At 47.0% G+C, this 71,968-nt stretch overlaps 1 protein-coding gene across 1 annotated transcript; it reads right to left on the minus strand.

The window, feature by feature from the left end:
* Nucleotides 1–5,548: 5,548 nt before the first annotated feature.
* LOC147663550 (proteasome subunit beta type-9-like) lies at nucleotides 5,549–45,441 on the minus strand (the record flags this gene model as incomplete). The annotated part of the gene is made up of 3 exons (XM_086950365.1): nucleotides 45,126–45,441; nucleotides 42,998–43,065; nucleotides 5,549–5,680 (listed from the first exon to the last, which is right to left on the minus strand). Coding segments are annotated over exons 1-3 (392 nt in total), but the record flags the coding sequence as incomplete, so codon positions are not given.
* Nucleotides 45,442–71,968: the final 26,527 nt, after the last annotated feature.

The following is a 71,968-nucleotide window of genomic DNA, read 5'->3' on the forward strand; positions in this document are numbered from 1 at the left end:
CCTCCAACTTCACCCTCCAACTCCACCCTCCAACTCCACCCTCCAACTCCACCCTCCAACTCCAACCTCCAACTCCAACCTCCAACTCCAACCTCCAACTCCAACCTCCAACCCACTCACCCACCAACTCCAACCTCCAACTCTACCCTCCAACTCCACCTCCAAATCCACCCTCCAAACCACCCTCCAACTCCACCCTCCAACTCCAACTCCACCCTCCAACTCCACCCTCCAACTCACCCTCCAACTCCACCCACCAACTCCACCCACCAACTCACCCCCAACTCCACCCTCCAACACCACCCTCCAACTCCACCCTCCACTCCACCCTCCAACCCACCCACCAACCCCACCCTCCAACTCCACCCTCCAACTCACCCTCCAACTCCAACCTCCACTCCACCCACCAACACCAACCTCCAACTCCACCCACCAACTCCAACCTCCACCCACCAACACCACCCCCAACCCAACCACCAACACACCCTCCAACACCACCACCAACTCACCCACCAACACCACCCTCCAACCACCAACTCCAACCTCCAACCACCAACTCCAACCTCCAACACCACCCTCCAACTCCACCCACCAACTCCACCCTCCAACTCCACCCTCCAACACCAACACCACCTCCAACTCCACCCTCCAACCCCACCACCAACTCCAACTCCAACCTCCACACCACCACCAACACCAACCTCCAACTCCAACCTCCAACTCCAACCTCCAACTCCAACTCAACCTCCAACCTCCAACTCCACCCTCCAACTCCACCCTCCAACCCACCCCCAACTCCACCCTCCAACTCCACCCTCCAACACCAACACCAACCACCAACTCCACCCTCCAACTCCAACTCCAACCTCCAACTCCAACCTCCAACTCCAACCTCCAACCTCCAACCTCCAACCTCCAACCTCCAACCTCCAACCTCCAACTCCAACCACCAACTCCAACTCCAACTCCACCCTCCAACTCCACCCTCCAACTCACCCTCCAACTCCAACCTCCAACTCCACCCACCAACTCCAACCTCCAACTCCAACCTCCAACTCCAACCTCAACCTCCAACTTCACCCTCCAACTCCAACCTCCAACTCCACCCTCCAACTCCAACCTCCAACTCCAACCTCCAACTCCAACCTCCAACTCCAACTCCAACTCCACCCTCCAACTCCAACCTCCACCCTCCAACTCCACCCTCCAACTCCAACCTCCAACTTCACCCTCCAACTCCACCCACCAACTTCACCCTCCAACTCCACCCTCCAACTCCAACCTCCAACTCCAACCTCCAACCTCCAACTCCAACCTCCAACTCCAACCTCCAACTCCAACCTCCAACTTCACCCTCCAACTCCACCCACCAACTTCACCCTCCAACTCCACCCTCCAACTCCACCCTCCAACTCCACCCTCCAACTCCAACCTCCAACTCCACCCTCCAACTCCAACCTCCAACCTCCAACTCCAACCTCCAACCTCCAACCTCCAACCCCAACCTCCAACCTCCAACTCCAACCTCCAACCTCCAACTTCACCCTCCAACTCCAACTTCACCCTCCAACTCCAACTTCACCCTCCAACTCCACCCTCCAACTCCAACCTCCAACTCCAACCTCCAACTCCAACCTCCACCCTCCAACTCCACCCTCCAATGTCCAACTCCAACCTCCAACTCCAACCTCCAATTTCAACCTCCAATTCCACGCTCCAACTCCACCCTCCAACTCCACCCTCCAACTCCACCCTCCAAGTCCACCCTCCAACTTCAAATCCACCCTCCAAATCCAACTCCACCTTCCAAATCCAACTTCACCCTCCAACTCCACCCTCCACCCTCCAACTCCACCCTCCAACTCCACCATCCAACTCCAACTCTACCCTCAAACTCCACCCTCCAACCTCAAAATCCACCCTCCAACTCCACCCTCCAACTCCACCCTCCAACTCCACTCTCCAACTCCACTCTCCAACTCCACTCTCCAACTCCACTCTCCATCTCCACTCTCCATCTCCACTCTCCATCTCCAACCTCCAACTCCAACCTCCAACTCCAACCTCCAATTCCAACCGTCCAATTCCACCGTCCAACTCCACCGTCCAACTCCACCCTCCAAGTCCACCCTCCAAGTCCACCCTCCAAGTCCACCCTCCAACTCCAAATCCACCCTCCAAATCCAACTCCACCTTCCAAATCCAACTTCACCCTCCAACTCCACCCTCCAACTCCACCCTCCAAGTCCACCCTCCAACTCCAAATCCACCCTCCAAATCCAACTCCACCTTCCAAATCCAACTCCACCCTCCAACTCCACCCTCCAACTCCACCCTCCAACTCCACCCTCCACCCTCCAACTCCACCCTCCAACTCCAACTCCACCCTCCAACTCCAACTCTACCCTCAAACTCCACCCTCCAACCTCAAACTCCACCCTCCAAATCCACCCTCCAACTCCACCCTTCAACTCCACCCTCCAAATCCACCCTCCAACTCCACCCTCCAACTCCACCCTCCAACTCCAGCTCCACCCTCCAACTCCAACTCCACCCTCCAACTCCAACTCCATCCTCCAACTCCACCCTCCAACTCCACCCTCCAACTCCAACTCCACCCTTCAAATCCACCCTCCAACTTCACCCTCCAACTCCACACTCCAACTCCACACTCCAACTCCACACTCCAACTCCACACTCCAACTCCACACTCCAACTCCACACTCCAACTCCACACTCCAACTCCACACAACTCCACACTCCAACTCCACACAACTCCACACTCCAACTCCACACTCCAACTCCACCCACCAACTCCACCCTCCATCACTCAGGGGCACCACCACATCACTCGGGGACACCACCACATCACTCGGGGACACCACCACATCACTCGGGGACACCACCACATCACTTGGGGACACCACCACATACATCACTCGGGGACACCACCACATCACTCCGGAACACCACCGCATCACTCAGAGGCACCACCACATCACTCGGGGACACCACCACATCACTCGGGAACACCACCACATCACTCGGGGACACTACCACATCACTCGGGAACACCACATCACTCAGGGGCACCACCACATCACTCATGGGCACCACCACATCACTCAGCCCAACCACAGCATCACTCAGCACAACAACAGCACTGTCCTTGCTTGCTACCAACAAGCATTGCCATAGCCAATAGGACTCGCATTAGGAAAGTGTAAGCTATTGGCTTTGTGAATAACAATGCTATTAATTTATATATTTTCAAAGTCAACACATATTAAAAAAATGTATCATTTACATTACCAATAGCTCACACTTACCTAAAGCGAGACCTATTGCATTGCAAATGCTTGTTTACCCAAGCAGTGAATCTATGAGCAGTTATCTCCACATCGTCATCAGTTATACTTATTGAAGGAAGTGTATCTAACAGGGTTCTTTCAAGCTTGTGTGTGTTTATCTTGCTCCATTATCTAAAATTTAGGGTCCCTGAGGGTGACGCTCTGCTACTCTTTGTGAATGGAGTAGGCTGATAGAAAAAAACACAGCCTTATGATCAGACCATAATAGGGGGGAGCATATCTCTGACAGCTAGGTAAGTATTATTTGAAAAAAATCCCGTCCAGAGTATGGCCCGCTAAGTGGGTGGGAGCTTCAATTTTCTGGTCAAGGCCTAGAGACGCCAAGAGTTCTAACAAATGGATGGTGTCGCTGTGCTTGTCGTTTTCTAGGTATACAGTAGCAAACTTAGTAAAAGATAGACACTTAGTGTAATAGGCAGAAAATGCAATTCAATCCTATGGAAGGAAAACAGTTACATGCAGTACAGGTAAATACTTGACTCGTACATCCAGTCTTTGTGGGTTTGGACTAACACTGGGCAAGGGTCAGATCAAGGTAGGTACTGCACCATCAGCTGCACTAGGACAGCCAGGTACAGAGGTCACTGGGCCCAATGTTGGTCAATGGAGACTCGGGCACCCACAGAGGATCTGTTTGCAGGGGGTACCCACGGATTGAGGGCAGAGGCTCCGGGGGTTAAAGCAAGCACAAGGGGGCCATAAGGCAGCACCAACCTTTCACCACTAGGGGCAAGGGGCGGCTGGGGCAGCTGGATGCAATCAGCGTCGGGCAACCAATTATTTTCAATGGGGAATCTTGGTCGCAAAAAGAGGCTGCAGGCTGAGACCAGGAGGCTGGATGAAGGTAACCACCAGCTGGGCAGGTTAGTTGAGATGCCGGAGGAGGGATGGGCACCATCGGCGGGGCTCCCCAATGTCGGGGGCTGAGGATGCAGGGGTGGCATTTGGTGTCGGATGTTCTTTACCTGAGCCGGTCGCGGTCAGGGAGACTGTTCAAGATGAGGCTGCAGGCGTCCTCGTGAAGTCCAGACGAGGTCAGCCAATGCAGATCTCGAGGTCAGGAACACTGGAGGACTTCACTGGACAGGTGAGCCACTTAGACTCGGGCCGTGGGTGTCAGGTGCAGAGTGGGCAGGGATTGCTTTTCCAGCTGGATCCGGAATCTTTGTAGTTGGATTCCTCTGGACAGAGCGCTGTTCTCCGGAGATCTGGCTTTGTTGAAGCATGGGCAGTCTTCCTTGGGTTCTGGAAGTCGCTGGCCACAGGGCAGGTGTTGTCTTCTTTGCAGGGTCTTTGAGCAGGAGACAGGCCAGTGGGCTGGGGCCAAATGAGTAGTCGTCTTCAGGCTAGGCGGCACGGCGTCTTCTACCTCCTTTTCTTCTTAGGTTGCAGGAATCTCAGGATCAAGGTTATGGGTGCCCCTAAATACTGAGGCATTGCCAGGTAGTAGCCAATGGGCGACTTACCTGTAGGGTGGCTACTCCTTTTGCATGTACCCTACCATTGGGGCGTGAGCATTCCCAGATCCTACTGGCTAAAGTCCTTCCATCCAACATGGAATATTTTCTAAGGAGGGGGTCACTTCAGCTCAGGACATTATGAAGATTCATCATTGAATTAAAAAGCCACTATACTGTATCATCAAATGTTATACTTTCTGGTTTGCTCCACATGTACTATTCAGTTGATTATTGTCTTTATAATTCTGCATGTAGTTAACCTTTTGATTGACCATACAGTGTTTCCTATGTTGACTATTTTTATAGGACATACAGCTTTGCCTGTTGTATGAGGTATTGGAAATTCATATATCTTTTTTCAAAACTGTTGATTTTTGTGATGTCATTGTATATTATAGGTTGATTCAAACAGACAAATACAATCAATTGTAGTTTTTTAAGTAATTTTGTATGAATATAAAGATTTTTAATGAGAATTGTGGTACTCCGAGTCTTCTTCTATCTTGTGTGGATAATGGTCTCGTATATTTATTAGACCAATTCTCACGTATGGAATTTGTCTTAAACAATTGTATTTTCCCTGCCCTGGGAACATTTATCAGTAGCAGGGGGTCCTTATATTTACATTATGTTATTATGATAGACCCAGGAATGGAGAGGAAAAGTGCACATAGAAAAGACACAGCAGTGTCCCAGCACCTCCCCCTAACCACTTACCTGTGCAGCTCCAGGTGATAGTTCACCATGTCCGCCATTTGCTGTGCGTCGGCCGCAGACCCCGAAAGGGCGCAGTAAATACGGTCATGAAGGGGGGCCAGCTTGTCCATCACTCGGTTCACCACTGACTCTCTGGGGAGGTATGGACGGAGAAGGTAAGAAAATGTTAGCACTTAAGGGGTTAAATGATGTTCATCTCCTCACCTGCACCCTCCTGCGTTACAAAGGGGCCTGTACCCCACCTCAGTTCTGACTTCTGGCACCCATCACCCCAAGATACAAACTGAGTATGGGTGCATCAAAGAGGGCAAAGAATCTAAGACTTACCACGCTTGCAGATCTATACCCAGAAATTAGTTCATTGCCCCCCCGCAGGCAGCAGACAGTGTGCCTCCAAATCTCTTAGACGCCATATTATATCACCATTTGAGAGCTATCTGCAGGGAACTGCGCAGCACATTTCTGGCCTGCCACCCACTCTTGACCCTTTGGAAAACACGTTAAACAATGAGTCACCCGCAAATTAATCACCCGATTATACAACTCCATGCAACGTGAAGATTCAGTGACAAAGAGTGCGCGATAGAACTATTGAACTCAGAGTTGGGAAACTCACTCACAGAGGCGCAGTGGCAATATTGCTGCAGACAATTGGTATCACTATCTCCCAATTATAAATTACGATTGCTACACTTTAAGTTCATGCATCAGCTATATAGAACTACCCTGCAGCTTCAAAAAATGGGACTAAGATCAGATAGCCAGTGCTGGAAATTGTAAACTATCAGACGCCACGTTCCTCCACCTGGCATGTTACTGTCCACCGATAGCAGACTATTGGGATGAAGTATTTACCACAGCACGTGACATTACCAGGGTAGACATATGCTGCACACCGTTGGTAGGCCTACTGGGGTATGTCAGGGAGGTCCCCTCGGCTACCCGATTGTGGAAATTGAAAATAATTGCCGTTAGCATGAGCTGAAGCCATCTTGTTTGTGGCATCCATTTTGTTAGCTATGTAATTCTTCCGTCTTCACGGTCGCTTGTCTTTCTATTCTGCTTGTGTCAGTACTGAGCCAAAGCAATGTACGTGCTGAGAAAAGGCCTGTAGCTGCTAGAATGCACCTGGCTAAAGATGTAACTGTCGACTATTTCTGGCTGCTGTAAGCAGTTCTGTTCCCTCTCCCACTTGTGATCTCCCATGTGTCCATGTTTGTCAGTAGTTATTCCTGTGTATGCTTGTACATTCTATTTGTAACTACATGCTTACTCCGCAACAAACTCTGTATATAAGCACCATGGTCTCTGTATTGAATGTACTACCTCAGGCAGCACTTGAGAGTTCTGTGTGGACGTGGTCCCACTCATGAGTGATTAATAAACTTGTCTGTTTGAATTCCAGCTTCAGTGCCAATCTCTATGGGCCCAATTCACAGAACTAACTGAAGACAAACAGCCAGATTCATCAATGTCCCGATTTGCGAGTCCTTAATAGCGATTATTAAGGAATCACTATTAAAGACTCGCAAAACGGGATTCATGTAGAAATCGCAATATTATTTGCGATTTCTACAGCTTCCTCTTTTGCGATTAGCAAATTGCTAATTGCAAATAAGGAATGACTCCCCATTCATTCCTATAGGCCTAAAAGCCCATAGGAATGAATGGGGAGTCATTCCTTATTTGCGATTAGCAATTTGCTAATCGCAAATAAGGATGCGATTTCAAGGGTGCCAGGGGTGTCCAAAGGACACCCTGTAGCACCCCTGAAATGTAAATGTAGACTGTTGCGCACACACATGTCCAAAGGACATGTGTGTGTGTAACATACAACTTGTGTGTGTAACATACAACTTAGAACATACAACTTGTGTGTGTAACATACAACTTAGAAAAATGCACTAAAGAGCATTTTTCTAAGTTTTCACTATTTACCACGAAGTCAGACTTCGCGGTAAATAGCGGCCAAAAAGAGCGATTTCGTAATTCAAAAATGGTTCATGAATTGCATTTAAGGAATCTCAAATAGAGATTCCTTAAATGAAATTCCTCGCAATTTAGCGATTTCGCAATTTACGATTTTTGCATTTGGGGTGATGAATCCCAAATGCAAAAATTGCGCTCGCAAAGGGCCAGATTCTCAGAATCTGGCCCTTTGCGAGCCGATTTTCCGTTGATGAATCTGGCTGATAATCCTAAACTTACTACTATTTTGGTATTCACAGAAGGCACTTACTCATTTCGGTGTTCACAGAAATTAGGAGTCCTAACTTTAGGACTCCTAAATGCCATCTGTGAATATTGAAAGTCTTAAAGTTAGGATTTTTCTCAGTTTAGGAGTCCTAAAGTCTAATTTTACTACTCCTAAACTGAGAAAAATTCTAACTTTAAGACTTTCGGTATTCATAGAAGGCATTTAGGAGTCCTAAAGTTAGGACTCCTAACTTCTGTGAATACCGAAATGAGTAAGTGCCTTCAGTGAATACAAATTGGTAGTAAGTTTATGATATTGTCTTAAGTTAGTTCTGTGAATCGGGCCCTATTTTATTGGTCTACGGACCCATGGACAAAGATAAGGGTGAACCCTGCACCGGTGTGCTTATTAAAAGGCACATTTCCACAGTTGGCACCCAACGTAGGACCTCATCGGAGGCGCAGCAGTCCAAAGGAGTGGTCTTGACGGAAGAGTGGAATTTTGCTGAGGAGACGTCCTGCATGAGGAGACCCTTGTCTTTGTAGCTGAAGTGATTTTTCCGGTTTTCTCGATTTGACCCTCCAGGAGGTCACCGGTCCCGACTGAGATATCCTTTGGCATTTTTTTTTCAGAGACCATTAGGTCGACCAAGAGCTTGGCAGTTGGAAGTTGGAGACTTTTGTTTGGTAAGGTCGCTGAAGCGGTACTCTTGATTTGCTTGGGCAAGATTCTGGTTTTGTTTGTTTGAATCATCCTTTGCAAAAGATAAAGGCAGGTAATGTGGAGATTTGTGTCTACTTTTGAATATTTTGGAGACTTAATATTTTACAAAACCTTGGTGGCATGCCTGTTCCTAACACACTCCGTAGATTGTGTTGCTGTATTGGTGGTACCAAAATGGATTTAGAAAGAAGTCAGCCGGCTCCCCCAGAGGGGACACCTAACAGGCATATGTACATTAAATACAGTATTTCTTCCATAATTTATAGTACACTGTGGAACAAATATACGAAAAAGGATCCTGATCTGCAATGGCCAGTAAATGGGTCATTTGATTTTAAAAAGATTCAGTATGTAGAGCAATGTTTGTTTAAATGTAAGAGTAGGCAAGATATGTTTGATTGTGTACCAATTTGGGAGAAAGAACTGCATGAGAGAGTAAGGAAAGAAGAAGTTATAGCAGAAAAAGAACAGCGAAAAACAATATATCAAACATCATTGGAATCGAAAAATAAGAAAATGAAGGATATAAAAGAAAATTAAGATAGGGAGCGTCGTTTAGAGGTAACTGGCCAGAACCCTATTAGGTGCCCCATTTATCCCATACTTAATAGACCTCAGGATGATTCCATTTTGTTAGATCGACCTCCGCCTCCGTATAAGTCTCCCTCTGCCTCTGAGGATGATCTTTCTGATGAAGAAAATTTTTCTTCAGATGAGACAGATACAGATAAGCAAGATGGGCGGCAGACTCGCTCTACTTCGACTACTGAAGGCAGGGCCACTCTTTGATCCGCTGCTCGTAAAGCAGCTCGTTGGAATGCCTCTGCTCCAGAACTCATAGCAATGGTTCAGCAGTGGAAAGATTTAGAGCTGTTATATTTTGTAGAGATGTACTTGAGAATTAATACTTAGTTTTAGAAAAAAATCTGATGATTTAGAGCCCTCTGATATAAATTCTGATTATAAACAATTAAGTGATGGCACCTTTCTTCTTTCATAGGTGCCTGATCTAATTAGGTGAGTGGTTAAATTGCGAACTGACACGTTCCGTCTGCAATAGGAGAAAAAAGCAGCTACCAAAGCTACAACTGAACAAACAGTCGTTCAGACCCCGGTGCGACAGGAAAGGAGCTTCAGGGACAGATAAAGACACTAGTGTGAGAAGTTGGCCTGATATATGATGCTCACTAGTTCTAGTGATCACCTTGTATCAGTCCAAACATCCCGTATGGTGATTGGTTGTAAGTCAACCTTATAGACCAGCTATCCTAGTAGCGTGGACAAAAGCAGTCTTTAGGCATGTGAAACCAGCTGTTTTACCACATATAACCCCTTGAATACCAAGTGAAAGGACACCACACAGGTTGTTATGAAAATAAACAGTATATTTATTAACTAACATACACCTCTGAACTCTTTATGAGATCAGAGGGCTAAGCACATGACAAACTCTTAGGAAAAATACGTTTAAGTTGCACGATTACGATGTTGCCCTACGGGCACAAGTAGTCAAGATAAAGGGTAGCTACAAGGGATTTTGTTTAGAATCTTACTCAATTATTTTTATAGATTCTTAGTTCTAACAGTAGAACCCAAAGTATCCTCAGGATAACTTAATGACTTGGTTAGACACTATTATCAAATGACAATACATTCATTGTTGACAAATTTGAAAAATAACAAGAAGTAAAAAGAGGCACACAGCAAGGAAGGGTGTAAAGTTAAAAGGATTATTTATATTGATATGAATCACAAGGAGAAAATTAATTCAATGGGGATACAGGTTGAACAAAACTATACAAATACTATTATGAAGAGCAACAAATATGCATTTCAATGACAATTCATAACAGTAAAATCAACTCCAAAAGATATATATATAAGGAAACCAAATACAAAAATATATCTAAGTGTCCTATGGCAGAAATGCCTGGGGAGATGATCTTTAGGTCGACGTTTCGGTCTTTTAGGCTGTCGTCAACAAGACCATCATCAGGACTAGTTTTTTTGAGGAAAAAAAACCCCTGTACAAAAAAATTACATACAATTAAATACAATTCTTTAAAATGGTAACCAAACAAATACATCCACATAGGATACATTTTATCTCACCCTAACTAAAGTGCTGTGTGCGTCACATCCTATTGATGGACATTTAAACTAAAAACATAGGTTGTCAAAGAGATGCTTGGGTTAGCTAATGTTGTAATTTACAAGTTTAATTCTGTATCTTAATGTTTTAAGCTAATTTCATATAAGTTTCAAAGACTGAAGAGTTTATAATTTACAAGTCTAATTCTGTATATTAATGTTTCAAGCTAGTTTCATATAAGTTTCAAAGACTGTAGAATTTGTAACACTCACTTGAGAGGACCAGAGAAAGTTAATGGTCTTAGTGAAATGGACGGAGTTTGGCTCTGAGGTGGTTTTTAGATCACGCTAGAAAAATATATATTGGGTTATCAGTCTTGGGCCAGTTTCGGAAGCACGACAAACCATATACTAAGTAAGTGGAATGTGAAAGTCAATAGAAGAAATGGAGCTGTCCAGAGGCTGTAGGATCGCTGGGACCACGCTACACTAACTTGAGGTAAGTAATAGGAGGCCCACGGGACGCGTGTGCAGAGTGTGAACTCACACGCAGGATGCGTACAAACGGCTATGGACAGTACAGTTTAAAGAAAAGGTGAGTACGGACGTTCCTGACTAGATAGGACAAAAACGACAATGGAACTGGACACTAGGAGAGTCAAGCTACCCTTGAGCACCGAAATGCTCTTGTTACCTCACCCACGGGCTGCGGGTGCATAGGTGCCAAAGTGTGTCGGGTTTCCGCGTCGAAGTCTATGGAGCCTTGAAGAAAGATGCTGCAGGCGACCAGGAGGAAGATGTCCGGTGCGATCCAAGGGTGGATCGGTGATGTGAAGAACCTGAAAGCAGAGGGGACAATGTTCAAAGTCACTAGCCAGTGACCGGAGTGGAACCAGGAGTGGAACCAGATGTCGTCGTCACGATCAGGTGAAGGTGGACGCTTGTCTCTGCAGCCACGTGGACCAGGTGGTGTCTTCGATGACCAGGATGGAGGCACGAGCTGTCCCACGCAGGCTCTCGCTGTCGGCGGTGTCGTCTCCGGATTCGGGTTCAACAGGCCTTGGCAAAGGCAACCCACGCGGTGAGTGGAAACGGCGTCTGGAGTGGACCAGGAGGGTCCGGGGTGCTCCTCTTTTGGGAGGGAGCAAGGGCCAGTCTGGAGAAACCAGACCAGCAGCAAAGTTGTCGGAGTTCGTCGTCTAGGAGGTCACAAGCCAGCCGGCAAGTGACCAGACAACGCGTCGAGCAGCAAACAGGCAGAAGGGCCCCATGCAGATCTCGTGGATGCTGGAGGGCTGATCTTCGATGCAGGAGCTGCTCGGGGTCGGGGCTTCTCAGTCCCCAAAGCACTTGGACGAGGATGCCTCGGAAGTCGTGCTGGAGCGAAGTGCTGCTTCTTTCAAGATGGCCGGTTCCACGTGTCTCGTCGCACCCACTGGTCTCAGCTCGGCTGTAGATGTGGGTAGAGGTCGGAGAGGTCTGGGAGTCCGGGTCTCGTCGGGCTCTGAAGTCTGGATCCTTGCAGGAAGACGACAAAGGGAAGCCGCGGTGATGGTGCCTGCAGATGCAGGGTGGACACTCCTTGCCCACAAGGGAGATTCTTCGGTCTTCTGATGATCAGGAGGATGAAGGTCAAGAGTTTCTTCGTGGAAGTTGTCAAGATTAATCTAATCTGGAATGGGACCAGCTCCTACCTTTATTCAGCTAAAGGGGGCTGCACTACGACTAGGTCCCTCCTCTGGGTGGGACCTCGAAGGGGGTCTTGTGCCAGCTCTGGGGCTGGAGTGCCCCAGGAACTGGTTCTGACCGGTGTATGCACGGGACACCTTGTGTGCCCCAGGCATGTCTCATTCCTTTGAGCCCTGGGCTACCTAATACACAAAATCCTGTCTGGGGTGGTGCTAGCACCTCCCAAGGCAGGAAACCCTTTGTCCAAGCCGCCCTCGCTGGAAGGACTCCCAGCAACAGGAGGTCAGACTTGTGTCTGTGGTGGCAGCATCCATTTTGTGATGCTGAGGCTCGAGTTAACTTTAACCGGGGTTCACAGTTACATACATGTCGTGTCCCTCTAGAAGGGTAGAATGCTACCCCCGTCGCCAGAATTGGCGAGGGGGTAGTATTCCAATTCGTATGACACCCTACTCGACATGTTTTGATAATGCTATACCAAAGTTAGCATTTGACCGCGAGGTACATAATGCACTTAAGAGTATATGGTATAGCGTTATCATGGAACAGCTATTAGGGCTTGGTTCCGCAAGCTGCAGACGGGCTCAGCTCATGCCAGAGCACCATCTCACATAATTCCAAGCACTCTGCCTTCAGGATTGATAAGGTCTGCCATAGGAGTGACTGATAGGAATATATGTGTCCATTTTTAGGGTTAGATATAGGGAGACTATATCTAAAGCAAAGGGTGATTACACCACCTTGCCCCAGCTGTCGTGCAGCCAGTTGTGTCAGATTTGGATGGCCAGCCAGGGGTGGCATAATACATGCTGCAGCCCCTGGTTGGCCCTGAGTGCACCTATGCCCTGGGTACCTAAGCTACACTGTACAGGGACTGATAAGGTGACTCAGTCCAATTGGTTATGCACCTAAGGTACATGGTTGTAAATTTAGAGAGAGAACAGCTAGGCTGTGGGTCTGATTAGCAGGCCCACAGCCAGGGAAAGTCGTAAACCAGTGAAGCAAAAAGCAAAAATCGGGGGTGACCATAGGATTGCAGACCCTACTCTCCTACAACTAGTGATACTGTAGTTACAGTGAAACCAATGTGCAAAGCTGCGCCTTTGAATGTTCCTCCAAAGGGTGCGGGAACAAGTGAGGATAAAACCTCAGATGAGGCGAAGGGATATTTTATTTATAATTGGGTCTATACCCCTTGGAGTAGAGCAGATGTTATGGCTCTTAAGGCTGCTTTGCCTGATCCGCGGAAAATCCGGCCGCTTTTTATGAAGAAGTGGAAGGAGTTATTAGCTCCTGCACTATGAACTTGTCAGATATCGATATGTTTTTTGGACTCATTTTGCCCCCCCCCCCTGCTGATATGTGGAGAACAATTCGGAACGTAGAGGATAATGCAGCTTATGGTGATACTTGGGTGCATTTAAAGGAAATAGATGCGGATAGAGAGCCTGCACAGAAACCGCAACAGGTGATATTAGATCTTTCCAAAGCTATTGTGACTAAGCTAAAAACTCTTACACCCTCTGAGAAAATAGATTGGACTCTGTTAGCGTCTTGTAAACAGAAAGCAGATGAGTCAGTTTCTGATTTCTTTATGAGATTTGAAGAGACATTTCATGACTTTAGTGAGCAGTCATTGACAGATGACATGGGTAAGCATCTGTTTGTCGACAAATTTGTTGCTAACATGTTGCCAGAAATAGCTAGTCGCCTAAAGGCCAGCGAGAGTTCATGGACTACGTCTTCCCTAGTCTCCCTTTTGACTATGGCCCAGTATTATGAGCATCAGGAATTGGAAGCAAAAGGCAAGGAGGATAAGAAGGTTAAGGATTTAAAGACGAAAGTTATGTTGGCTCAAGTCTATGGTCCTCCATTTAGAGGTGGTAGAAGAGGTGGACGTGCGATGTATCATCCTGGTGTACCCCCGTTCCCTCGAGCAACTATGTCTTCTGATCAGTGTGCTTATTGTAAGGAGATTGGACATTGGCGTTCTGAGTGCCCCCTTTTGCGAGCTCAGCAGTAACAGTGGGGTAGAAGAAGTATAAGAGGCCGCCCACGGAACTCAGGAAATAGGGGAGGCATGGATAATCATACTAGATTTGAGGCAGTTGAACACCACCCAAATTCTTCTAATACCTTTGATAGATGAAACCAATATCAAATGTCTGATTATTCGGCTGATGGTCTTAAGGATTCTGATTATGCTTAGGAATGCTTAGGATGGGGTAAGGAACTGGTTGAGGTCCCAGTAGATCAGAAAGGGTCCCTATTTTGATGCAAACGTCTTGGGTCCTACTGATCGGTTTCTGGTTAATTCAGGAGCTACTCGTAGTGCTCTGTCTAAACAATTGGTTCCTAGGGCTCCCCTGTCTGGCACAATGATAACATCGATAGGATTCGATGGGACGCGTACACTTAGCCCAGTGTCACAGCAACTTGCATTTAGTCTGGATAAATTCACTGCAGCATGTCCATTTCTGCTTTCCCCTAACACGCTGGATAACATTGTGGGTATCGATATGCTTAAACATTTCCGTGCTACAATACTTTGTTCCCCAGAAGGTGTACGTGTTATTTTAAATGATAACTATCCAATGGTTGAGAGGTCTTGTCTCATGAAAGAGGGTGTTGCTCTGGCATCGCTACCTAGTACTTTGTGGGCTACATCAGATACCGATGTGGGCCAAATGGTTATTCCACCAGTACATATTCAAGTGAAGGTAGGTGCTTTGTTGCCCCGACTGCCCCAATATAAAATATCTCAGGAAGGCGAAGAAGCATTAATACAAATTGTTCAAGATTTGATCAGAGTGGGGGTTGTGGAAGAAGTCCCTTACAATACCTGTAATAGTCCTATTCTTCCTATTTTGAAAAAAGACCCTGACACTAAAATGTATTGATTCATTATTGACTGACGAGAGGTCAACAATATAGATGTGCCCCAATACCAGGTAGTCTCTGACATCACAACACTTCTTACTATGGTTCCTCCTACTGCCACTACATTTAGTGTAATTGATTTAAAGAACATATTTTTCTCGATTTCTATTCACCTTGACAGCCGTTATTTGTTCGGCTTCACTTTGAATAATCGATTCTTCAGGTTCTGTAGAGCTCCACAAGGGTATACACAGAGTCCTAGCATTTATAGTCAGGCATTGAAAAGGTAGCTTGATTCTTTCACTGTGCCGAAAGGGGTGGCTCATATTCAATATGTCAATGGCATATTGTTGGCTGCTGATACCCCTGAACAGTGTGAAGAAGGTACACTGTTATTGCTATAATTCCTTGCCTCTCATCATCACAAAGTATCTCGGAAGAAATTGCAATATTGTAGACAGCAGGTTACCTACTTAGGTCACCTCCTGTCTAAGGAGGGACGTGCACTCACACCAGATCGCATTCAAACTATTTTGGACACGCCTGTGCCCCGTACTCCGAAGGATGTTTGTCCATTGATTAGCCTTACTTCTTTCTGTAGGCAGTGGATCCCTAGTTTTTCTCACATTAATAAAACCTTCTTGGCCCCTTTGACTAAAGACACTCCGATGCCTCTCCCATGGGCCACTGAATGCCAGAATGCTTTTTAACAGTTACGTCATGCTCTTTGTTCTGCACCAGTATTAGGAACTCCAGACTACACTAAGGCCTTCACACTCTATGTACACGAGAGGGATGGTTGCGCTCTCTCAGTTTTACCATAGACACACGGTGATAAGCAACGTCCTTGTGCATATTTCTCAGCTGTCCTTGGCCCAGTTGCTCGTGAGTTGCCTGGGTGTTTTCAAGCATGGCATCGACGGCAGTGTCCGAGCGGTGGCAGCGACGGCTGTGTCCATACGTCAGAGTGAGGGAATAGTCTTGTCACATAGACTGCTTGTGCTAGTACCCCATTCAGCTGATGCTTTGTTAAATCAAACAAACAACAACATTTGACTGGTGCCCGTTTGACAGGCTATGAATTGACACTTTTGGCTCCTCATATCACGCTGAAAAGAGGTTTGACTCAGAATCCTGCTACATTATTGCCATTTCCAGCTACTCAGTCTCAGTCACAAGAGTTACATGACTGTATATCCCTTACTGAAGAACAAACAAAGAGTTGTGTTGACCTACAAGATACACCTCTTTCTAGTATTCATGGGGAATTGTGGGTTGATGGGTCCTGCCTGAAGTTGCCTGATGGTACTACATCTGCTGCTTATGCAATTACAACATTTCAGACAGTAGTTGAGACAGCTCGCATCCCACAGAAGTCAGCTCAAGCAGCTGAGTTGATAGCACTGACAAGAGCAAGTGAGCTTAGCACAGATTTGCTTGTTAACATTTACACTGATAGTCAACATGCTTTCGGAGTAGCTCATGATTTTGGGCAACTCTGGAAAGAAAGAGGCTTTCTCACTTCACATGGGACACAAATAGTGCATGGGGAATTGGTACATAATCTCTTTACTGCCTTGACGTATCCTAAAAAGTGGCAATTGTTAAGTGTAGCACACACAGGAAAGTGACTGGTAAAATAGGAGCAGGCACTGCCTTTGCAGACTACACAGCTCATGATACTGCAATGCAGTGATGTACTACACCTATGTATGCAGTTAAGTCACAGGCTGAGGGTTGGTATGATGCCAGGCAAGAGGTGCTGGACATGCAACGATCTGCTTCTGTTGAAGAATTAGACAAATGGTCCAAGGAGGGAGCATTGGACGAGGAGGGCTGTTGGAGGAATAAAGAAATGACGAAATGCAAGTTACCCGCAGCCTATTTACACCCTATGATTCACATGGCACATGGGCCAGCACATGTTGGAGCATCCTCAATAGCAAAGCAACTTATGCAAGTTTGGGATCATCCAGAGATTGTCGGTACGGCTAAGAAACTAGGCCAGTCCTGTCTGAGCTGTCTGCAGTATAATCCTGGATAAGGAACACAAACTCCAATAGGAGGGTTTGCAATACCTACTGCACCTTTTGAGGTTCTACCAATGGATTATATCCAGCTTGAACGCTGTAATAATCTGAAGTATGTTCTGGTAGTGGTTTGTGCCTTTAGTAAATGGGTGGAGGCATACGTCACGAAAGATAATACAGCTCTTACTACAGCGAAGGTGCTCCTAAAGGAGTTTTTCCCCAACTTAGAATTTGTCGAGTTTTGTGGAGTGACAACGGACCCCATTTCATTGGGCAAGTTGTTGAGTATCTCATGAAAGGGTTAGGAATTAAGCAGAGGTTTCATGCAGCTTTTCACCCACAATCAACAGGGCTAGAAGAACGCTACAACTCTACATTAAAATTGAAGCTGGCAAAGATACAGGCTTCCACATCCTTGAAATGGCCTGATGCTCTACCTTTAGCATTGCTGTCTATTAGATCGATACCACATACACGATCTGGCCTCACACAATATGAGGTCGTTTTTGGAAGGCCAATGAATATTTGGGGAATTCCTAAGCCACGCCCTATACATGATGTACCCTATGTATTGATGAACGACTATTTGTCTCTTGCAGGCTTGCAGGGTGCCAGTATCAAGTGGTGCTAGATTCTTCTTTTGCGCCTCACATATCATTGAGGCGACTCCATAGTACGCTGGTGCAACAATTCACCTTTACACGATATTGCGACTCAGGATTGGGCCGTCAAAAAGATGATTGAAATGTTTTGACCTATACTTATGCGGAACATTAGTATGCTCTTTTTATAATCTCTTTATTCGAATGAGAAAATATTTAACTTGTGCTGAGTCCGTTTTGACTTCTTCATCTTGCCATCTATTTTGGTTTTTCAATACGCGTGACTCACATGGATATTTTGGATTGTTGTTATTTATTTGGAGTTCATAGTGACAACCTCACCTTGACATTTACCCAGCTATCTCACTGCGCTTGACCCATTCGGATAATTTGGACTTTTGTTATTGACTTTGGAGCCTTATGTTCATATTTACATCTATATGATTTGATGATACATGCGCCGCATATTCCAGCTTTATTAGCCTTGAAAAAGTCCTTGTACTAATTTAGAGTACGGACGAAACACGTGTCAGCTGTCGTTTTATCAATTGGAAAATAACTTTTATGGATCAATAAAGAAAAAGATGCCATAAATATGAACTTTATTCACTGATTTGTTCTGTCCTACACTACAAGTTGCTGATTGCATTTGGATTCATTGTTGTTATGACTATAAATCATATTAGTCTTAAATGTACTTATACTTGAGGATTGTGCTCTCTTGACCTTTCTTGTCTAGATATACATTTGTCAATCCTTTTGGTTTGACAATCTTAATCCTTCCTGGTAGTGGGGGATATTGGTCTATGTAGCACTCCATCTTTGATATTTAGAAAGATTATATTGACTTTTCCAGCACTGGTTTTCAGTATACTGTTTTTAGTGTATGTGCGGTTTTTTCCAAATCTTTGGAAACACCACTACCAACTCTTGTATGCATGACTATTTGTCTCAGTTGACTGACAGTTTGTCTTCTATTTATCAACAGGTTCAGGAGACTCTTCCAGACAGGTCGCAAGGTGACGGCCACTGCTTGTGCCCTGGAGGTTATGTTGTAATCAATTCCTTTCAGAGAGCCAGTGCCCTAGCACCGAGGTGTTGAGGGTCAGAGCAGGTGCTACTGGCTACCAGGACTGCGGTTCGAGTGACCAACCAGAAGAATTGGGTCCATGTGACACACTGCCGAAAAGTGTTGCAAGACCTAGTGAGCCCAGCCGCGTTGGCAGATCACTGCGATATCCTGGCCACCGAGAAAGGACAAGCTACGTCACCTGAAGGACCTGAGGAAGTCTTCCCGGACCACACGATCCCTGGTACATCTCGATATCAGATGCGACCCGGGATGACACTTTGTTGCTGAAAAAGACTGTTTGAACCACTGTCCTGGGTAGTGAAACACTGAGTTACAAAGGGGGGGTAACCTTTTAGTGACTACTCGTCTCAACCTCAGTGAAGAAACCAACGTCTGCCCAGGACCTTAGAGCACCATCTGTTTTATTTTTCAACGACGAGATGAACATGCCTAAGGAGAAGAAGCAAACTGCTGCAAGAGTCTGATCGAAAGAGTATGTTCATTATTGGACTAAATTTGATTGTTGTTAATATAGCAATAATAACATGGGTTGTAGAGGGAGTAGCTCCTGCTCGAAATCTATTGACTGCTACTACTCCTGTCCCCATTGAACATCACTACTTTACTCTTCCTTATCATGTACAGAAGCAAAGAATGTCCTACCTCAACAACACTTTCATTCAAATGTTGCATCACACCCATAACGCTACGAACGTCGCCAACTGTTGGGTATGTGGAATGATGCCAGCTCATCAGAAAACGGGAGGGACGCCTTTTATTCCTTTGCCGTTTTCACACAAAAAAATTGCTAATATTACTTATGGTAATGTAGGTGGACTAAATGCTCAGGTAAATAAAGTTTGTTACCCTGATGAGGAAGGAGATCCACAAGTTAAGGGAACTGTATGGGAAATGGAGGGGTATCGTTGAGGAAATTCCTCTGTGCACTATGTTTTCCCTAACACTCGAACAACTAAGGGGAATGGGCCTCCTGTTATCGCTGTTACTAGAGCTCGAGCCGATCTCTGTGTGAGCAGTATTGGCAGTATCCCTGTGGGAAAAAGTGACTGTACTATAATGTTGAACATTACTGGAACGAACAATAGCAGTTTTTTGTCCTCACATAATACCTATTTCATTTGTGGAAGTAAAGCTTATTACCACCTACCTATTGGGTGGTCTGGAAGCTGCTTTGTGTCCTTTTTACTTCCACCTGTATATTTGTCCCCTGCATCCTATCATAAAGACTATAAACTGTATAATGACATTTCTAAGAGTGGATTCAAGAGGACAATAAATCAAGATGAGGTGGATCAAACTGATACTGCATTGCAGCGGTACATTGACTTTAACTTGGGTCTATTCTTCTTTGTTGGTGCGACCTTAAACAGCAGGAAAATCAGGCACTTGACACATGTTGTAGAGGCTGTAACCAATCAGACAGCAATGGTGCTTGGAAATATCACAGGATGGTCCTCGATGTGATCCTGGCCGACCGTAGTTGAGCATGTTGCATCATTGGAAGCAGCTGCTGCGTATACATCCCTGACCGCGCCCCTTCAGTTTTTGAAGCAATTTCTAAAATGCACAAGATAGCCACTGAAATCCATCAGGATTCAGGGACATGGACTTGGACTGGATGGCTATAGAACATATTTATTGTATGGGGCTGGAAAGTGCTATCAGCCCTATGTATATTTTTTGCGATTCTTTTCACCTTTTGCCTATGTATCCAATGTGGCCCGATGCTCTGTTCCTTTTGTATTTCTACCTGTACCTCATGTATACCGACTAAACAAAATGTCAAGAATGTAAATGCCTGCCTAGCAATGGATCAGGAAATTAATAAACTCATGACAATAGATGTACATGATATCTTCCATGCTCCTTCCAAATCATAGAGATGTCTTCAGCCAATGCTAAAAGGGCCGCCTGTGGAAATTGAAAATAATTGCCGTCAGCATGAGCTGAAGCCATCTTTTTTGTGGCATCCATTTTGTTAGCTATGTAATTCTTCCGTCTTCACTGTTGCTTGTCTTTCTATTCTGCTTGTGTCATCAACTTTAGTTAACTCCTTCAGTACTGAGCCAAAGAAATGTATGTGCTGAGAACAGGCATGTAGCTGCTAGAATGCTCCTTGCTAAAGATGTAACTGTTGACTATTTCTAACTGCTGTAAGCAGTTCTGTTCCCCCTCCCACTTTGCTGACAAAGTGATCTCCCATCTGCCCATGTTTGTCGGTAGTTATTCCTGTGTATGCTTGTACCTTCTATTTGTAACTACATGTTTACTTTGCAACAAACTCTGTATATAAGCACTATGGGCTGTGTATTCAATGTACTACCTCAGGCAGCACTTGAGAGTGCTGTGTGGACGTGGTCCCACTTATAAGTGATTAATAAACTTGTCTATTTGAATTCCAGCTTCAGTACCAATCTCCATTTTATTGGTCTACGGACCTGTGGACAAAGATAAGGGTGAACCCTGCACCGGTGTTCTTATTAAAAGGCACATTTCCACATGATGACTAACCGCAATGTTGCTATTGCTAGTCAAATGCGAAATAGCCATACACTGGGGAGGACGAAATAGCCCATCCATCAGCTCTTGGATCAAGAGTACTACATACTGCCAGGAACAACTATCTGCTTACTGGGAGTTTATGCCCCTGGCCTCCAGACCCAAACACATCTGGGATCCATTTGTGGAGTAGCTTAGACGGAAAGAGACACTCAACATAGGTCCACAATTGCCCAGCGGAGATCAAGTTGCCAAACTCCCCCAAAATCATCACATAGATAATTAAACAATCCAAGATACTGCCACCACTGCCCAGCGATAATATACAGGTAGACGAGTGTGCTGCTCCAACATAGTGTGCTGCTTGCGATGCAGCTGAATGTTAGCTACGATGCACAGGTAAATAACTGTGCCGTGATATATCTCTGTCAACATGTAAACGAAAAACCGGCTGAAGTTGACAACAAATGACACTACGACTACTGCTCCCACCTGTTGCTTGAATATGTTGTTTCTAGCTATGCAAAGATTATGTAATAGTGGAATATACTGTGCTACCTATTTGCATAACAATAAAATCTGACCTCTGCAGTACCCCATCACCCCAAGATACAAACTGAGATCTGGTCTCTGTGTCACATCACCCCAAGATACAAACGGAGATCTGGCCTCTGTGTCACATCACCCCAAGACACAAATGGAGATCTGGCCTCTGAGTCACATCACCCTAAGACACAAACTGAGATCTGGCCTCTGTGTCACATCACCCCAAGATAGAAACTGAGATCTGGCCTCTGTGTCGCATCGCCCCAAGATACAAACGGAGATCTGGCGGGAAGTGTGCCAAGCAGGCATAGACCTGACGTCGCAGGACAGATAAGATGAGGATAGGAGAGACAGACATAAACCCAGGGTAGAAAGGTCCCTGGAGAATTGGCTAAGGGCTTTCAGGACCCTAGCATGTGTGTTCATTGAAAAATTCCCACAGAGTGCGGCAGCACTCATTTTATCTGAACAGAAAAAATGCCAGGGGGACGTATGGTTGAGATACGACAAGACTTTCAAAGAAAAGATACAGACGTGGCTGGTGATCGGATGTATGACATTACAACGCATGCTTTTACCACGCATACCTTTACAACGCGGTTTTTACATCGCATACCATTACAACGCATAGTGCTTTTGGGTGTTGGATAGTGAATTATTTAATTTACTATTCCAACTCCAGTCCCCGTGGACACTAGGGAAGGTGTTGGATAGTAAATTAAATCTATTCCCTATCCTAGAGCGCCCCCCAGCGCAATGCGTTGTAATGGTTTGCGTTGTAAAAGTTGCGTCGTAAAGGCACTGCGTGGTAAAAGTTGCGTTGTAAAGGTTGTTCACCCTGGTTCACCACCCACATGGTAGCTGCCAGAGAGGGAGTCAGCACGAGGGAGCCCAATTTTACAGGAGTAAGGGTGAATATAAAGGACAAGGACAGGTTTTCAAGGGTAAAAACTAAATCAATGGCAAAACTGGAAAGCCATGTTGGAAATTTGACAAAGACGGCTGTAAGTGGGGGGCCGCCTGCAGGTTCAGGCATGCCTGCGGTTCCTGCAGCAGAAACCACCCCGCCATATGCTGCAAGCAGGCCCAAGACACAGGGGTGCCAAGGACAAAGGAGGCACAAAAAAGTAGGGAGCGGGCAGCCCCAGAAAGGGGCGGGGTGTGGGCGTTGGATACACACTACCCACCCCCATAAAAATAAGCAGATTATTATATTCACTAGGACGTTATCCCAAGACATCAGACAAACAAAGGTTAGCTGAGGGCTTTACAGCAGGTTTCCCCAACCCTTACAAGGGACCCAGGAGGGCCAGGGAAATCAAGCACTTAAATTCAATAGGAGACAACCCAGAGGCCGCAAGGCAGAACAAGCATTGGAAATGCAATAGGGCTCGCATTAGGAAAGTTTGAGCTATTGGTCTTATAAATGATTTTTTTTTTATTTATGTGGTTTTTTTTTAAATAGCTAAATTAATAGCTTTGTCATTTACAATGCCAATAGTTATAACTTTCGCAAATGTGACACCTATAGCATTTGTAATGCAACATGTTGGATGTATTGATATTACAAATAACAATGGCTTTTAATTTTTAAAAATAATACTTAAATAATTTATTTAATTTGTAATGGCAATAGCTTAAACTTTTGTAAATAACTTTTGTGAAGATTATGTTCAGTGTTTTTTATTGTGACGAAAATTCAAGAACAGAAGTGAAATATTAACATCTTTTTGTGATTTGTAATAAAGCGTGAAAGCTTGAAAACAGCTTGAAACATTGAAAGAACATATTTGAACCAGTGATGCTGTGGTTGCGCTGAGTGATGCTGTGGTTGCGCTGAGTGATGCTGTGGTTGCGCTGAGTGGTGTGTGCATCGGTGGAGCTGTTTGGGGGGTGCATTGGTGGAGCTTAGTTGGAGCATCGGCGGAGCTGTGTGGTTGGAGCATCGGCGGAGCTGTGTGGTGGGTGCATCGGTGGAGCTGTGGTGGGTGCCTCGGCGGAGCTGTGTGGTGGGTGCATCGGCGGAGCTGTGTGGTGGGTGCATCGGCGGAGCTGTGTGGTGGGTGCATCGGCGGAGCTGTGTGGTGGGTGCATCGGCGGAGCTGTGTGGTGGGTGCATCGGCGGAGCTGTGTGGTGGGTGCATCGGTGGAGCTGTGTGGTGGGTGCATCGGTGGCGCTGTGTGGTGGGTGCATCGGTGGAGCTGTGTGGTGGGTGCATCGGTGGAGCTGTGTGGTGGGTGGAGCTGTGATGCAAAATGGAAGAGGCTGTTGGGGTAAGCCTTACAGGTTAGGCAGGCGGAGTGAGTAAGAGACAGGCAGCAGTAAAGAAGACTGCCCAAGACGTTTCTCTCTTTTGGCAACACTTTGGTGGCCGAGGCACCGCTCCACTCCGGATTTAATACCCATCTCTCATTCTGAAGTTAGTTGATAAACCTTGTTTATGCACCTGTACACTTGGCTGAAGACGAGCACCATCCAAAATGCACAGGTAGATATCCACATTTATCACTTAATTCCAAGCAGAGGCAGCCTACAGGATAAATATGGTGAATGTACGGCCTGACTCTTATCTCTTCCCCAACCTCTTGAATTTATGAGCAGGAGCCAGCAAGAGGTCTGCAGTCCGAGACTCAGTGCTTGCCTCGAAATCCTCGAAATCTGAATAATAAGGGAGAAAATGTATAGCAGACGTTCCACCAACCTTGATTTCCTAAACAACAATACTATTGAGCCATGTACTATGATATCATCTCATCAAAACAATACACGGCTCAAGGCATGGGAGGACCTCAGGCGCTCATTACAAGTGCCCTGCTGTCGGAAGCCATAATTATCGAACCCAATAAAATCTTGTGCCAATATGTTTAGCATTTATTTGGTATAATAATGGTCATCTACTCTAGGTCTTTCCCCGAGGCGTAACAAGTAGATTTTGAGACTCGGAGCACCAAAACCAACAGGTCTCTGCATTTTCCTCGCAATTTCATTTGGCAGGTTTGACCTGCCGAAAAGTACCTGGGAAAAATTGTGGGTGTGTGGTTTGCACCAAAACGCATCATTCACGTATGTGCAGTGAAAGGAGTTACCACACATACTGGAATTTAAAGCGCCTCATTAGAGAACTAAATATCAACCGATGGCAGGGAGTTTAAACAAACATACCATCAATCACCCAGCCAACCCCTTTGAAAGAGGGAAACAGATACCACGCTGTCCATAACCTTGCTATCTAATGTATTTTCGTGTCGGAAAAAAGAAACGGATTGAAAGATTTCAGATAAGTTACATAACTTCCTTATTATGTGCAGACATCTTTGTTACATGCAAACAAAAAGAAGGAGTATCCCCAACGTCAGGTTTTTTGAGGAAAAAACTTTCGGAGGGTGAGTTGTTTGGCAAAAAAAGGAAAAGAGTCAACCTTTTTTGATAGGAAACCCCTCACTCACCACCTAGTGGTGACTTGCTTCATCATCGGGGTCCACCCTGGTGACCTAGCGTCACCAGGATGTGCTTCGACACCTGGGTTACAGTGGAGCAGGTTGTGACTGTCTGTGCAAAAAAAGTGTTAAAAATTGTCCTGGTTTCACTTAAAATCAATCTTTATTATAAAGTAATCAGAACAATGTTAAAAATTACTGGCGAGATACTCCTTGGTGAGTTACGGCCAAGGTATCTCTATATGTGTCTGAGTGGTTTGGTCGACATGTTTCTACCATCAGGGCAGTAGCCCGGTATTCTTCAGGACCAAAAACAGGTGGATGGGAGGTGTGTGCCCCCTAAAAGGTACACCCTCTCCTGATCCCCTGTGAACCAACTGGAAAAATCACCAGTGGTGGATGTGCTCTTTTAAAAATAAAGAGAGCCGTCTGGTTGCAAAAAAAGAAAAAGAGACCTGTAGGGAAAAGCAAAAGAGTACTGATTTCAGTAGAATTTCTATACTTTCCTGTAACGTCGTGAAGTGTCTCTGTGATATGATTAATCATGCCAAGGGACGTGCCCTCCGAGTGATCAAGTATTGTGTTCAATACGGGTGATTGGCAGGGGAGTATTATCCGAGCGTGCACTCTTATCAATAGGTGCTCGTGTTTGTCATGCAGTACATAATAGTTGCCTTCATAGAGATATATACGGGCATGCACTTCATTTCAAATGCATACACACTCGATTTGTCATTCGTCTCATTCAACCATCTAATGTCTATTGTGCCCAGTGAGTTTCTGTGGGCGTCTCTAGGTAGGTGTGGCAGGTTGTGGCGTGTCCTCGTATGTACATTAATACTAGGTAGTGCCAAAAGTTATACTAAGTTGTGCCAAGAAATTGTACCTAATTACAAACAAAACACACAAACATATAACATGTAGGAGTACGCGTAGATTCCATGGTTCAAACATAGGGCTTACTTGTTATAAGCCTCTAGATTACTTCAACGGGCAGGGGGTAGGTTCTTCTAACCGCCAAACCTAGTTCTAAAATGGCGCGAAAGATAATAGTGGAGTGAGTCAATCGAGCGAAGAGCCCGGTAGGGATCGAAATGGTTCTAGATAATCGATTCCATTTCTGTAGGAATTGCGAGGTGCATTCTACTTACAGTTTGCGGGAGAATTAAACGGCCATTCACCTACTCCTATCCTCCTCTGCTCGGCTAGTGGTGCCGTGCGGGAGTTCTTCCGTTAAATGAGATAATCTCTTCCGGGAAGGGCGTGGTGCCGTGCGCCGGAGGGGGAGGAGTTACGGGGCGGGACCTGATGACGCGGAGTACGCGTGTTTTGGTAAACAAAGCGCGTCCCGGTTACTGAACATCGAACGGGATTGTTTAGGTGATTAGGGTACTTTTATTTTGATGGGCATTGGTGTCTTGATGTCAAGCCCAGAACCTGGTGACGCGGTAAACGCGTATGTTGTAAATAAAGGCGCTTTGGATACTGTTATTTTGATGGGCATTAGTGTCTTAAAGTAAAGCCCAGGACCTGGTGACGCGGTAAACGCGTATGTTGTAAATAAAGGCGCTTTAGAAAGTGTAAAGCGCGTGAAAAAAGGGGGCACTAATAGTGGGTGGAATTAGATGTGGGTAACCACCTTAAATTATGCAGATTTTTTATGAGGACGTCATTTTATATTCATCTCAAGAGACAAGTGCGTGGGATCTTTACTGCACTTTAGAAAAAAGGGATGAATTGGCCCCATTAATAGTGGGTGAAGCTAGATGTAGGAACACAACTACAGTTGTGCATGTTTTCATCGTGTGATGCAGGAACAAGATTCATGGGTCATTTGAGCACATTGGCCCATGGAATGTTATCATTGAGTCCAACTTGGTGCGTAGAAAGTCTATAAATCCACCTCTGTTCTTTCTCATAGAGGCGTGACTGTATGTTGGGACCCTGCTGTATTTGCTCAATCACAGTCCACCACATGTCGTTTGGGGTGTGTCCCATTGTCAAAAAATGGTCCGTGAGTCTTGTGTTGTTTTTCTTACACCTGATTGTGCTACGGTGTTCAGATATCCGTTGTTTCACTTTACGTGTGGTCATTCCAATGTATGGTATATCACAGGAACATTTAATCAAGTATACAACATTTTGGCTATTGCAGTTTGTGTGTGCCCTCTGTTCCCAAGTTTTGCCTTCCTCAAGGTTCAATGTTTTAGTGTTGGTGGTCAAATGGCAGACACTACAATCCCCACATCTGGAATGTCCTGTTACACGTGGGAGCCCCCATATTTCCGTGATTGTGGGGTTAGTAATGGTCAAGGTGGGTTTAGGTCTAGTGTTCACCAGAGTGTCTTTTAGACTGCGTGTCTTTTTGTAAGAAAACAGAGGTTTTTCCCATTTGTAGTTTCCTGTATGGAGTATGGACCAGTGTTTCTTTATGCTTTTGCTCACCTGATTGGATATAGCATTGTATGTCGTGACACAGGCTAGTGGAACCTCAACCTCGTTTTTGGTTGTGTCTTCCAATAGAGCTTGTCGTGGCTGGTTACGAGCTCTCTTCTGGCATTTGTTAGTAATTTTCTTTGGATAGCCACGTGAGGAAAGTTTTTGTGTTAGGTCATCAGCCTGGCTCTTGTAATCAGATAGTTTACTGCAATTCCTTCTGAGGCGGAGATACTGTCCATAGGGAAGGTTTTCCCGTAGGGGGCGAGGATGGAAACTCTCGTATCTAAGCAAGTTGTTCTTAGCCGTTGGTTTGAAATGCGTTTTAGTAATTAGATTCTCATTTTCCCTTTGTATTTCGATGTCCAAGAAGACCATCTTGTTCCTGTCTATGCAGTGGGTGAATCGTAGATTCCTGTCACGGGTGTTCAGCCAAGTTATGAATTCCATAAGGGTTTCTTCTGAGCCTTGCCATATGGAGAAGACGTCATCTATGTATCGCCGCCAAAATTTTATGTGGCTGCCAAATGGGTTATCCTCTGCCAGGATGTATTTCAGTTCGAAGTCATATACGTAGAGCCCCGCCACACTAGGGGCAAAAACACTGCCCATAGATGTACCCCCTACTTGTAGGTACAGGGTGCCCTCATATTCAAAGTACTTCCTTTTAAGGGCCAGGGTGGCACATTGCATGACGAACTGTTTAGGTGTGTGGTAGTTCCAGGTGGTGTTTTCCAGGGTTCTCTCCAACACATTGATGGTGGCGTCTTGTGGGATGTTCGTGTAAAGGCTTTCGATGTCAAAGCTGAGGAGAATATAGTCTGGTTCCATTTTGATGTCCTCCAGCATTCTCAGTAGGCTTTTGGTGTCACGTAAGTACGTGGATGTTCCCTGTACAACAGGTTTCAGAAAGAAGTCACTGAATCTTGATAATGGTTCAAGAAGTGAGCCGATACCTGAGACTATGGGTCTGCCTGGTGGGGGGATCTTGCCCTTGTGCATTTTAGGCACCACATAGAAGTAAGGAATCTTATTGTCGGTTTTGCTCAGATAGTCTGCTTCTTGTTTTGAGATGTTACCTCGGGCTTCAGCTGTCTCCACCATGTTGGTGATTTCAATTCTCAGATCTTCAGTTGGATCTCTGGGTAGTATTTTATAGTTTTTAGTGTCGCCTAGTAGGCGTCTGCATTCTGCATCGTAGTCATCCTTATTCATCACTACAAGTCCTCCGCCTTTATCTGCCGGTTTTATGATTATGGTTTCATCATTTTTCAGGTCAGATATGGCTTTATTTTCAGCTCTGGTGTTGTTATAGAACTGGCCTTTTGCCTCCAATTTTTCCACATCATTAAATACTGCCTGTTCAAAAGTGTTAATCTCGACTGGAACCGAGTGTGGTGGAGGTATGAAGGTTGACCGTAACCTGAGACCTGTTTCATTGGGGGTATCTGTCGGGTCATCACTTGTGTTATCATTGGTAGGGTTCTTTTCGAAGAAGGCTTTCAATTTGAGTTTACGAAAAAAGGAAGCCAACTCGCAATGTAACTTGAACTTATCTAGGGATGCAGTTGGTACAAACCCTAGTCCCTTGTTAAGCACGTTTGATTCCGTGATGGTTAGTGTGCGTGATGATAAGTTCGTGACTAGCTCCTCGCATTGCTGGGGCCGGCCTTGTTCGCTCCTGATTTGCTCCTGGTGATGCTGCCCGTGTTGTCCTCTTCCTCCCAGTGGACGTTGTTTCCTCTTCTGTTGCGTCCCCTTCCGCGCCTGCCTCTGTTGTGAAAAGGAGGACGGAATTGATTCTGTGGAAAGGGGAATTGCTGGAAGGGCGGTTGCCATCCGTACATTTGGAAATGTGGTGGTATTTGGTATGGGTTAGGTGGAGGTTGTTGGTAGGGGTTCTGGAGGGGGTGGTTGTATTGGGGCCATTGGTTATTCCCTCTGTGTCCACCTCTCTGTCCCCTTCTCGGGGTCCCATTACTGGATCCAGTGCTGCTATTTGAGCTGGAGGTGTTACTCGCGGCATCAGAGTCTTGATCTTGTGCGCCCGATATTTTATAGTCCGGGTCTGAATAGGGATAGACCTTCACAAAAGAAAATTTTTTCAGATCTTTTTGGAATTTCAATGTTTTTTGTTGTAGTAGGTTGTCTTTGTATTCATTAACTTCCTTGTTTAAGTCGTCCAATTTTTGCTTGTAGCCTTTGATGCTCGCTTTTATTTGAGTTTCTGTTATTTGAATCTCTATCTGGATTTTCTCAGACAGACGTATGGCAGTTTTTAGGATCAATATTATCCAGTCATGCGTGCAGTGCCACGCAATTAGGGCCCAATCTTTTCTAAATTCTGGATCATCCAAAAAGATGCGTGGTGCGTTGGTAACCAGTAGGCCCTTAGGAGCTATATTATTGGTAACATACTCTTTCATGATTGTACCATGTAATATGGTTCTGATCCGGTTCCGCTTCATTTCTGTCAGTTTTTCCCACTCAGATGTTTGAGAGATGGTGTTGCTGATGTTGGCGTCCGCAAAAACATTTAAGTCACTCATGATTGAGTCTATTTCTTCCGTAGAATAAGTTAAGCCTGTGTTCTCTGCCATGTTGTCTGTATACGTACTCCGTTGTGCCAATGTCAGTGTGATTGACTCTCACAGCTGTGCGCTGCCAAGGATTTGAAATCAAAGGAGAGAGTAAGGGATATTGTCACTAGGAAGTGACAAGAGATACCTCCTATTCCCCTGATAGGAATATTTATGCAAACAAAAAGAAGGAGTATCCCCAACGTCAGGTTTTTTGAGGAAAAAACTTTCGGAGGGTGAGTTGTTTGGCAAAAAAAGGAAAAGAGTCAACCTTTTTTGATAGGAAACCCCTCACTCACCACCTAGTGGTGACTTGCTTCATCATCGGGGTCCACCCTGGTGACCTAGCGTCACCAGGATGTGCTTCGACACCTGGGTTACAGTGGAGCAGGTTGTGACTGTCTGTGCAAAAAAAGTGTTAAAAATTGTCCTGGTTTCACTTAAAATCAATCTTTATTATAAAGTAATCAGAACAATGTTAAAAATTACTGGCGAGATACTCCTTGGTGAGTTACGGCCAAGGTATCTCTATATGTGTCTGAGTGGTTTGGTCGACATGTTTCTACCATCAGGGCAGTAGCCCGGTATTCTTCAGGACCAAAAACAGGTGGATGGGAGGTGTGTGCCCCCTAAAAGGTACACCCTCTCCTGATCCCCTGTGAACCAACTGGAAAAATCACCAGTGGTGGATGTGCTCTTTTAAAAATAAAGAGAGCCGTCTGGTTGCAAAAAAAGAAAAAGAGACCTGTAGGGAAAAGCAAAAGAGTACTGATTTCAGTAGAATTTCTATACTTTCCTGTAACGTCGTGAAGTGTCTCTGTGATATGATTAATCATGCCAAGGGACGTGCCCTCCGAGTGATCAAGTATTGTGTTCAATACGGGTGATTGGCAGGGGAGTATTATCCGAGCGTGCACTCTTATCAATAGGTGCTCGTGTTTGTCATGCAGTACATAATAGTTGCCTTCATAGAGATATATACGGGCATGCACTTCATTTCAAATGCATACACACTCGATTTGTCATTCGTCTCATTCAACCATCTAATGTCTATTGTGCCCAGTGAGTTTCTGTGGGCGTCTCTAGGTAGGTGTGGCAGGTTGTGGCGTGTCCTCGTATGTACATTAATACTAGGTAGTGCCAAAAGTTATACTAAGTTGTGCCAAGAAATTGTACCTAATTACAAACAAAACACACAAACATATAACATGTAGGAGTACGCGTAGATTCCATGGTTCAAACATAGGGCTTACTTGTTATAAGCCTCTAGATTACTTCAACGGGCAGGGGGTAGGTTCTTCTAACCGCCAAACCTAGTTCTAAAATGGCGCGAAAGATAATAGTGGAGTGAGTCAATCGAGCGAAGAGCCCGGTAGGGATCGAAATGGTTCTAGATAATCGATTCCATTTCTGTAGGAATTGCGAGGTGCATTCTACTTACAGTTTGCGGGAGAATTAAACGGCCATTCACCTACTCCTATCCTCCTCTGCTCGGCTAGTGGTGCCGTGCGGGAGTTCTTCCGTTAAATGAGATAATCTCTTCCGGGAAGGGCGTGGTGCCGTGCGCCGGAGGGGGAGGAGTTACGGGGCGGGACCTGATGACGCGGAGTACGCGTGTTTTGGTAAACAAAGCGCGTCCCGGTTACTGAACATCGAACGGGATTGTTTAGGTGATTAGGGTACTTTTATTTTGATGGGCATTGGTGTCTTGATGTCAAGCCCAGAACCTGGTGACGCGGTAAACGCGTATGTTGTAAATAAAGGCGCTTTGGATACTGTTATTTTGATGGGCATTAGTGTCTTAAAGTAAAGCCCAGGACCTGGTGACGCGGTAAACGCGTATGTTGTAAATAAAGGCGCTTTAGAAAGTGTAAAGCGCGTGAAAAAAGGGGGCACTAATAGTGGGTGGAAAACAAGAAGCAGACTATCTGAGCAAAACCGACAATAAGATTCCTTACTTCTATGTGGTGCCTAAAATGCACAAGGGCAAGATCCCCCCACCAGGCAGACCCATAGTCTCAGGTATCGGCTCACTTCTTGAACCATTATCAAGATTCAGTGACTTCTTTCTGAAACCTGTTGTACAGGGAACATCCACGTACTTACGTGACACCAAAAGCCTACTGAGAATGCTGGAGGACATCAAAATGGAACCAGACTATATTCTCCTCAGCTTTGACATCGAAAGCCTTTACACGAACATCCCACAAGACGCCACCATCAATGTGTTGGAGAGAACCCTGGAAAACACCACCTGGAACTACCACACACCTAAACAGTTCGTCATGCAATGTGCCACCCTGGCCCTTAAAAGGAACTACTTTGAATATGAGGGCACCCTGTACCTACAAGTAGGGGGTACATCTATGGGCAGTGTTTTTGCCCCTAGTGTGGCGGGGCTCTACGTATATGACTTCGAACTGAAATACATCCTGGCAGAGGATAACCCATTTGGCAGCCACATAAAATTTTGGCGGCGATACATAGATGACGTCTTCTCCATATGGCAAGGCTCAGAAGAAACCCTTATGGAATTCATAACTTGGCTGAACACCCGTGACAGGAATCTACGATTCACCCACTGCATAGACAGGAACAAGATGGTCTTCTTGGACATCGAAATACAAAGGGAAAATGAGAATCTAATTACTAAAACGCATTTCAAACCAACGGCTAAGAACAACTTGCTTAGATACGAGAGTTTCCATCCTCGCCCCCTACGGGAAAACCTTCCCTATGGACAGTATCTCCGCCTCAGAAGGAATTGCAGTAAACTATCTGATTACAAGAGCCAGGCTGATGACCTAACACAAAAACTTTCCTCACGTGGCTATCCAAAGAAAATTACTAACAAATGCCAGAAGAGAGCTCGTAACCAGCCACGACAAGCTCTATTGGAAGACACAACCAAAAACGAGGTTGAGGTTCCACTAGCCTGTGTCACGACATACAATGCTATATCCAATCAGGTGAGCAAAAGCATAAAGAAACACTGGTCCATACTCCATACAGGAAACTACAAATGGGAAAAACCTCTGTTTTCTTACAAAAAGACACGCAGTCTAAAAGACACTCTGGTGAACACTAGACCTAAACCCACCTTGACCATTACTAACCCCACAATCACGGAAATATGGGGGCTCCCACGTGTAACAGGACATTCCAGATGTGGGGATTGTAGTGTCTGCCATTTGACCACCAACACTAAAACATTGAACCTTGAGGAAGGCAAAACTTGGGAACAGAGGGCACACACAAACTGCAATAGCCAAAATGTTGTATACTTGATTAAATGTTCCTGTGATATACCATACATTGGAATGACCACACGTAAAGTGAAACAACGGATATCTGAACACCGTAGCACAATCAGGTGTAAGAAAAACAACACAAGACTCACGGACCATTTTTTGACAATGGGACACACCCCAAACGACATGTGGTGGACTGTGATTGAGCAAATACAGCAGGGTCCCAACATACAGTCACGCCTCTATGAGAAAGAACAGAGGTGGATTTATAGACTTTCTACGCACCAAGTTGGACTCAATGATAACATTCCATGGGCCAATGTGCTCAAATGACCCATGAATCTTGTTCCTGCATCACACGATGAAAACATGCACAACTGTAGTTGTGTTCCTACATCTAGCTTCACCCACTATTAATGGGGCCAATTCATCCCTTTTTTCTAAAGTGCAGTAAAGATCCCACGCACTTGTCTCTTGAGATGAATATAAAATGACGTCCTCATAAAAAATCTGCATAATTTAAGGTGGTTACCCACATCTAATTCCACCCACTATTAGTGCCCCCTTTTTTCACGCGCTTTACACTTTCTAAAGCGCCTTTATTTACAACATACGCGTTTACCGCGTCACCAGGTCCTGGGCTTTACTTTAAGACACTAATGCCCATCAAAATAACAGTATCCAAAGCGCCTTTATTTACAACATACGCGTTTACCGCGTCACCAGGTTCTGGGCTTGACATCAAGACACCAATGCCCATCAAAATAAAAGTACCCTAATCACCTAAACAATCCCGTTCGATGTTCAGTAACCGGGACGCGCTTTGTTTACCAAAACACGCGTACTCCGCGTCATCAGGTCCCGCCCCGTAACTCCTCCCCCTCCGGCGCACGGCACCACGCCCTTCCCGGAAGAGATTATCTCATTTAACGGAAGAACTCCCGCACGGCACCACTAGCCGAGCAGAGGAGGATAGGAGTAGGTGAATGGCCGTTTAATTCTCCCGCAAACTGTAAGTAGAATGCACCTCGCAATTCCTACAGAAATGGAATCGATTATCTAGAACCATTTCGATCCCTACCGGGCTCTTCGCTCGATTGACTCACTCCACTATTATCTTTCGCGCCATTTTAGAACTAGGTTTGGCGGTTAGAAGAACCTACCCCCTGCCCGTTGAAGTAATCTAGAGGCTTATAACAAGTAAGCCCTATGTTTGAACCATGGAATCTACGCGTACTCCTACATGTTATATGTTTGTGTGTTTTGTTTGTAATTAGGTACAATTTCTTGGCACAACTTAGTATAACTTTTGGCACTACCTAGTATTAATGTACATACGAGGACACGCCACAACCTGCCACACCTACCTAGAGACGCCCACAGAAACTCACTGGGCACAATAGACATTAGATGGTTGAATGAGACGAATGACAAATCGAGTGTGTATGCATTTGAAATGAAGTGCATGCCCGTATATATCTCTATGAAGGCAACTATTATGTACTGCATGACAAACACGAGCACCTATTGATAAGAGTGCACGCTCGGATAATACTCCCCTGCCAATCACCCGTATTGAACACAATACTTGATCACTCGGAGGGCACGTCCCTTGGCATGATTAATCATATCACAGAGACACTTCACGACGTTACAGGAAAGTATAGAAATTCTACTGAAATCAGTACTCTTTTGCTTTTCCCTACAGGTCTCTTTTTCTTTTTTTGCAACCAGACGGCTCTCTTTATTTTTAAAAGAGCACATCCACCACTGGTGATTTTTCCAGTTGGTTCACAGGGGATCAGGAGAGGGTGTACCTTTTAGGGGGCACACACCTCCCATCCACCTGTTTTTGGTCCTGAAGAATACCGGGCTACTGCCCTGATGGTAGAAACATGTCGACCAAACCACTCAGACACATATAGAGATACCTTGGCCGTAACTCACCAAGGAGTATCTCGCCAGTAATTTTTAACATTGTTCTGATTACTTTATAATAAAGATTGATTTTAAGTGAAACCAGGACAATTTTTAACACTTTTTTTGCACAGACAGTCACAACCTGCTCCACTGTAACCCAGGTGTCGAAGCACATCCTGGTGACGCTAGGTCACCAGGGTGGACCCCGATGATGAAGCAAGTCACCACTAGGTGGTGAGTGAGGGGTTTCCTATCAAAAAAGGTTGACTCTTTTCCTTTTTTTGCCAAACAACTCACCCTCCGAAAGTTTTTTCCTCAAAAAACCTGACGTTGGGGATACTCCTTCTTTTTGTTTGCATAAATATTCCTATCAGGGGAATAGGAGGTATCTCTTGTCACTTCCTAGTGACAATATCCCTTACTCTCTCCTTTGATTTCAAATCTTTGTTACATACCATGAGTCTACAATCATGAGAAAGAAAATGGGTCAGGAAGTTTCTCATTCTGAAGTGCAAAATCAAAGTCTCTTGCGCGACCTCCTCCCACATACATAACCTCTATGTCGAGCAACAAACTGCAGCTTCCCGGTACATTCCATTTGTTTCTCTAGTTGGAAAAGCTTTCTCAAAGTTTCTTTTGATCATCGGAACCCAGTCAGCAAAATACAACAAGTTAAATAAACAAGTTATAAAAGGAGACTAAACTGAAAGTACGGCCGGCAGGCCGTGAATAATTAGGGGGTGACAAATGCGCTGGGAGGGCTGCCTTTGATGTGGTAATGTGAGGCAGGCAGGCGGCTGGTGGCATTGTGCACGCGCTTCATGCACTGCAAGGAATCGCCAGTGGTGGTTAAACACTGGATAGGCCCCTATAGAGCTTGCCTGCTGTGCGCATGCGCACAGCAGGCGAGCCCTAAAAATGGACAACGAAGTTCAGCTGGGGAGGGTGGCAGGCCCATTCACCTCTCCCCAGACGGAGGATTTGATGGTATCCCCCTGGATGTGGTGCCAAAAAAGGAGGCAGGTAAATTCAGGTTAATAAACCATCTGTCGCACCCCCACTGGGACTCCATCAATGATTGGCTGGATCAAGTGGACGATGCGGTAGACCTAATAAGACAGGCAGGGAGGGGGGCACTATTGGCAAAAACAGACATAGAATCAGCCTTCTGCCTCTTGCCAGTAGACCCGGAGAGCTTCCCTCTGCTGGGGTTCCGACTCGACTGCCACTACTACTATGATATATGCTTACCGATGGGTTGCTCCATTTCATGCGCTTATTTTGAGGCTTTTAGCGTTTTTTTGGAGAGGGAACTGGGAACACGGGCCCCGGCAGGGGGGGGGAGGGTCCACTACCTGGATGATTTCTTATTCATCATCAGGGCAGGCACGGAGGAATGGGCAAACCTCCTCAACTACTTCATAGGCTTGACACAGGAACTGGGGGTCCCACTCGCCCAGGACAAGACAGAGGGCCCAACATCGAAACTGTCCTTCCTAGGGATAGAACTGGACTCGGTGGCTGGGACATGCAGGCTTCCTCCTGAGAAAGTGGCAGATCTAAGGCAGACCATTGGCCGGCTAAGGCAGAAAAAGGCGGCGTCACTAGGTGAAGTACAACAGCTGCTGGGGAAGTTGAATTTCGCCATGAGGGTAATTCTCACGGGGCGCACTTCGCGAGACCCCTAGCTTGAATGATTAGGGAAGTGACACAGAAACACCACAGGGTACGCCTGACACAGGGGGTAAAAGAAGACCTGGGGCAATGGGAAACGTTCCTAACCAATTTCAATGGGATCCTCATGTGGGGAGCCAAGAGTGCAGGCCGACCAACTAGAGCTTCACACAGACTCGGCCGGAGGGTTCGGCTTCGGGAACATCCAGGGCAGGGTGTGGACAGCCAGGGCATGGCCTGAGAGCTGGAAGATGGCAGGGATGACTGCCAACATCTCCTTGCTGGAGTTATTCCCTATGGTGCTAGCAATCCACATCTGGAGTGTCCGGAAGTGGTAAAACTGTTGCAAAAACTAGTGGACAGACAGATAAATGCAAACATCGCGCTTAGGGCTCGACACCTCCCAGGAATAGACTACTCAATTGCGGATGCCATTTCTCGCTTTCAGTGGGACAGATTCCGGGAACTTGCCCCGGACGTGGACCGAGGGATGACCCCAGTGCCGGAGGAGGCATTGGCATGGGTGGACCTGGGATAAAGAAAATGCTGGACAACGCCCTGGCCCCAAAGACAGAGCGCCGATACCGTAAGTGCGGGCGACATTTGCTGAAATAACAGGGGTTACGGGTGCCGGCTAGCAGGGCAGGAAGTGGTCTTGTGCTTCATAGAATGGGCCTTCACAACAGGAAAGACGAAATCCTGGGCCCAGGCCCATCTTAATGCAGCTGCATATTATACATAGATGGCGGCGGGGGAGGATCTGACAAGGTCTTTCCGATGTAGGATGGCTCTGACAGGCAGGAACAGATTGCAACAAGCAAAGAGGGACAGCAGGCGTCCCATTCACTTTGAAACACTGCAGCAGGCGGTGGGGGCACTGGATGAGATATGCACCAATGAGCTAGAGGTCACACTCTTTAGGGCAGCGTTCACATTGGCCTTCTTTGGGGCTTACAGGGTCAGCGAGTTGGTGGCACTCTCAGTAGACAATCCAGAAGCAGCACGCATACGTTGGGCCAACGTGGAGCTAGGAAACGGGCGCATGAACATCCTCCTGCGGCCGTCAAAGACAGACCAGGTAGGCAGGGGAAGATGGACCAAGAGGATAAACAGCATCAGGGACAAGTCTTGCTGCCCAGTGTGCTTAGGGGAACACTATCGGGGGTCGCTGCTGACACATGGGGACGGGAACTATTTGAGCCGGTTCCAATTCATAGCAGTGATGAGAAGGGTGCTGGAAAGGGTAGGGCTCCCGGCTAAGGCTTTCGAGTCCCATTCATTCTGAATTGGGACAGCAACCACGGCCGCAGAGCTAGGTTTAGGGGCAGGCCAAATAAAGGGTATAGAACGCTGGTCATTCAGAGCATTTAAACATTACATACGCCCCACAATGTGCAAAGTCCGGTCTCTCCCCCATAACCCTTTTTAGGTCCGGCTGAACGACAAGTTCTGGATCATGGGGCACTCCTACGTAACACGCGCACAATGGTGGGCAGCGGCCAGACATGAGTTCAGTGGAATCTGGCTTCGGGACACAGAAGTAACCTGACTGGGATGATCAGGAATGAATTGGGACCAACTGCTCTCCCTGGCGCTAGAAGCTATCGGGGAAGGTGGCAAACAGGATGGCGTGATGATACACCTGGGGGGGGACGCACTGGCAGCCATAGGTAGGAGGGGGGTCCTCGAGAAAATGCAGGCGGCTTGACATCCCTCGTCAGACTGGTGAGCCCAGCCAAAATAGTTTTCTCAGAGATAATAGTGTGTATAGCATGGAGGGGGCACTAGATCTGGGGGCGGCAGAGAAGTCCAGGCGAAAAGTAAACATCACCATGGCAAAAATATGTAGGGCCAATGGCTGGGGATTCGTGAGGCACGGGTTCATCAACATGAGATCCCTGGGCTACCATCTGGAGGACGGAGTACACCTGACGGGGGTTGGGATGGATATGTTCCTGTTAAACATCGTAGGGGTACTCAAGCAGATGGGTTTCTCGGAAAAGGGAAGGAGCAAGAGAGAGAAGGGGAAGCTCCATCCTGTCGGGACACCGTAGGCAGCATGGTGGAAGAAACATAGCACAGTTAGACAAAAAGAGAGAAAAAGTACTAGAGGTAGATAGTAGGCTCACACAGTGTCCTTGGGATGCTTCACCGCAGGGACACGGAGGCAGCTAAGGACGGCACAAAGCCAATGACAGAGTAGATGTGGTCCTCCCACAGGGCCCTTGGGATGCCTCACAGCAGGGGTACTGGGGGAGTGGAAGGTCAGGGTGCAGCCTCAGGCACAATAGATGAAATGCTTTCACGGGGTCCTTGGGATGCCACACAGCAGGGCCCCCGGAGGAGCAGGGGGGGCCGGCAAAGGGTCCAAGCCAAGCGGAACGGCACTTGCAACCCGTGCAGGTCCCGATCGACACCCACACATTTCGGTAGCAAGTTGAACCCTGGAACCGCAGACACAGAGGCCCAGATGCTTAGGACCTCCCGCGACTAGACTGTCTAGGAAGTAGACAAAGACAATAACGCATGCGTTAACATGGATATTTATGAATAACCAATGAATTTCAAATGTACGACCATGTTATGTTTGAATAAACTGTGACCTTCTAAGGCACCATAGCAGGTTGTCAAGTGGTGTGATTTAAGGTAAAGGGACGCAGTTAAAGTTCAGGGGCGGGGGAGGTGGACTCGCCTCTGGGAGGGGTTGTTCATCTGCTCAAAGGAAAGCTTTAATTGAGTGTCACCTGCATGAGACACCAGGGGCCTGATTCAGAGTTTGCAGATGAATCACTTCGTCACAAACATGACAGATAACCAGTTCCGCCATATTTCCCCTGCATTATATACAAAGGCACATGAAATAGGAAAGGGAGGGGCACATCTGAAGATCAACAGAAAGGGGGCAGAGCCCTTCACTTCCTAATATCTCAAGAGCCCCGGAGTCTACTTTCAGTGAGCAGGAGACAGCGAGGACTGAGTGAAAGTCCTCCAAGTCTGACTTTATGCATAAATACATTATTGGCTTAATTTAAACATATCACTGAGAAGTCGTAGTGGGTGAAGCAAAAACTGAAGTCTGTTGCAGATCAGATATTCTACAGCCGGTGGATTACACAGGGCTGATGAGGAGGGTGTCTGTCACAGCGGAGGGTGTTTGTCACAGCGGAGGGTGTCTGTCACAGCGGAGCGTGTCTGTCACAGCGGAGGGTGTCTGTCACAGCGGAGGGTGTCTGTCACAGCTGAGGGTGGGAAGAGATCTTCCTTGTTGTTACGAAGAAGTACAGGGACCGCTGTGTGGAGTAGTCACTTCAACTTGAGAGGGGACCGACTTATCAGGGTTCGGCCCGGTGAACTCTTGGACTTCGACACAATAATTCAAGCGGGCAGAAGGGTTCATTTTACCCTATCGCCAGGAGGATTACATTTTTAGCAAGACGTGTGGCACTACTGGCCCAAATTGGGGGCAATAGAGTTTTGGACTACTAGTTACCATAATCAGAAGCACTATCACGTCAGGACCATGGACCATGGATACAACTACAGACCCACCAGCTATTCAAGGAATTATACCACTAGTTGGCTGTGTATATCTGGACACTATTGACGAGGAGGACCCTTTGCGTCGTGGAACCCTGGCGTACGTTCCACCCATTTTGCCTTGAAAAAGTCTGACTACAGATGTGTACAGACGAAACACGTGTTGGCTTCTCAAACTGCTGGGAATTTGTCCTATCTGACTGAATAAATTAGCTTTTCCAATTGATGTGATTCGTGGACGATCCTTGAGAATTTATACATGATCTGAATAGGATACACTCGCCTGTGGACTTAAGAATTTTAGTACATTTTGTCATGATATATGCACATTTGGTAAATGCTTTTTTGAATTCTTTGTGACTAAGAAGGGTGTGCTACGACTGTGCTTTTAAAGATGTCAATGTGCATGTTCATGTAACCTGCTGACAGCACCGTATTGTAGTAGGTGCTTTCAGTTATTTCAGCACCCCGATATCCTACATTGTGGAATATTACTCACGCTTTTACTAATTATCTGTTATACTGTTTTTGTTTCCTTGATGTGCGTTTTTTCCCTTTAGGGAGTGGGACTCGATGAGTGAGCTTCCCTAGTGGTTAGAGTTCTGTGGGAAGAGTGGCTGTCAAAGCTTCTCTTTTGCAGTGTCTCTGAACACGTGGCTTGGGTAAGAAGGGTGTCTGTGACAGCTCACAGTGGTAATTAGTGACCATTCCCTAGTGTCTCACGATCACAGGGGCCTGTTGAGGGGTGTCTGTCGAAGCTCACATTCATAATTGGTGAATATTTCCTAGTGCCTAGTGCGGTGCTGTTAAGGAAGGAGTCTGTTGCAGGGGTAATGGTGATGCTTCCTTGTGGTTCGCTGGGGGCTGTTGAGAAGGGTGTATGTCACAACTCACTGTGGTAGGTGGTGGGTGTTTCCTGGTGACTCATGAGGGGCTGTCGAGGAGGGTGCCTGTCACAACTCACTGTGGTACTTGGTGGGTGTTTCCTGGTGACTCGTGAGGGGCTGTCGAGGAGGGTGCCTGTCACAACTCACTGTGGTACTTGGTGGGTGTTTCCTGGTGACTCGTGAGGGGCTGTCGAGGAGGGTGCCTGTCACAACTCACTGTGGTACTTGGTGGGTGTTTCCTGGTGACTCGTGAGGGGCTGTCGAGGAGGGTGCCTGTCACAACTCACTGTGGTACTTGGTGGGTGTTTCCTGGTGACTCGTGAGGGGCTGTCGAGGAGGGTGCCTGTCACAACTCACTGTGGTACTTGGTGGGTGTTTCCTGGTGACTCGTGAGGGGCTGTCGAGGAGGGTGCCTGTCACAACTCACTGTGGTACTTGGTGGGTGTTTCCTGGTGACTCGTGAGGGGCTGTCGAGGAGGGTGCCTGTCACAACTCACTGTGGTACTTGATGGGTGTTTCCTGGTAACTCGTGAGGGGCTGTCGAGGAGGGTGCCTGTCACAACTCACTGTGGTAAGTGGTGGGTGTTTCCTGGTGACTCGTGAGGGGCTGTCGAGGAGGGTGCCTGTCACAACTCACTGTGGTAAGTGGTGGGTGTTTCCTGGTGACTCATGAGGGGCTGTCGAGGAGGGTTCCTGTCACAACTCACTGTGGTAAGTGGTGGGTGTTTCCTAGTGACTCGTGAGGGGCTGTCGAGGAGGGTGGCTGTCACAAATCACTGTGGTAAGTGGTGGGTGTTTCCTGGTGACTCGTGAGGGGCTGTCGAGGAGGGTTCCCGTCACAAATCACTGTGGTAAGTGGTGGGTGTTTCCTGGTGACTCGTGAGGGGCTGTCGAGGAGGGTGCCTGTCACAAATCACTGTGGTAAGTAGTGGGTGTTTCCTGGTAACTCGTGAGGGGCTGTCGAGGATGGTGGCTGTCACAACTCACTGTGGTAAGTGGTGGGTGTTTTCTAGTGACTCATGAGGGGCTGTCGAGGAGGGTGCCTGTCACAGCAGTAATGGGTGGATGTTCCCTCATGGGGGAGTGTTGAGGGTGGTGTCTGTCATACCTCACTGTGGTTATCAGTGGATATTTCTTAGTAGCTCGTGGAGGGGGTGGGGGTGGGGGGCAATGTATCATATATACTATGGTAAAGTTGCCACCCTGTCCCTGTTTCTTAATGCCTTATTTTCCTAACCCTCCTGTTGCCAGCCTTCAGGCACTGGCTTTCCGTAGTTAGCAGCAGCCAGGCTATATGCAGGTTTGTTTTATATCAATTGATACCATAGTAAGAATCAATCTTGTAAACCTATGGTTTCTATATGTATTATGACTCACCCCGCAGACACCCGTGAATCCGAGGCCAGCACAACACCCCCGTCAAACTCCACGGCGAGGATGGTGGTCTGCGGAGAGAGGGCACAGTCAGAGGCAGCCTTCACAACCCGTTTATGCACCGAAAGTTGCCAAACTGGGCTGGCATGAGAGTTTCAATTAGTAGAAAAAGCAATTGGTGAAACACATAGAAGAAAACATTGAAAATAAAAATTCGCAAATGCAGTGGATGGAGGGTGTCATCAGGAAAAGGCAGGGTGCGGAACTGAGGCTACTGTCAAATCCATGTCATAATGTATTAATCACTGCTGTAGGCGCAATTCTTCGTACAATACATCCTAGCTGACATGCCGCTCATACTGAACTTTTTTCTTATATAATGTAATTTTGTACACGGCAACCCATTTATGCCTAATGTACACTGAGGAAGTGTTCTATAAAAAGTCAACAAAAAAAAAAGGAATTGAGGTACTAATGCTAAAGGCAGAAACAAAATGCTTTACAAACCCCTGGGTACCTCAGCTAGGACATATTCCGACCATGACTGCTGGTTCAGAAGATATGGGATCTTCTGAATATCTTGTGCCATGAATAGGATTCAAGGGCATGGTATCGGAACCAGCTACAGACCACCACATACCTTTTGTGGGCTCCTGTGACCCGGCTGACAATTTCCTACAAGGTGTATTAAAACCCCCAAAAACTGTGGGCCAGATTCACAGAACTAACTTAAGACAAAATCCTAAACTTACTACCATTTTGGTATCCACAGAAGGCACTTACTCATTTTGGTATTCACAGGAGGCACTTACTCATTTCGGTATTAACAAGTTAGGAGTCCTAAAGTTAGGACTCCTAACTTTACTACTCCTAAACGGTGAAAAATCCTAACTTTAAAACTTTCGGTATTCTGAGAAGGCATTTAGGAGTCCTAAAGTTAGGACTCCTAACTTCTGTGAATACCAAAATGAGTAAGTGCTTTCTGTGAATACCAAAATGAGTAAGTGCCTTCTGTGAATACCAAAAAGTAGCAGTCAACTCACATAGAAAATAAAGGAACACAGTTCGACTTTGGAGGGTAGCAATCCAAAGTGTGCCCTGCCCTCCTATTGGAGACTGTGATTGGGAGAATGCTGTGGGAACTGTCCCGATTGAGGCAATTGGTTATCATCTGATGTCCAACTCTCATGTTAGCACTGAGAATGGCCTCTGGTTCTATGCTAATGAACTTGGAGGCAAGTCACAAACATCTTCATACTTGAGCAATGAGCATAGACGTCATCATTAAGGGACATTATTTCATTGGCCCGAGTAGGGATGCTAACTCAACCTGACCACCCCTCTGCTCGCGGTCAATAGCGCCCTCTTTCAGATCACATGGAGAGCATGGTCCAGAAGTCTGTAATCTAGATTCTGGAGTGACCAAGACATTTTACTCACTAACACGTCTCAGCGATGCAAGCCTTCTTCTGTTCATCCACAGGTCCAGAGAGGCTTCTTATGAGCTATGGGAGAGGAGCCATTTCTCTAGAATTCACAAGCAAGTGGGTGTAGGGTGACTCCTGAACATTCCCGAACCAATTCCTTCCCACTTTTCCACCAGATCCTGCTTCCCTTAATGCAAACTATCTCAAAGGGTATTATTTTGAGGAAAACTAAGATGGCAAAACCTTTCTGCTCTTAGAGGAGCTGTGTCATCAGAACTAGCTGAGAAGAAGGTGGTGTATGGTGGGTTGACACTGACGGAAAGCCTGAAGCTCACTCACACACCGGGCCAATACTTAGGGCAGATTTACAAGCCCCTTGCGCCACTTTTGCGTCACTTTCCCCATGTTAAAAGTGAAGCAAAAGTGGTGCAAGGGGCTTGTAAATCTGCCCCTAAATGTCATGAGGGTGAAATGCCACAAGGGACAGCTGTGACAAAGGGAGTGCACATCAAATATGTGAGAACCAAGTTAAGGTCCGTCTGTGGGGAGGGGTTGGGGGGGGGGGGGTCTCCGGGGTACGCTTTTTATTTTCAAAACTGCAAGTCATGGGTGCGCCCAGCACCCCCTCGCCCTCAGCCTGAGTGGTTGGGAAGTAAACAACACATGGGGCCCGGCTCTGGAGGGGGTTTGTGCAGCTTTCTTACCCCAGTCTTGACCTCGCAGGCGGTGCCCCAGGGGTCAGCCGTGCTGGCCATGTCGGTGCCTTCTTCCTCCTCTAATCCCCGCTCTCCTCGCCTTTGCTGCACTCCCAGATGCTGCAGCCCCAGGATCTCAGTAGTGAAAGTGAAACTAAAGTGGTGTGGGCAGACGCCATGGCCTCCCATGGTGCAGTGCATGACGCTCCCGCCAGGGGGCGCGCGGCTGTCTTGTGAGCCCTCGTGCACCTATCCATCTCTCTCTCTCTCTTTCCCCCCGGTCTGAGGGCCTGGGGTCTCCCTTCTCAGGAACCGCTCCATGCGCGCGCTCGTCTGCCAGAGACTGGTGACGCGACGGACGCACGCACACGCCATTGGCTGACTTCACCGTGCGGAACGCTCCGGACGGCTCGCTACAGCTGTACGCCTGCCTGGTAACTGGTGACGCGGGATGAGGTACTCTCACGCCATTGGTTCTAACTCGAGGCCCTGACTGTCGCCATGAGACCCTTCAGAGATACACACCTCCCTGGTAACTGGTGACGCGCGATGACTTCTCTCACGCCATTGGTTCCCTCTCACGGCCCTGGCTGTCTCCGCAAGAGCCTTCAGGGATACACACCTCCCTGGCAACTGATGACGCGGACAGAACTTCAACTACATTGATCCACGCGCGGAAAAACAATGCACAGTTTGACGAGTAAGGCTGCCTAACGACTGATGACGCGTACAGATCCTCTACCCCATTGGTGCACGCGCAGCTAGGCGGAAAAGGAAAGTGGGGCTGAAAGGAAGGCTGTCTGATGTCTGCTCTTTATTTATTTATTTATTTATTTATGCAATTTTATATAGCGCGGACTTTACCCGAAGGTGTCAGAGCGCTTCACAATAGGAACAGAAAAGATACAAACTGAGAACGTTACACGAGCAACAGATTGCAGAGGCATTCGTTACGTTACATACGGTAAAGTGATAATTGTGAGCAACCAAGAATACATGAGGTAGTAAAAATTGTGAGAAACCAAAAATACATGAGGTAGTAAAAAGTGCTCAGGGGGGAAAAGTGACAAGTGTGCAGGCTACAAGAGAAAATAGAGTATAATTTGTGGTATAATACTGCAATATATGTTACACACTCAAGCACAAGAACAAACGATTACGTAGGCAAAAGTGGCACTTGTGCAAGTATCAAAGGTAAAAAACCTGTGAGAGGAAGCAAACCGTGTGTTACAGGGGCAAAGTGGTGAGTGCAAGTTGCAAGAGGGTACCAAACACAAGTACATGGATAATACTGCAATAAAAGGCAAACACTCTAACCGCAAGAACACACTGGGAAGGCACTTCCATGGACATGAGAAGTAGAAATTATCAGTAGTGGGAGATCTTCCTTCAGACAGAAGAGAGTTACTTTTGGAGGTGTCTCTGGAGGAGGAGAGCTTTGAGGTCCCTTTTAAAGGCCTGGGAGGAGGCTGTGGTCCGGAGCTGAGGCGGCAATGAGTTCCAGTTGCTCTGCTGTAGTGAGAGAAGCACGAGAGGGTCTGATGTGGGGGTGAGGAAGAAGAGCCCTCCTAGGGGCTAGGGGAGGCTCTGGAAGAGTGCGAGGCACTAGAAGAGGGAGAAGTAGGGCTGTGTGAGGGATGGGGGACACAGACGTGTTAATGCATGGGCAAAGTGGCCTTTGCCTGGGGACCTACCTTTTTTTTTTTTTTTTTTTTGCAGAGTTTTTAGTGCCATACCCCAGCCCGCTCCCAACAATTTCTCATAATAACAGACACAACACATTGTTTTGGTGGAGAAAGTTGTTGCAGCTTTATTTGCATAATCATTATGCCAACATTTTGGGTTATCTTACGGGCGATCCAGGGTCAGGCAGCCCCTCGCCACCTGCCCACCTGATGAGCCATAAACCCAGTGGTGTTAACCGCAGGGGTGTTGTCAATTTGGGGGAAGGGCTTGCCCCTCCGCCCGGCGGACCTCCAGTCCACACCTTACTCACGCCCCTCCCCACTACGGGAGCGGAGCGTTGCAGGCAACCCCCGGTTGCTCAGGTCCACAACCGCCCGAAGCACTAACGGGGCGCCGTCGCTCCTCCGGGATCTCACGCGAGGACCTCCCTGGCGATAATTGGCTCTCGCACCCTTACTGTACTCAGATAAAAATGAGCTTACAATAAACCTTGAGAAAACACAGACAATGACCATCAGCAGAAAAAAAGGAAACCAACATCATGGTACTGGAACAAGACAAGAATTGGAGATACCTCAATATATAAATACTTAGGAGTGAAGATCGACAACAGTGGGCAGTTCTCCACCCAGAGAACGAGTATACGAGGGAAAGGGCTATCCCTGGCAATTTCGCTGAAGTCTCTAAACCTCAAACTTTCTGGCCCCTCTCTTCTGCCCCTGACGCAAGTAATCCGCGCTAAACTTCTCCCAACAATTACCTATGGGAGTGAGGCACTTAGAGGAAGGGATGCCAAGATCCTTGATAATACAATAACAGCCGCCTACAGAATCATCTTCAGCCTACCCAAACAAACCTCGCCAGCTCAAATCAGGCTAGAATTTGGCATCGAGCAACAGCTCCTAGCAAGGCAGGGAGCCTACATGATAGCCTGGGACAAAGTGAGGAAGTCAAAACAGGGAACAATAAATGAATATTTGTGGAGTGAGTTAGTACAACATCCGTCCTCAGCAGCAGCCAAGTTCCCACTGGATAGCCGGATGAACACGGGACTAGTGCAGCTCTGGGATACCCCAGTAAATCATATAACTTTTAAAAAATTGGTCAAGAAATCGATCAAACAGCTATCATGGGTCCAAGATAAGGCAGCCCTCTCCAAAAGAACGCATGGTTGGATGACCCTAAACTCGTACACTACTAAGGCACCACAGAGCTACCTTGGCGAGGGATACTCCAAATCCGTCAAAATGCGCTTCTTAAAGCACAGGCTGGGTCTGCTACCCTGTATTCAAAATCTCACGCGCTGGATTAAAATAAAAGCTGATCCCCTTTGTCGGTTATGTGGCTTGCGGCAAGAGGACATGCTGCACTTGATATGCTCTTGCGAGAAACTACACGATGAACGGAAACACTTGTTGAAACAACACTTCAATCGGCAAGGAATCCGCACACGAAGGAAGGCAGTTCTGGCTTGCTTTTCTCCCCATGACTCTCGCTTGAGCTGTAGCTTCGTAAAATTTATGAAGGCGGTGGAAAAAAAGATGCCTGAAATGAATCTATAACGGTCCCTGTACTATCGATCTAATCCCGCTTTGACATTACTGACTCTAAGAGCCTATGGGGACTTCGGGAAAGTAGAAATATTTTACAATTATAAAGTTGAACTTTAAAAAAAAAAAAAAAAAAAACTTTACTGCTTACGAAGTTGCTGCGTGCACATTCGAACCAAGGAAATGTGAATGTTTTATCCTCTTTTATTAGAATTGTACTTTTATTATTCTATGTTCTTAACCTATTCTTGTATTGCAATGGTTTTAAGTAACTATGCAAAATAACATTATTACTATTACTATTACCCTTACTGTGCTCCTGTAGAGGGTACCCTTCTGAACCTTCCAGCGTTGGATCGCACTGTAACTCCGCCATGGCTCTGGGTGTGGCCCCCGCCGCCCCAGAGCCCCCCCACCTCATACTGTCCTTTCACTTACAACCTGCCGCTACCAATGCCTCCGCTAAATCTAGCAGGAATAGGTCCATCCCCACTTTGGATAGAATCAGAATCAGAAATTTTATTTGCATAATTAATTAAAATTATTACAAAATTTACATGATAAAAATTACAATACAAAGTTAAAAAAACCCTGCAATTGTGTCTCGCTGTCTCTGTTTTGTTAGGGCCGGTGCGTATTAGGTCTTTGGATTAAAAGGTTCCCTGATGGTCCACCAGTTGGCTCATCCTCCCGTTCAATTGATTCTAAGGCTTTTTTTGCTATAGCCAAAAATTTGACCCCCCGGCAAGCCAGGATTATAGTGGATCCTCCAAGCCAGCTTTTAACTCGTTGAAGATAGGTTTCAATAAAAGTCGTCTCTGACTTATCAGGGCCGGACATGTGCAAAAAAGGTGTACAAGTGATTCCGTTTTATACCCACAGAGGCGGCATTTTTCCGTCTGGTCAGACTGTTTCCAGGACGGTAGCAGGTCCTTTGCCACGTGCATCCCCATCCGATAGGCTAGAAATTCTTTTTTTAGATGGCCACTGAAGTGTGTTACTAAATATGCAAGTGGTTTTAGGGTTTTAAAAGAGTTCCTAATGGTCCAGCTATGCCGACGTTTTGCCAATAGATCTTTATCCTCCAAAAAGGATTTCCTTTTTGCTGCCGCATTAGCTTGTTTGCTTAGGCTAGCTTTGTCTGTCCCCGATTTCCAGGCTGGTTCCAGCTCCAACTTTTCCACACAGAGTTTCAGGTACTTTCCCCAAGTGTTCGGTGTATTAGTTTCCCCCTGTTTTTTTATTTCCTCCCAACTCAGCCAGTCAAGTGAATCAGAGTCCGCTGCTCGAAGTTTGCAACAGAGTTTCACGAAGCCGCTCATGCTTCGGAACTTCTGGTTTAGCAGGCCGAATTCTAGCCTAACTTGGGAGGCTGAGGCGGATTTAGGCAGATTGAAAACCGCTTTGTAGATTTTTATCTGTAGAGCTTTTAAAAGATCAACCTTGCCACACCACGTAACTAGGCCGTAAGTTAGAGTGGGCATAATTTGTGCTGCCATTACTTTTAATAAGTGGTTATGATTTGGACAATCCATTTTGTTTTTTAAGGAGCGGTGCGCGAAAATTAAGGATTCTGCTTTTGCTTTTAATGCGGTTCTGTGATCCTTTTGGCTTTCACCTTTTGTTAGTGTTATTCCCAAGTACTTGTAATACTCTTGTTCTTTCACTATTACCCCTTGGGCAGTCCATTTGTACTTTAGTTTTTTCTGATCCACGAGCCGAACCACTTTGTTTTTTTCTTTGTTTAGTTCGAGGCTTTCTCGTTCTAAATACGATGTTAGTTTGTTGATAGCCCTTTGTAGGCCGATTGGTGTTTGACTCAACAAAACTATATCGTCTGCATATTGTAAGAAGTGTATTGATTTGTTTGCCAGAGAAGGAGGGTGACTATCTACTGAGACGATCTTGCTTGAGAGATCAGAGAGAAAAAGATTAAAGAGGGTGGGAGCTAATACGCAACCTTGTTTTAAGCCTTGGTGCATTTGAATGCTCCTAGTTGTACTGCCTCCATTGCCTAATTTCACTCTTGCCCAGGTGTGATGATGAAGGGCCTTGATGGCTGTTAAGAGTTGGTGTGGCAATACCCAGGTCTCTAATTTGCTCCACAAGCGCTCTCTGTTCACCCGGTCAAAGGCTGATTTAATGTCTATGAAACAGGCGTACAAACGAGTGCCTTTCGCTGCCGCAGTGTCCTTTAGGATAGACAGACAAGTTAGGATGGTTATTGTTCCCATTCCTTGCCTGAATCCTGTTTGGAATAATGGCATGATCCTTGTTTCTGTTATCCACGCTTGTAGGTAAAGTAGAAGGCAGGAGGCGTAGAGTTTAGCTTCAACGTCCATTAATTATATCAGTCTATAGTTTTTGGGGTTACGGTGGTCGCTGTGCTTAAAAATGGGATGGATAATACTACCATTCCAGGATGCTGGTAAATCTGGTTGTCTGTATAATTGATTGAACAGTGGCGTTAGGGTATCTGACCTCAGATCTGGATCATGTTTAAAGATTGTGTTCGGTAGGCCATTTGGGCCTGCTGTGCCCTCTGACTTTAATCTTAAAATGATTTTACGTAATTCCTTTATGGAGGTAAGGTCGCCTGGCTCCTTCTGCCCGTTCGATGGTCTTTCATGTTCAGGATCCCTGTGCTCCTTGCTATTTGCTCTTTTTAGATTTTCCGAATTATCTTTAACTGCCCATGAACCGTTTGCAAGGCCTTGATCTGTTTTGCTGTATAAAGCTTGTACTCTAGTCGTGGTATCGGCTCCGACCCCGGCTTCTTGTTGGAGTTTTACCCCTTGATTTAAATCATTTATAATACCCCAGAAGTCTCGGCTGTTTTGGTGTTTCCCCTCTATTAACAGTTTGTTCCAGATGGTTTCTTTGTATTTGTACTTAGCGGCCCTCAGTGCCTTCCTGTAGATACTCCTGGCACCCCTTAGTTTAGATTTATTTACCACTGACCCTGATGTTTTTGGGCTTGCTAGTGTTCGAACCTCCTTTGCAACCGTTCTTTTTTTAGCTCTTAACTCCGTGTCAAACCATGGCTCCTTCTTGATGTTACATTTGCTACGGGTCCCTGGCCTTGCTGGGAATTTATCCTGCAAGACCTGAATCATTTGCTCCCAGTTGGGTACTCGTTCCTCTTCCTTTTGAGTTCCAAGATTTGCCAAATGGGTTTTTACTAGGTCCGTAATTTTACCCAGTCCTTCACCGCGCCATTTTAATTTCCTCAAGTTGAAATTTGAAGCGTGGAAGCAGAAGAGAGGTCATTGTTGGTGCCGTACTTGGTACAATGTTCAGCCTTATTAGTTGTGGAAAATGGTTGCTTTCTGCCCGCTGTTCTATGTAAAAGGATTCGATACGGGGAAGTAACTCGTCACTTACTATTGAATAGTCAATTATTGAGTGCGCCCTGCCACTCAGATATGTGACGGCTGCCGGCCTATCCCCCTTGTTGTTGCCATTCAGGATTGATAATCCATGTTCAGTTAGACTAGAGGCTAACTTTTTTCCGATACAGTCAGTGGGCTTCTTCACCTTCGCTTCACTTTGGATAGGTGTATGCCGTCCTCTTCATTACACCCTGTGCATTTCGCAAGTAGCAACCCATGCCTCACAAAACCAAATCCTCTTTGCTCAGTGAATTTGCGCATTGCGCTGTTCACCCGCCTGCGCGAGGCCACCATTGCCTCCCCTGACCGTGCGCCCCGCCAAGATAGCCTCGGGGTAATTTCGGACCACCATATCTCACAGGTCCCGAGCAAGTTGCTCAATTCGCCCAAAGTGCTCCTCATCATGTGCAGCAGGTCCCTGCGCCCCAGGGGAACCAACTCATCACCTCCTAGGTGTATTACCAATAAATCGGGTGGTGAGTCCCCCCCGTCCAGTCTCTGAAGAATTTTCCACTTCAAGCTATTCCAGTGCATGTCGGGAGTTCCTAGCCACATTATCCTTGTTGATGTGAACCCGTGCTTCCACTTTCTGCTCTCCGCCCAATGGGCTACCCTTTGGATTCCCGCATGTCCCGTCACCCAGACTGTTTTACCTGGTAAATAAAGATGCAGATGTTTGACACATTGTTTATTATGTACACAAACCAAATTCTTCCAACACTGCAAACATGATTACACCGACTCCAAGTCACACAACAACAGCACATCAAAATTCAAGGCCAGTGTTTAAACCTGCCTCTTAAGGTTGTATGTATTTCTTGTAGCAACTTGACTCCCAACGCCCAACTTGTTTTATGTGTTCCACTGGCAAGCCTGCTTGGAATGCTGTGGTTGCTGCCCCTATTCAAAAGGAGTGGCTACAAAAGCGCTTGCCCTGGACCTTGTTGCCTGAGAATTCCAAACACACCTCCATTATGCGCTGTAGTTGATATTTGGTCAAAGGGGTCCCATCAGCATGCATCAGGAGGTAACCCTCGCATGGGGGGCGGCAGCGCCAGGTATCTCGCAACTAGGCGCACCGAGCAATACTTGGCAACTTCCAACCTGTTCAACAATATAGTTTTCCCTGCCCCTTCCTGGTCCGTTTTAGATCTCCTCAACCTTAAAGGCAGGACCTCGTCTGTCAGGACAGCATCCCGTCTGCACAAGGCTACTCCTGATGCGTCCTGTTTAGATCTCGCCACTAGCTCCCCTATTTTAAATGCACCAAAGAAAGCCAGCGCAAAAGTTGCTGCAAAGAGAGCTGCTTCAAAAACTGAGTGAGTGGCCCTATCAACCCAATCAAGCATCTCTTTAAGTGTAGCAAAGTCTATCGCTGGCCTGGTGTCCGGTGCCCGTGGCTCGCTTCTGGACCAGCCCTTCAGAGCTGACCTAATTAGGAATGAATTGGTGGGATCTAAGCGTGGTGGCTGATAGCTGACAGGTGTCCCGCCACCCAAATTTGAGACTTCCCCTGATCTTTAGCCCACATGATGAAATCCTGAGTCCGGGTCTCCAGAGGGGGCCTCTCTTGTTCCCAAGACCCGGTTACTGCGCAGAACTTCTCCACGCCCAAGCGAGAAAGAGGCGTCAGCCGCTATGTTCTGCACCCCTTGAATATGCTGCGCTCTACACTCGACATTGTTCACCAAGCACACCCTCACCAGTTCCCTGAGTAGGCACAAGACAATTGGGCAGGACGCTGAATGTGAATTGATGGCCTGCACCCCCGCCAAATTGTCTGACCAAAACAAGACCCTTCGTGCCGCCAGCGCCGCTGGCCAGAGGTGGAAAGCCACTACTATCGGGAAGAGTTCTAGGACAGTAATGTACGCTGTTATCTTTTTCTTACGCCACACATTCGGCCAACCCTGCGCGCACCACTCAGTGTCTAAGATGACACCAAAGCCCTCTCTTCCTGCCGCATCTGTGAACATGGCGAGTTCGGGAGACCCCGCCCAAGGCGCCCTCCAAACCACAGAACCATTGAAGTCTTCCAAGAAGTTTGCCCACATTTTCAAGTCCTCCTTCATCCCCCTACTGAGTCTGACTAAGTGGTAGCTTCTGTTGACTTTTGCTGATGCCCTGGCCATTCTGTGAGCAAAGACCCTTCCTGCCGGTATGATTCTGGCAGCGAAGTTAAGTTTGCCCAGCAGTCCTTGTAAGAAGCCTAGCGTCACCTTCTTCTGCCCCAAAGCAGCCTGAATGTGCTGCGCAAGGTCCCGGACCTTGTCCGCTGGTAACCTGGATACCCCCCCACAGTGTCGATTTTAATTCCTAAAAAGATCAATACTTGCGCCAGACCCACCGTCTTACCAGGTGCCAGGGGGACCCCTAGGAGTGTAGTCAGTGACTCAAAATCTCGTAGTGCCTCGCTACACTCCTACGCACCCGTCACTCCCTATGAAAAGGAAGTCGTCCAAGTAGTGCGACACACCTCTGACCCCATAGCTTGACTGAAGAGCCCACTGAAGGAAGCTGCTGAAAGCCTCGAAGTACGTGCATGACACTGCACAACCCATTGGCATGCATCAATCATAAAAGTACTGGCCATCTAGCTTGAAACCTAGCAGATGTTGGCTGCTGGGATGCACAGGTAGTAACCGGAAAGCCGACTCAATGTCTGCCTTGGCCAACCATGCCCCCTTGCCAGCCCTCCTGACTAAATCTAACGCCACGTCCAGGGTACAATACGTGACGGAGCAAGCGCCTTCCTCTGAACCATGGTTGACAGAGGCCCCCTTGGGGTGGGAGAGGTTGTGGATTAATCTGAAAGTCCCAGGCTCTTTCTTCGGTACCACTCCCAGAGGAGACATCACAAAATTGTCCAGCGGTGGCCTAGAGAATGGGCCAGCCACTCTCCCCAATAACCTCTCCTTCTCCACTTTGGCCCTGACCACAATCGGCTTATCTTTAGCTGACCTAAATCCGTCCAGCAGCAACTGACTGTCCCGTGTGAGCTGGTATTTTCTCAAGAGGAGCAGCATGTTCGACATGATCACAGGTGAGGGTCCCTTCACTGCGCCTGCACTAACGGGGACCAATGGGAGGGGGGCCGGGGGAGGTGTGGAGACTGCTGCCTAACACGAACAGGGGGGGTGGATGTGTGGGAGGGGGGGGGACCTCCGACGCCCTTACTGATTTCCTGAATCCTGTTTATTTTTGTGTGTGCCCCCCTGCTGAGAGGGGCAGGAAGATGCTGGGTGGGAGCCACCACATTTGGTGCATGAGTGAGAAAATTTGCATATCTTGCCCCAGGAGCAAGCCCCAGCATTGAACAAGCGACAGGTCCTCGGGGACGACCTCCTGAAAGCCCCTCTGTTACTCCCTCTCCCAATGTAACCCCCCGAAAGGGCTGCCTATCCCCCCACGTCTCACTACGAAAGACACCACTGCTTGAATCCTTGTTCCCCTGACTCTTATTCTGTATCCCTGCGCTATGTAGCAAGGGAGAACCCATGTGATTCATCCACAACTGCACCTCCTTCTGGTCCCACCTCATTTCTGGACACAAAGACATTCTCTTCCTAAACTCAAGGTCCTAGCTCACCCATCCCTGACCGCCCCATCTCGCGGCCTCTTTGCGAATTAAAGTGCTGTATTGGACCAGCGCCTGCTCGGGATGCTTCTCTAAGATGACTGCTTGGAGAATAGCAAAAGCGTCCAGCCAGTTCTCAATGGTTTTCTCCGGCCACTGCTGATACTAAGTTTTCTAACATTCGGGCTAGGGGGGGAGGAGCCCCCAGGGGGGCCAGGGGCACCACCGCCTGCTTGACCCATACTGATGCCGCCGTCCCAGCTCCTCCCTCTCCCACAGCTGGGACACCGGCCGGCATGACCGGAGTTGGGGTAGCTCGTCCCCCCCTAAGCTCTGCCATGAAGTCTTTCAGAGTGTCCAAGAGCTAACCCAGATCCTCACGAGTGGCGTACCCCGCCGTGGTCGGGAGATTGTCTTGGAGAGCCACAGGTGCCAGAGGCGGGGGGCGACCGCCAGGGGAGATGCCTCCTTCTGCGCTTGTGCTGCCCTAACCTTGGCTGGCAGGGGGTCTGGCTAGAATTCATTGGACGTGGGCTTACAAGCTCGCTTCCATACCCTGGAGGGACAGGCTTCCTGATTGATGTCCAGGTCCTGTGGGGGGGGCCTCACATATGACGCCAGAGTCCTCAGATTCGATGTCCTTTAAGATCCCCGTGGCCCAAGACAGGCCATTTCCCTTGGCCATACGAATAAAGGCCGCCCACTGAGCCTCCTGTGTAGCATCCGGCAACGAGTCGGCCACCTGCGACGTCTGCTTAAAGAGAGATGGGGAGCCCTGGCTCTCCATGGCGTGTCGTCAGGTTTGCTTCACTCAATCTAAGGGGATAAAGTCAAAATCACACGTGTCCTTAACACTCCACTAGCTAGGCCAGACCCGCTGCCTTCACTGCTGCATCCACGTCTCCCAGTCCCACGAATTACTTACTCAAGAATGGGCGACTAGGCGTATACGTGATCCCAGTCTGACAAAGAGTCCCTGGCGCGACAAGTCTGAGTAAAGATGAAAGAAAGGTTAGCAACGCCCCCCTCGCATCCAGAAACACGCTGGTTGTAGAGCCCCGGGCTCTGCCCCTCCCGCGGCCGACCAACCACATTCCCGCCGTGTGTCCAACCATACCTGCTCCAGATCAAATCCCAAAGTCCTCTTTGTCGTCTAATTCTTTGCCAACAGACAATCTGTAATTAGAAAAACACGTTAGCCTCAAACCACACCTGTTTTCCGTTACATCGGGCCCACTGACCCCAGTGTGCCGACACTTGTTTACCCATGGTCACTCCTGTGACTTTCAACGAGGCGTGCCCCAGCATCCTTTTCTGAATGGTAGCCTGCATGGACATAGAACAAAACGTAAAATTAGCCCTAACCCCGCCCAACATAGACATCACACCAGGCCCTGGGGGGGCTGGACCGGCTAGGAGAAAATGCACTCTAAATAATCACATGGTTTGGGCCATAGCACCCTATCTCTGCCGCGTGACCCTGTACCTACAAGAAGTGAGCAAGAAGGCTTGTACATGGGTCTACGATGCACACCTAAATTAGCAGTCACCTTGCAAGTGTAAATAGAAACACTTCCCCTAGCCTCTTGTCCACAAGTAACTCTAGCATAATATTCCCCTTACGAACTCATGATATCCATAATACTGTGTAATGCCACTGATTCTATGTGAAGCGCTTCTGACACCTTCGGGTAAAGTTCACGCTATATGCACTCGCATTTTAACTAAACATAGCCACAACTCCTGCCAAATATCGTGAGGGAGGCAGTAAACATGGTTTACATAAATTGCAACTGGTACTTCTGTGAGGCGCTCGTACACCTTCGGGTAATGTTCACGCTGATTACAAACGTATTTAAATAAACATCGCCACGTAACGTTTGCTCTTGCGCTCGAGTGTCTGCCATTTACTGCAGTATTATACCTCTACTTGTACTTAGTACGCCTTTGTAACCTGCAAACATGCCACTTTTCCTTCCTGTAATGCACCGTTTGCTACCTCTTGTATTTTGTTTGTTCACAATTGTCTTCTTATTTATTTATTTATTTAGTGTATTTTGGTATCGCGCACAGCTACCCCAACGGGGTGTCCCGGCGCTCCTATGTGACTACATACAGCCTTGGAAGAAAGCATAAGGCGGAGGTCGATCAACAGAACAGATACGTTTTGAGGGCTTTCCGGAAAGGTTGTTCATCCTTGATCATCCGGATGGCATTAGAGGGCCGCAGTTAACACTGGGATGGTTTTCCCACCTGACCGGGTTTTCCTAAATCTAGGAACTGTAAGAAGATTTTTAGATGAAGAGCGCAAGGTCCTGATGTTATTGTAAGGGATAAGGCAAGTGGTCAGATAGGCAGAGCCTTTTCCTTGCATGGCCCGATGAGCTAGAACCAGAGTTTTGAATTCTGCCCTTTTATGCAGTGGTAACCAGTGAAGTTCACGACGGTGAGAAGCAATATGCTCACGTAGAAGAATACCTGCAACTAGTCGCACCGCCGCGTTCTGGACCGTCTGTAGGCGATGACAAAGTCCTACAGACAGACCAGAGTAAAGAGCATTAGCGTAGTCCAGGTGTGATGTTATTAACGCCTGTACTACGATCTTCCTGGTGTTACTGGGTAGAAAGTGAATGAACTTTTTTATCATTCTGATCTTAGCTAGACATGCAGCGGAGACTGTGTGAACTTGCTGATGAAAAGTGAGGTTGGAGTCCCATTTAACTCCAAGATTCTTCACAGAGTCTTTTGGGAGGGGGGGGCACTTAAATCAAGGGGCCACCAGATGTTAGGGTCAAGAGGCGATGGCTGGTGGACAAAGAGAACCTCAGTTTTCCCCGCATTCAGTCTTAGGAAATTATTGTCCATCCATAGGGCGATTGTACGGAGGCAGTTTTTTAAGGGGTCAAATGTTGAGGGGGAGATGTCACTAAATGAAAACAAAAGCTGGATATCATCAGCGTAGGAGGTGACCTTTATACCAGTTTGGGCGATGATATCAAAAAGTGGGGAAAAGTAGACATTAAATAAAAGGGGGCTCAACGAGGAGCCCTGAGGGACTCCCCACCGCAGCGGGCGGCTTTCAGAAGTGAATGGGGGAGTGAAAACTGCCTGGGACCGGTTGGACAGGAAAGATGATATCCATCCTAAGGCCGTGCCCCGAATGCCCTTTGAGTGGAGGCGTTCAAGGAGGAGGGGGTGGGAGACGGTGTTGAATGCTGCCGACAAGTCCAGCAGCACCAACACCGCTCTTGATCCCTCATCCAACCTCCATTGCCTCATGTAACCTCACGTTTGCTTCTGTAATTCGTTCACTTGTAATGTTCTCCTCCTGCATCAGTTCTGTTCCTATTGTGAAGCGCTCTCACCCCTTTGGGTAACGTCCGTGCTATATAAAAACGCCTCAATAAATAAATAAAGAACATGAGGGAAGCAGTACACCTGGCCTGAACAAAATCACAACTGGTTCTTCCGAAAACCGCTCGCACACCTTCGGGTATTGCGCGCGCTTACCAAACACGATCTACATAACATCACTACAGCTCTTGCTAACATCGCAGGGGAAGCTGTACACATGGCTGCATAACTGCGAAATTTGTTTGTTCGTAACGCGCTCCGGTATCATCTGTTCACGTATGCGCTATAAAATCTGCCCTCCCCTGACCGGAAGTGCCGCAGCGACGAGTGGCATGCACCCCACCGCCTGCCCCGACCCACACCCTCGATGCTTCAGGAGGGAGCCCCCCGCCCGCAAGCAGGCCCATCCTCAAAATGGCCCCTCAAGAGCACACCGCCCGATACGCGCCACACCACCCCCAAGTGGCAGAGCTCCGGCCCACGACCAGGTGAGTCACCAGGCCACAGGGTCACACAAGGTAAGGGAGGGGGCAGCCAGGGCAGGGGGACTCGGGACAAGGGAGGCGGGGGAACGGCAAGACACCGAACAGCAGGGCACGCGAAGGGAGCACAAACCTCCCCCCCCCCCCCAAGAGACCCGCAGGCTGAGGAACGGCCGCACCAGGCCCAGGCCGCACGGCCACACCAAGGCCGACCCGACCAGCGCAACACCCGCCCAGGGAGCGCCTCCCCCGGAGCCCACCCCACAACACCTAGCGCGGAGACACAGCTCAGCTACTCCCAACAGCCCCGCCACACCTGGGGCCAGGCCGCGCAAAGGAGAGCCCCGCCGGACCCCAGGCCCCACTACCCAGATGGTCCCACCCACTCCCCTCACCGCCCGCATGACCAGGCCCACCCCCCATTCCTCCCACCGCAAAGGCACCGAGCCAACTACCCGCCCCGGTCCCAGGCCAGGCGACACCAGACCTCCCCCCACCGCCCCAGCGGGCAGCACACGACAACCGGGGACCCGGTAAGGAACCCAGGAGCAGGGGGGGGGGGCGGAAGGGTAGACCACTCACCTCAAAACAGCATTCGGGCAGCACTGCACGTCGGGGAGAAGGGGGACCGTCCACGCTGCCAACCAGGAACCAAAGAGGGCGCCAGGTAGGCGACTCCTGCTCATATACCTTACGCCCCCCTTCCCCCACCGGAAGTGACGTCACTGGGGTCCCTCCAGGTCCCCGACACTAGACCGCTCATGTGGTCTGAGCCATCATGTGGCACTAAGGCTGGCCGCCCTCTTAGGTGGCCCCCTTCGGTGGCCCGGGGCAGCCTGGCAATATAGCGTGAACTAGACCCGAACTGAACCGGGTATCAGAGCGCTTTACATAGCACCAGTTACGTTACACAAGGACACACATTTGTTTTGTTAGGCACGGGTAGATTAAGTGATTTGCCCAGAATCACAGGAGGTTTAGCGACATTACCGAGACTCGAACCGGGTTCCCCAGGTACGAGGTCGAGCACCCTAGTGAACCAACTGTCTAACTCTAATCTATTTCCACATCTCACCCTTTACCTTATTAAATATTGTTTTGGCATTATGGCGTTTGAATTGTCAGAAAACGGGCAATAAAATGCAAAAGTTGTTTTAAACAGGGCCCCCTTAAACGTGCCTTGCCAGGAGAGGGCCATGTAGGGAGCTCTCCCAGGGGAGAGGGTTAGTTGTAGGGTGACTTCTTGTCATTATGTGCGTGGCCTGTCTGTGTTTTCGGGCAAACCTCCTGTTAGAAATGGGATCTCTGTTTGGCTAAGGCTTGCGCCAAAGCCAGGCAGAAACCACTACTCTAGTCAGGGCGAGGGAGTTACATGCCAAGATAACCCCTGCTCACCCCCTTGGTAGCTTGGCACGAGCAGACAGGCTTATCCCGGAGGCAGTGTGTAAAGCATTTGCACAGCACACTCACAGCAGCAACACCCTAGGCACACCACAAAAGGAACTCCACACAAGGTTATATATAAAAATAGCCTTTGTATTATCTTAAACACATTAGAATAGTAATCACACCATATACACAGTGCCAACTGGTACAAGGCAATATTTACAGGGGATTATATACACATGATAGGGCCAATTGGACCACTCAGAACCATCACAAAGTACAAATAATAAATGTTGAACACAACCAGTAACTACTGGCAAACACTGTACACAGCATTATATCCTGCAACATGAATCATATTATGCAACCAGTATCACATCAGGTGTAAAATACATTATGCGCCAACTTCATAAGCCTAAACACATTAGACAATAATACCCTCACAAGCATAAATACAGTATGCAAATAACCTTAATCATAAATCACATTAGAGGCATAAATCAGGGTGCATAAATCACATTTAGCATATTTGCACATAAATCACATTAGGGCCTCTCGGCCTACCAACCTCACATTGTCCCGCTGGCCCACTGGCCTTCTCAGACGGCTCAAATGCCCTATGTCCATAATGTCAGGGCATGCTGCCAATGCAGCAGAATCTGCAAGTGCGCAATTGAGCTGGCCTAAACGTTGCAGCTGCCACTAATTGCTGTGCAGCTGTGAAGCCAAATGTGGGCCTGGGCATTCACGGTGCCCCCTGGGTGGGTGACCACTGGGACGCTGCCAACAAATATGCACCATTGTTGCAGCTGCCCGCACTGGTGTGGTGCAGCTGGGAATAAACAAAAAAGCCTGACACCACTGTGCCTCTCTTGTCTCACTCAGGGACTTCTACCACAAAATGCTGCCAAACATTGCAGCTGCCCTCGCTGGTGCGGCGCAGCTGTGAACAAAGTAAAGGGGCCCTGGCACCTCTGTGCCCTCGGGGGCCCCACTGGGGCTCTCTAAATCGAAACTTCCCCTATTGTTGCAGCTGCCCTCTATCAGGCAGGGTAGCTGTAGAAAATAAATCAGGGGGCCCTGGCTCGCAGGGGCCCTGCTCTGGGGCTCCGTAAAATAAATTGCCCCCATCGTTGGAGCAGCCCGATCTCCCATGGGTCCGCTCGGGAAATAGACACCAGCACTGTGCCTCGATCTCGCTCCCTCCAGCCATCCCCACTCACTGGGCTCTCTGCTGGGGGGAAGTCTCCTCTCTCTGGACTCCGCCTGGGCTGAGACGGGCACCGGCAGTGTGCTGGGATTGGCCCTGCTCTCGAGGCCTCTTCTCCCGGTCTCCTCTCACCGGCGCAGCAACACGCGGGGCTCTCTAAGCTCATGAGTGCCCCGCCTGGAATCCTGCACAGGCGCTGCCTGCTCTGACCGATCCGCAGCACCTACGCAGGCAGGGTGGGCTCCCGCTTGGCTTCAGCCTCAGCCTTTGTCAGGTGGGGGCTCGGTGATCAGACACACCACTGGGGGCGAAGCCAGGATTGTACAGGCTAAGCACAGGTGTATTCAGGGTCAGGGATTACTCCTCCCACTACTCCCAATGCAGATGTCCCATTCAGCCTAGTGCTGACTCACCCTGCCCCTCCTGGAGCCACACATACCTCCCAGCCCCTGTCACTCAAAAGCCAGACATACAATTCACATCAGGCAGGCAGACACATAGCACACAGAAATGCCAACTTCTAAAAGTGGCATTTCTAAAATAGTCAGAATAAATCTGCGCACACCATTGTGCAGCATTTAATATTACCATTCCAAATATACCAATCTTGACCACGCTGCTCCTCTCATATCAGGGATTACCACTGAAACACTTATCAGGGAATCCTCATTGCATTCCTATGGGAGGGCAGCCCCACAGAAGTGAGAAACCAAAATGGCTGTTTGTCACTACCAGGACATGTCACACACTTAAGGTACATGTCCTATCTTTTACCTACAATGAACCCTGCCCATAGGGCTAGCTAGGGTCTGCCTTAGAGGTGACTGACATGTAGTAAAAGGAGGGTCACTGACATGGCACACATTTTAGGTGCCACATCACAGCGGCAGTAACACTGCACGCACAGGCCCTGCAATGGCAGATGCCTGAGATAGGTTTGCAAGGCTACTTTGGTGGGTGGCACACTCAGAGCTGCAAGCTCACCAGTAGCATTTTGTGGAGAAGCACTCCAGATGGGGATAATTGAAATAGGTATCTTCTTTGTTAAGTAACAGTTTATACAGCGTCCACCCACAGGAAAGCCAACAGCAACTACTATGATGCTAGGCAACTAGCCCGCATTCACATAAACATTCTAGATTGCTCTGCTGAGCTAGATTCCAGCACTGACTCTAAATGATTAACATTACTAAGCATTACTACACACCTTCCCCACCACAACATACAAGAAGAATAAAAAAACAAAGAAAAAGAAATTAAATTATTTCAGAACATAGTCAGATAACTTGACAGGGCTTTTGTGAGAACGTGTGCTCTTTCTTAGAGGAACAACTTCCTTATGATGAACAACATCTTGACTCCTATAACCAGACAAACTAGTGCGTATTGGAAAAATTATGTTCAAATTCCAAATGCGACCATCCTCCAGTCGATCTGCATTGAGAGACAATTTAGTCACCACAAGTGGAGAAGAATATCTCTTGCCACCAGCCTTAAGAGGCAACCTCACTCTCACACGATCTCCAACACTAACAACAGAACGTGAGACAGCATGTCTTTTGTCAAAATTTAGCTTTCTCTTAATTATTTTGCGATCTTGATGAACACACCACTCATCATCTTCTTTATTATTGTCAAAAACATCATTCTTTCTCATCCAAGTCTGAAACATATAAGTATTGGGAATACGACCTCTGAAAAGTTCAAAGGGCACCCTCTCAGTAATCGAGTGTGGAGTTAAATGATAAACCATAACTCTTTCAAAAATAGCAGCTTTCCAGTCACAATTTTGTTCTTTAGCTAGTTGTATAGTTTCCTTAAGGACACGGTTTGATCTCTCTACCATTCCATTTGATTCTGGATGATAGAGAGAGCACCGCTTATGCACGAGGCCTTTTTTGCTTAAGAAAGCTTCCAACTCTTTTGACACAAGTTGAACACCGTTGTCAGTCAACAGTGATTCAGGCAGGCCTTCTCTACAAAAAACATCATCCAGAAATTTTACAACATTTTTAGTTTCCACACTTTGCGTGACCTTTATCTCTGGCCAACGGGAAAACATGTCAATTAGGACCAAAACATAGAATTGAGCACCTTTTGAAGAGACTGGACCCAAAAGATCTAAAGCAACATGCTGCCAACAGCGTGTAGGAGTTTCCCGTATAGCCATAGGTTGAACTCTTGTCTTACAAATCTTGTCACAAGCGCAACACTCAATGCAATCTTTTACCATACGCTCAACCTCAATATCAATTCCCGGCCACCAAAAATGCAGACAAATCCTCTCCTTAGTCTTAGAGATACCCCGGTGACCCATGTGAGCTAATTGAAAAATTTTACTTCTAAGAGAACCAGGAGGAATCAAGCGAGTACCTCTCCAAAGTAACTCATCTTTCAAAGAAAGTTCATTGCGAACATTCCAGTACTTCTTGACCTCTTCGTTTAGAAGTCTAATGCTAGTCCAACCACCAGAGACAAACTTGCACACATCCAAACAAAACCTGATCAAGCTTAAATGCCTCTCTCCACTCAGATTCAGAAACAACTCCGTCTACAATTTCACAAACTTTAAAATTATCACACTCCCAAGTGTTATCCAAATCAAGACCATCATTAACACACCTCTTAACGACTAAGCAAGACAAACAGTCAGCCACCTTGTTATCAACGCCAGGTATGTACTTGACTAGGAAATCATAATCTTGTAAAGCTATGACCCACTTACATATGCAAGAAGAAATTGCATCCAAAGATTTTTTCCCCAAAACATCCTTTAAGGGTTTGTGGTCAGAATGGACAACAAAGCTTATACCCCATAAGAATTTCTTGAGCTTCTTTATCGCCCAATAAATGCACAACGCTTCCTTCTCTATAACAGAGTAAAGAAGTTCCGGACCCACAAGAGCTCTAGAAAGAAAAAGTATGGTTACTTCTTTCCCATTTTTTATTTGTTTCAGAACGGCACCTAGACCGTGTGAACTTGCATCTGTATTCAAGACAGAGCTCAAGGAAGGATCAAAGCTTTACAAAGACGAAGCAGACGAAAGAGCCCGTTTAATCCCTTCAAATTCCAGCTGACATTTAGAAGACCACGAAAACCTTACACCTTTCTTCAAAAGAGCTCTTAGCTCAACCGTACGTGAAGCAAATTGAGACACAAATTTATTATAATATTCTGTCATGCCCAGAAACGTTACCAGATCATCTCTAGACTGCGGAACAGGCAAATCAACAATCGTCTTGACTACAGTGTGCAGTAGGATGGGGGCTGCAGTGTGCTGTAGAATGGGGGTCGCAGTGTGCAGTAGGATGGGGGCCGCAGTGTCCAGTAGGATGGGGGCTGCAGTGTCCAGCAGGATGGGGGCCGCAGTGTGCAGTAGGATGGATGCCAGTGTCCAGCAGGATGGGGCTGCAGTGTCCAGCAGGATGGGGCTGCAGTGTGCAGCAGGATGGGGGCTGCAGTATGCCCTGTGTTCATGATCATCCAGATGTTGTCCGTGGTGGCAATGATGGCAGTCTCTGTACTGTGGCCGGGCCGGAATTTGACTTGAGTGGTGTTGTTGAAGTGAAGGGCTAGGCGTTTGTTCGTCCTTACATTTGATTTGAGCAGCGCCAGACTGTCCATAGCGGGCACCGGGTGTTATCCCGGTGGGCGCCAAGGTGGGGGGTGGTTTTGGGCCCCTGGGGGCCCGTTTTTGTTACCGAAGGTTGGAAATATCGGTCCCCTGTCACCAGCGGACAAGTCCTATAAAAAGATGTGGGGGGACTGACAATATGCAAATGATCTCATGCCGTCACGTGCTGAGCATGTCCCGGTGTCTGAAAATTACACCGGGACACGTTCAGCATATTTCTGTGGGGCCCAGCTTCTTTGCAGGGGGGCGGCGCCACCCTGTGAAAAGAGTGGGTAGACGCTGTGTACCTGCGTGTACCCCCGACTTGAGCCCTGCCTTTAACAAAATTGGTCGAAACCGGCACTAGCAAACAGCTAGGCTGCACCCCCCTCTCTCCCGGGGAGGGGGGGCAGCGGGGGGGGGGGGCTTGCAGTTTGCCAGAACCAATTTTGGTTCCCAGTCCAGCCCTGGATTTGAGTGACACAGCCCCAATGGCCACTGCCCTGAAATGGTGAATCTGAATGGATTGTACAGGAATGATAATGAAGAAAAAGGAGGGAAAGTAAAATAAAACAATTGCCAGGATAACACAACTTGATAAAGTGGGGAAGTCGGGATTAATCCCAGGTTTTTGTGTTTTTTTAAATATTTTTATTGGTATTTACAGATTACATACAAATAAAGCGAGAAAAAAAAGATAACATACAATAGCGTATCTTGGAAGGTCATATAGGGCAGCAGTGGTAATCTTAACGGTCTATCTTTGTTCGCCCAGGTAGACTGGCTAACGAATAACATGGAACACATAATCTGTTGTGATTGGCTCGTGTCTGGTTAGGACATAAAACATAAAGTGGTGGTGGTTGTTTTTGTGACAGAACTCTGGACCAGTCTTGAGGTTGGGTTGACCGGGTTGTTCGTTCTCTATGGGGGTTTGTAGGAGTCTATGAACTTATCTAACCTTGACCACATCTCTCTGTTGGGGTGTCTCCATGGTGTATGTCTGAGAGCGGTGTTATCGGCTCCTCTGAGGAAGATCACTCAGTTCAACCACCCTTTGAATGTGGCTTTGGAGGTGTCCTTCCAATCGTTTAGTACTGTCTTTATTGCAGACGTGAGGAGGAAGTCGAGGAGGTATCTTTCTTCTTGAGTGGTGATGTTTGATGTGATGTGTGCTGTGACGGTTGTGGCAAATGTTTGCTTTAGACTGCAGTCTAATGTTCTGTTTGTGAAGTCAAGCACTTTCTTCCAGAAGTTTTTGACCTTAGTGCAGCGAAAGATGAGGTGCTCCAAGTCCCCCCTTTCTACGCCGCAGTTCCAGCAGGTATCATTGTCTCTTAGACCTATCGAGGCTAGGCGGGCCGGTGTCCAGTGAGCTTCATGGAGTAACCAGAATTTAGTCTGTGCTAGCACTGGGAATATCTTATTTTTCGATGGGGACGCCCAGAGGGTTTGTAATTCCTGCTCTGTAAGTTTGGATCCTATTTGGGTTTCCCAGTAGACAGTGTTTTTAGCTTTAAGTTTTGTTGAGACAGGTCGGAGTAGTTTGTATAGAAGAGAGACTTGGTGCCCTGTCTTGTTTATGGTTTCAACAAACTGAAAGATAGATGGGGCCTGTCTATGTAGTTTTGACTTTGTTAAGGCCGTTTTGATTGCTAGGAATTTGCAAAGTTCTATGTCAGGGAGGTCATGTTTTATTTTCAGACTGTTAAAGGTGTGTGGCTTCCCTTCTTCTTCCAGGTGAGCCGGGAACAGAATTCCTAGCTTCCTCCATGTATTTATGTCTAGTTGTTTTCCTCTGTATTTAATCTTGGAGTTTGACCAGAGTGTTTCCCACTGTGAGTTCTTGATGCTGACTTCTAGTTTACGGTCTACCTTGAGTAGCGCGTGTCTTGTGATCCTTAGGATCGGGTTGTTATTTAGTGTTTGCTTGTTAGATGTGAGTAGTGAAAGTGGCTCTGTGTTGTTCAGAATGGCTTTCTCTATGGATAGCCATGTCGGCGTGTATTGTTGTGGGAGCAGCAAGTGCATCCCCTGTCAGGCTATGAAAGCTAGTTGAAATGTCTTCAGGTCCGCTATGGTGAGCCCACCCATTTTCTTCCCAAGTATCAGTCTTTGTACACCTATTCTGGCTTTTTTCCCTCTCCATATAAATTTGTTGATCATTTGGTCAATTCTCCTGTGGAAGTCTTCTGTAGGGGCCAGGGGTAGCATGTCTGCCAGATAGTTAACTATAGGTGTTACCATCATTTTAATAGTGTCTATTCTGCCCCACCATGTGATGAACTTGGGTGACCACGTATCTAGTAGCTCTTTTATCTTTCCTAGCGTGATCTTCTCATTCAGTTCTAGGGTACTTCTTAGGCTTCGTTTAAATTGGATGCCCAGGTATTTGACAGCCTCCGGTTGCCAAGCCAGGCCTGAGGCCCCCATTACTTCTCTGGTTGTGTGTATGTTGAGGGCATGCATTCTGATTTGTCTCTATTGAGTTTGTAACCTGAGTAGCTGGCGTATGTTTCAATTGTACGCATGAATGCAGGTATGGAGTGGTTTGGGTTGTCTGTTATTATGAGTAGATCATCTGCGTAGGCGGCAATCTTGGCTGTAGTATTGTTGATTGTTACACCTGTTATGTCTCTGTTAGCTAGAGTGTCTCTGATCAGGGGTTCTAGAGCTAGTAGGAACAGTAGCGGAGATAGTGGGCAGCCTTGTCTTGTTCCTCTCCCAAGGTCGAATTGGGTAGATGAGCTTCCATTAATGGATATTTGCGCTCTTGGGTTTTTGTACAGTGCCATGACTTTCTTCGTGTAGTCATCTCCTAAGTTATATGCCTGCATGCACTTCTCATGGAAGTGCCAGGAAACTCTGTCAAACGCTTTTTCTGCGTCTATTGTGATCGCTACTGCAAGGTGGAGTGAATGTGAAGAGTGTTCTATGACTTGGCATAGGAGTCTTGTATTGTTGTGGAACATGCGTGATTTCATGTAGCCTACCTGCGTGTTTCCAATCAGTTGAGGTAGTATTTTGTTTAATCTTGTGGCTAGCACTTTGGCTTATAGCTTGCAATCTAGGTTTATTAGTGATATGGGGCAGTAGTTTTTGGGCCATTGTGGGTCTTTTCCTTCTTTGGGTATGACATTTATGTTGGCTTGTGCCATGGTTTCTGTTACTGTCCCTCCTTTGGCGCAATGGTTAAAGGTTTTGGTTAGCACCGGGAGAAGATGTTCTTGGAACTTTTTGTAAAAGGGTGCTGTGTAACCATCTGGGCCTGGAGCTTTGTTGTCTTTTAGTGATTTTATAGCTGAGGCAATCTCAGTCACTTTGATGTCTTGGCCCAGTGTTTCTGCTTCCTCTGTAGTGTAGTTCCTATATTCCCAATAGGCTCTGCGCATTGGAATAGTATATCCTGTAGTTTAGACGTAGGACTGAGGTCGACTAGGTCTCTACTGAATATACTAAACTTAATTATGTGTGTGCCAGCTAGCTCAGAGGTCACTAGAAACTTTCTCGAATTCACAAGAAGGGATTAGTTTCTGACAACCGCATAAACATAACAACTTTGTTTCCCCAAGATAAAACGTATCTTCAGAGTCGTGGAAACAATAGAAAGTTATTTCACTCAGTCAATCGTGCATGCTTCGTTTCACCAGAGTTGCAGAGAAATAGAGAGACGGGCGTTTTCAATAAAAGTATTTTATTGAACAGTCTTCTTTCTCAGGCAGAAGAAATGAACTGCTACAATCGTAATACTGGATGCAAAGTACAGTGCGTACAGTACTAAGAGTATTATAAAATAATACTCTAAAAGCATGGTATGGTTTCTAAGCCAAAAAATAGATAAAATACATACATTAATAAATAATTACTAAAAGTACTCAACTGGTCCTTTTAAAATACGCCTACCCCGGTGTACCTAACCTAGGTCTACTACAAGGGAAGAAGTAAGTGAGGTGTAGCTTAAGTTGAGTAGTTTTTGCCAAAAAACTAATCCAAGAATTCTCTAAGGGTCTAATCAGCTCCGTACCTTGGTTTTAGAATGATGGAGGTCTGGTATCTCTCTCTCAGGTTTCGCTTTCCCAGCAACCCGCAAGGGTAGCCTGGAAACACTGGAGCTGGATTTCTCGGCTGGAGAAAAGATAGCATCTCTCAGTGTGTCAGCTGGAGGGTCGGCTTCCTTCGGCACTTGCTGCAGCAGGGCGTCCGGCAAGTAGATAGTCGATCTGCTCCAAACCACCGTGTGTTTGTCTGGGCAAATGTGGGCATATTTATACCTTGAAGGTGCCGAGTTTGACGTAAGGTTTGACATAGTAACGTCATTAGAGACTTAATTCTCTGAAAACTCCATGAGTTCTTGGATAAATCAATATTCAAGCAGGGGGAAATCCCTGACTGCTGAAGGGGGTTTTTTCCAAGAAATCGTTGTGGATTTTCGGAACTAGTGGAAGTAGCCATGCCGTATTTGGACTGCATTGGCTGAGTCTAAATATGGTTATGATTTCTATGCCTATATAAGTATATGGTGAATTATACCTATATAAGGGCCTGAATCGGGAAAATTCTACTACGGTCCTAAAATGATCCATAACACCTCTTTCGTTATCTTGGGTAGGTTTAGTCTGTCTAGATAGGCTAAGCTGCTGTCCAGGTCAATGCTGTTGTCTCTTGTGTAGAGGTCTTTATAGAACTCCATGAATGTGTGTAGGATTTCTTTGTGCCGGGTGTGTGTTTTGTTGTGCTGATCTATGATTGTGGAGATGCAGTGCTGTCTTTGCTTGCGCTTGAGATATGACGCTAGTATTTTTCCTGCCTTGTTGGCTTCACAGAGGTTGATTTGTTTGTATTTCCTTATCCACAGACCCGCCCTCTCGCTAAGGATCCTGTTAAATTCGTATTCTTTTCCTGTAAGTTCTAGTAGGGTCTCTGAGTTTGAGGTGTTGTCTATATGTTTAGTTTCCAGTTGTTTTATGTCCTTTTCTAATTTGTCTAGCTGCCCTTTTGCTTCCCTGTCTCTTCTGGCTTTGATTTCTATTAGATTCCCTCTGATGGTCGCCTTGAGGGCTTCCCATAGGCATTTAGGGTCAATGTCGGGTGTGTTGTTTTCTCTTATGTAATCCTTGATTGCTTTCTCAATCTTATCTTTGTCTTCCTGTTTCGCAATCATTATGTTATTGAACCGCAATCTACGGGTAGTGTGGTCGTTGTGCCTGCATGTTAGGTGTAAACTGATGCAAGAGTGGTCTGAGACCGTTCTAGCTGCAATATCTGTGTGTTCTATTAGGTGTGTGTGTGTTCCTGAGATGAGTATGTAATCAATTCTGCTGTATGTGTTGTGTGGATTGGAGTAGAAGGTGTAGTCCCTGATGTCTGGGTGCTGCAGGCCCCAAGGGTCTTGTAGATCAAATCTGTTACAGATGTTTTTCAGGACGTTGTATGAGGCTAGGGGTCTCATTTGGGGTCTCTGAAACCAGGTTCAGACAGAGGTTGAAAACCCATCTCTTTCCCAGGTTAAACTCAGCATAGTGTATTCTTGCCCCTGTGTCCAGCCTCTTGAGCCCGGCCGAAGAGTTGTAGGTAGGGTTGTCAGCGCGGGGACGCACTGTTCTTTGTGCAACCAAGCGCTTAATAAATGCCATAAACTAAACTAAACTAAACTATTTGGGAGCCTGATTATATGTCGATGGTGTGATCTAGGAGTAGGTTGAAATACCCGGCTACCATTTTCATGTTGTGTGTCTGATTTGCTTCCAATTTCCTTGTTACCCCCTCCCAGAAGGTTGTGTCATCTATGTTCGGCGCATATATGTTTGTTACCAATATTCTATCCTCTCCCCTTTTGAGTTGTGTGCACAGAAGTCTGTCTTTGTCGTCTTGCTCAATGCTTTCAATAGTTATCTTGGACTTGGAACTAACTATGGTGATTGCTCCTCTTTTTTTCCTGCAGCTGGTGAGCAGGCTAGCTGGCCTATCCATCTCGATTTAAGCTTATTTGCCTCTTCCATAGATAGTTTTGTCTCTTGCATGAGGATGATATCACTTTTTGTTTTTGCTAGCTAATCTAATATTTTTTTCCTTTTGATTGGGTGGTTCAGGCCCTTGACATTGAGGGATATAACCTTAAGGTCAGACTGCAGTGTGTTTGTGTTACTCATTGTGACGGTGTATCTGTCGCGGTCTTAGCAGTTTGTGCTTGCAGAGATCGTTGGGTATGTGCGGTCTAACCGAGTGAGTTGGTGATAGTCTATTTGTTGGTCCGTGTTTTCTGTCTAAAGGTATGATAAGGATCTGGACTTGACTTATTTGACAAACATGACGAACAGGACGGGCATGACGTACAGGACAAGACAATTCCCCTCCCTCTCCTTCCCGTTCCTTCCCTCCCACCCCTCCCCCCCTGCTGGTGTGCAGTACTGAGAGCGTGCAACAGCAAGGTCCCGCCCGCCCCCCCCGATCTCTTAATGCTGTAGTATAGTCTGGTTATATTTCTCTTATTACATAAGGTTGATGGATCCACATAGTGTCCCTCTCTACATAATATTCTGATTAGACTTAGTTGTCCAGTTTTCTGAGGGGCAGCCCCCTCCCCCCCCCCCAATAGTTCTAT

Source organism: Lissotriton vulgaris, unplaced genomic scaffold (genome assembly GCF_964263255.1).
Source record: "Lissotriton vulgaris unplaced genomic scaffold, aLisVul1.2 SCAFFOLD_628, whole genome shotgun sequence".
NCBI lineage: Eukaryota > Metazoa > Chordata > Amphibia > Caudata > Salamandridae > Lissotriton > Lissotriton vulgaris.